Source organism: Rhea pennata, unplaced genomic scaffold (assembly GCF_028389875.1).
Source record: "Rhea pennata isolate bPtePen1 unplaced genomic scaffold, bPtePen1.pri scaffold_33, whole genome shotgun sequence".
Lineage (NCBI taxonomy): Eukaryota > Metazoa > Chordata > Aves > Rheiformes > Rheidae > Rhea > Rhea pennata.
Genome location: NW_026907680.1, coordinates 2,242,250 through 2,312,243, shown reverse-complemented (window position 1 = coordinate 2,312,243; position 69,994 = coordinate 2,242,250). Strand labels below are relative to the sequence as shown.

Sequence of the window (69,994 nt, the reverse complement as noted above, 5' to 3'; positions counted from 1 at the left end):
AACCTATTGATAGGCGGGGCGCCTCCCTGGTAGGCCAAAGAAGATCCCGTCTCACAGGTTACATCCGAGTCACTGCACCAAATTGTCATAAATTTCACTCAATCAGTGTAGCCAATATAAGAATTTTATTAATTACAGCAAGCAAGATATAGGCAAATATCAGCACTGGGCGACACGGGAGTCTTCGCTCTGCCAACTGCTGCACCGGGTGGGTCCCAGTTCTTCTTTTTATATCATTCCGTCTTCCTGTTGTAACAGCATTCTGCGCATGTGAGTCCTGTTGCTAGGGTTCTAGTTTCTTCTCATTCGTTGGAGGTCGATCGTTGACCTTTTATGGTATAGCCAAGTGATTGGCCAAAGTTCCTTTAATCTTTTAAACCGGTTAGGCAAAGCATCTTTTTCACAATACATATTACTAGGTTCTTTGTTGTTTTGCAAAAAGAAAACAGGATACATATCTGGTTCTACTACACAGTGACAGTGACCGAGCACTGGGAGAGGTTACCCAGAGAGGTGGAGGAGTCTCCTTCCCTGGAGAGATTCAAGGCCTGTCTGGATGCAGTCCTATCTACGATGGTCTAGGTGACCCTGCCTGAGCAGGGAGGTTGCACTAGATGATCTCCACAGGTCCCTTCCAACCTTCCTGATTCTGTGATTCTGCTGAGCCTGCTCGCCTCAAGGCCAGCTCTGGGCTCTGCTGCTCTCCTTCCTACCTGCCCTCGGTCTCTGCAACTCCACTAGTTCCCGGGTGCTACAGCCCAGGTGGCCATGGACTCTGCTGGCACCAAGCCTCTGGGGTGGCCGCTTCCCTTTCTGGCCCTGGGCACCTGCCTTCTTCCCCTCACACCCACAAAAGCCCAGCACTCAAGGGCACCCAAGACACACACAAGAGCTGGCAGTTCCCTGCCACCACGCAGCCAGCACTGGGCCCCAGCAAGGGGGCCCAGGCTCAAGCACTTCTTCTCCTCAGAGGTGTACAGCAGCATTTTCCTCCTCTCCCCACAGGCCCCTTGAACCCAGGACATGTGTTGGCCACGGCAGGGCCCTCTCCACGCCTCTCCCCAACACCAACAAGAAGCAGCACACCCCTAGGCCACAGCCACCGCAGCTGAAGAGCCACAGCACGACGACGGTGTAGAGCTGCCCTGGCAGCAGCCCCCAAGCCCTGACTCCTCAGCTCTCCTCTTCAGGCCTCTCCAAAGTTCCCATGCTGCAAACGGATGATCTCACTGCACACCCAGCCAAGAGGCACCCGACTTAATTCAGCTTCAGAGAACTTCCTGTGTGCTCGCGTGGCTCACAAGCAGTGCTGTTGCTGCTGCTGCTGCCGTTGCTGCCGTTGTGGCTGCTGCTGTGGCCACTGCCGCTGCCCCCGGGGCTCCCACTGCCACTTCCCCTCTGTCTGACATGTAGTCTTCAACTGCCCCTGCCACTGGGGCTGCCGCTGTGCCCGCCACTGGGGCTTCCACTGCTGCTGCCCCCGCCAGTGGATCAGCTGCTGTCCCCACCACTGGGGCTTCCACTTCTGCTGCCCCCGCCAGTGGATCAGCTGCTGTCCCCGCCACTGGAGCTTCCACTGCCGCTGCTGCTCTGTCTGACACTGGCACTGGAGCTGCTGCTGTGCCTGCAGCTGCAGTGCCAGTGAGGCTGCTGCTGACACTGGGGCTGTCGCTCTTTCTGACAGTGGGTTTCCCAGTGCCACTGGGGCTCCCGGTGGGGCTGCCGTTCTGTCTGCCACTGATGCTGCCACTGCGATTGCCAGTGGGGCTGCTGCTGGCACTGTGGCTGCCACTGATGCTGCCACTGCCCCTGCCACTGCTGCTCTGTCTTCTGTTGCCACCGGGTCTGCCGCTGACACTGCCACTTCTGCTGCTCTTTCTCCTGCTTGTCCCTGTCTCTTCCCATGGCTCTTCTTCCCCCTGGAGAAGGAGGCAGAAAGGAACAGGCTGTGCCCTCCTGCGGCAGAAAGGCCAAGGCCGTCCTGCTAGGGAGGACAGGGGTGCGCAGTGGGGGCCAGAGCCGGTCTCTTTTCCCGCAAGGGAAAGGCCTGTTCCCTAACTCTTCCCGTGAGCCTTCCTGTCAGCACCCTTCTGCCAGGAAGGGAAGCCCAGCAAGGCTGAACATCCCTTGCTTGTTCACACCAAAGATCTAACTCATCACACAGCTGAAGAGAAACTCTCCATCTTCTAGCGTGGAAACGCCCTGCAGTTCCACAGCCACCAAGCAGAGAGCCCCAGAGGCTTTGTTGGGTTGCTCACAGAGAGCGCTGGAGAGGCAGATACATTGCAGAAGTAGAGCACAGCTGGCATCTCTGAAAACAAAGCCCTGCGCAAAGCCTTCCAGGGCCCAGCAGGGCTCTTGTACAGCCAGCGCCCATAGCACAAGGCCTGGGCAGAAAGCAGGCTGGCACATGAAGGGCCTCAATGAGGAGCACTTACCACTCCAGACCTCTGACGGCCTTCACTCAGAGGACACGCAGCTAGTGCTCAGGCTTCTCTCCGTTTCTTCTTCCTGTCCACTGCTGCACTCTGTGCAGAGCACTCTGAGGTGACTGGCACTGGCCTGCAAATACACACCGTGAGGAGGTGATACGAGCACAGGGGGAGTAGGGTCCCCACCTGGCCCTCACCAGCTTCACACCTGCTCCTGCAGCAGAAGGCAGTTCTGCAGCAGAAGCACAGGGCTTCCACTGACTGTGGCCACATCAGTGCATCACCTCCCACCAAAGCACCTGGGGCTGCACGTCATGCCTGAAGGAGAGCTCCAGGAGCCCAAGGGAGACTCTCTCCAGGCAGTGAGGAGAGCAGCAGGGTCATCTGCCAGGACAGGCTCTGAAACACATCATTACCTGCTGTCCTGCCAACTACAAGACTGCTCCGTGGCCCCAAAGGCTCTGTGTTCAGGGGTGGGCAACGGATTGTTGCTGGGCACCCAGTGTCAAAGAAGGAGAAAGGCATCAAGCATTTACACACAAAGCCCTTAGCAGGTGGACGACATCACAGAGTTCTGCAGAACCCTATCCTCACCCACAGAGCCCAGATGAAGGCAGAGCATGCCTGCAGGCAGCTGGGACCCAGCCGCTGGGAAGACTTGTTCCCAAAGCACTTTCAGAGCAGCCTGCCCCAGCCCTGGCAATGCAGCCCTAACAAACCTGTGCGGAGAGGCTGCTGCCTTTGTCAGGCAGGGGGAAAGAAAGAAAGGAAAGTACTCACGTTGGAAAAATACTTGGAAGAGGTTCAAGGGGCACAATTGAAGCTGCTTTAGTGCCTGTCAGGATTGAATCCCTGCGTATTTTCATCTGCAAAGGTGAGAAAGAGAGGTGAGATGCTGCCAAGGAAAGGCTCTTGCTCCTGGCAAGGGCAGCCCATGTTTCCATGCTACAGAGAAGAAGCTGCCTCTCAGAACTGCAGAAATACCCGTTGCTCTTGTTCACAGCAGCCCCTCCATTCCACACAAGAGCAGCTGCAGGGGAATATGGGCAAAGAGCTAAATGATCTGGCAGGCTTTTGTCCAGGGAAGAGCCAAAAGGCTGATCCAGGACAGAATGGAGAGAAGAGAGAGGCAAGCGCAGGGGAAGGCAGCTCACTAAACTCTAGGGCAATGTGCAGGGCAGTCCTGCTAGGGAGGACAGGAGGTCTCTGTGGGGGCTATGGCAGCTCTGTTTTCCCAGAAGGGAAGGTTCTTCCCCAGCCTCTGTTCTGAGCCTTCCCGGGAGCCTTCCTGTCAGCACCCTTTTACCCTGAAGGGAAGCCCAGCAAAAGCCTCTGCTCCTTAGGAAACCAGCCCTGCTCTGGCAAAGGTAGAAACACGCTGACATCATGGAAGGTTTTCTTTTTAAAAGGCAGATTTGCTCTTAGGAAGGAGAAACTAGTACTTTAAGACAGCCTTGTTTGAAGATGATGGAGCCAGGCCTCCAGCAACAGCAGTGGCAGCCGAAGCCAAGCAGGAGCTCGGGCAAGCAAAGCCTGGAGTAATTTATCCTCCTTCTAGCTATGTGGCAGAGCTAGGCCCCAAAGCAGCAAAGGTCCCCCAGCTCGTGTGCGCCAGCGGGAACCTTGAATCATTCAAATAGTCAAGATGCACAAAAGCATTGCCTTACCTAGCAGCAAGCCCTCAAACCAGAGCTGCATGCTCTCCAGCGCTGCCTCTGAAAACAAGTCAGTTGTGGGGTGAAGCAGCAAGGCGCTTTACTCAGCCTTCAAACACTTGTCCCCATGCTGCAGCAGCCACCCCAGGGCTCTGGGAGGGGAGGGATGACCTGCCCCACACACAGGCTTAGAGGTTGCTGTGTGTTCATGCACACATGATTTTGGCTTTGCACTGTTAGCAGCACCCCACCACCACCACCCTGAAGATGGCTGCAGCTTATTTTGGGGGATGCTTTTGAAGACAGAAAGGTGCCTCCCATCACTAGGAAAGATTTGTATCACCTTTTATCAGCAAAGCAAGTCACTGACTGTTGCTCTGTAACGTTCGCAGCCCTGATGTGTAACACAGGCTATGACGCATGGCTAGAGCTCTGCCAGCAAAACACTTGAAGGCAGCAGGGTGGCTCTACTGAAGAGGTGAGCTATGAGCAGTTGATGGATGCACCAGCAGCTGCTGCTGGAGGAGAGGGCCACTCTCCAGGCTCACAGCACTTGCTGCCCGTTAAAGCTCCAGCGAGCAGAAGAGGTTTGGGTGCAGGTAGGTGGGTACCATGTCATGGTGAGCTAGTGGTAAATAGGTACCTTGCAAAGTCTTCCCCAAGACCTGGTCCCCTCCCACCTCTGCAACACTGAATATGGTACAGTTCAAGTGTTGAAGACAGAATTAAGAAACTATGACAGAGGGAGAAAGCAGCCAGACATGTGCCCTGGCACCAGAGTGAGAGCCTGACACCTTTCCTCTCTGCTTTGATCCTGCCTTAACACAACAGCTGTGTGGCTGTATTCCAGCTTAGGCTGTCCCTTGTAGGATGACCTCGTAAGGCCACCGGACTAAGGAAGACAGGCAGCAAACCATTGCCCATCCCGGAACAGAGTCCCTGGGGCCACAGAGCAGTGGCTAATGTAGCTGGCAGCACAGTGCGTAATGCTGTGCCTCGGAGCCTATCCTGCCAGATGACCCTGCTGCTCGCCTTCCTGCATGGAGAGAAATTTTTGCTCTGGTTCTGTCCAGAGCTCTACTTTGGGCATAACGTGCAGCCCTGGGTGTTTTGTTAGGGGGTGATGCCCATATCTGTGGATGTGACCCCAGTCAGTGGGACCCACGTGCTTCTGCTACAGAACTGCCTTCTGTGGCAGAAGCAGGTGCCCAACTTGTCAGGCTGAAATGGAGACCCTACTCCCCCTGTGCTCATGCCACCTCCCCGCGGTGTGTATTTGCAGTCCACCCCTAGGCACCCCAGAATGCTCTGCCCAGAAGGCAGTGCCAGGCGGGAGGAAGCCATCTTCAGAAGGTGGAGCACCTACTGAGTGGCCTGGGAATGAAGTGGACGAGAATGCAGAGCAGTAAGTGTCACTGCTGGGGGCCCTTCTTTTCCAGCGTGCTTCCTGCAAAAGCCTTGAGCTATGGGCGCTGGCTTGCAAGAGCCCTTCCCATGGGTTCACTGAGCCCTGCCCGACATCGCCCAGTCCTGCCTTCAAAGGCAGCAGTGGTGAATGTAGTTGTGGAATGCACACGCTGTTGCACCTTGCTCTCCGTGAACACACCAGCAGAGCCTCTGGGGCCCTCCTGCTGGTGGCACTGGAAGTGCTGGGCCTTTCTGTGATAGAAAGTGAAGAGCGAGTGAAGAGTTTCTGCTCAGCTCTGTGATAATTCAGATGCTTGTTTCAAGCAGGAAAGGGATGTTCAGCATGGACAGCAGGAGGATGACCAGTGCCCTCCACCGAGACCAGTGGACCACGGTGCTGTGGTGGTGGCCGGGCCCTGGGGGAAAGGAGCAGGGAGGAATCAGAAACCCCACGTGAGCCTCCCAGCGTGGGAAGGGGAGCAGGGGACTCGCCGAGCGGAGCCGGGGTGGCACTCACTGTGACAGTCGCTGATGTGGATGTCATAGATGTGCAAGTGAGTTTTCAGGGTGAAGAAGAGGCCGATGAGGTAGGCGGCAGGGAGCAGCAGGGACACTGTGTACACCAGGGGCCTGCGGGACACGGCGCTCAGCCCCACGCGAGAGCCCTTTGGAGGCCCCGGCGTTCCCCTGCACCCCACAGAGCTGAGAACACCGGTGGCTGTCCCAGGACAGAGGGAGATGGACGCAGCGTGGTCCAGCCCTGGGACCAGACAGGCACAGCGGTGCCATCCCCAGGAGGGAGGACGCCCTGCCCGTGACCAGGCAGCTCCCCGAGGACCTGTGAGCCAACCCACGAAGTGCCACCCCGACACAGGGACCGGGTCCACCCCAGGACACTCACTGGATGTGGCTGTAGTAGAGCATGCTGTTGTTCTGCACCTGCAACGGAGAGCCCATCAGCGGGGCGAGCGCCATGGCCGTGCCCTGGGCACCCTGCAGTGCCCTTTGCGGGCCGCCGGCGAGGAGCCGGGCGGGCTACGGGCGCCCATGGGTGCCGCGGTTTGGGGGCTTACCAGGTCGAAGTGGCAGCTCTTGCAGAGGTAGTGGCCCAGCGCGTTCTGGGTGACGTTGTGGCACTCGCCGCACACCAGCCTCCCATATACCTTGGAGAAGAGCATCGGGGCGAAGACGCCTGCTGGCAGGAGAGGTGGAAGTGGGCGCCAGGCCACGGCACGGGACATCCTCCCCCCACTGGCACCGCCGCTGGGGCACTCACCTCCCACGGAGAGGAAGAGCAGGGCCGAGCTGACACCCGCCGAGCGGCTGTTGAACCTCTGCTCCTGGTGCCGGATGCCTCCTATGACCGTGCACAAGCCCTCGGAGAGAACGTGGCTGTCAGTGTGACCTCGGCGAGGAGGTCCTCTCCTCCTCCCACGCTGGAGGACGGGGGCTTTCGTGACACAAGCGCCTCCTCCCCGCCGGGCTCACCGGGACCAGGAGGACGCAGCCCACCAGGGTGCCCGTCAGCTCCGCCTTGACGATCTCCTCATAGCACTTGCTGCCCTTATGGGCGCCCTTGATGAGCGCCGTGATGTAGAAGGTGAGCTCCGTGATGGAGCCGAACGTGGCGTTCACCACCGCCCCCACCGCGACGTTGCTCTGCGCCGAGATGCTGCGGGGATGGGAAGCGCAGAGGGTCAACGGGGCGGGAAGCAGCGCCGCGGGGTGGCCCCGGCACCAGGCAGCTGCTCACCTGGCGATGGCCATGCCGATGTAGTAGGAGAGGGGCATGATGGAGAGCAGCGCCAGGGCGAACTTCACGGGCGAGCTCGTCAGCCGGTTGCGCCCGTCCACGTAGCCCAGCACCAGCGTCACCACCACCAGCAGCAGCAGGTCTGCTGCAGCCGTCAAGAACGTGTCCGAAGTGGGGGGGGGAGGGCGGTGGTTTTTGAGAGGTGGTACCTCAAGGAGGTGCCCAGTTGACGTGTCCCCGCGTACACACAAAAAGGAAGTGGCAGGGAAAAGGACACTGACAGCGAAGATGTTGATGCTGTCCACGGCGTACTTGTAGTAGTAGGCGTTGACGGCGCGGTAGCAGCACTTGATCACCTCCGCCTCCAGCGGCACGTTCGTGTGCAGTGGCGGCAGCGGGGCGATGGAAACCAAGCGGGTGACACTGGTCTGGGTGTCCCCCCCTGCCAAAAGCCAGCCCATCGAGAGGGGACCCTCCACCCCCAGCACCAGGGGCCACCCACCATGCGCGGGCGCCAGATGCGCACCCGCTCTGGGGGCGGCAGCAGCACCCGGTGGGCCGTGCGGGTGCTCATCTTGGTGACGGAGATGAGGAAGAAGAGGAGCCAGGCGACGAAGCAGACGAGCCCGTGGGCCAGTGCCAGCGCCGGGTAGCCCAGGCAGAGCCACACGGCGGCGGCGGCGGCAGCGCGTTGCTGCAAGGACGGCCCGGTGGCGGCAGTTTTTTAGGGTGGAAAAACCCGAACGGGAGCAGCCGGGCTCCCAAAGAGCCGCCCCTCGGGCCCCGTCCAGCACCTCCCGCGCCAGGCACTCACCCGGTAGCCGGGGTCCGCGGGGCACCAGCGGCCGGGCGCTGGGCCGCCGAGCAGGGCCGAGGTCTCCCGGGTGCCGTCGGCCTCCGCGGCGGGACCCTGGCGGAGAGTGAGGAGGGGCTGGCGGGGACGGACGTACGGATGGCACGCGGCCGTTACCTCCACCCGCTGGATCACTTTGCTGAAGGGCCAGAGGAAGTAGCCGCCCAGGTCCCTGCAGAGCCGCCCTGCGGGGACAGCGGCATCGAGACGCGGGGCAGGACCCCGACGCGCACGTCCCGTCTCCCACCACGACAGCCCGGCCCGGTCGCACCGGGGACGGGCACCTGGGGAAGACTCACCGTAAGGAGCCCCCACGACGGTGAGGAACATCTCGGCGGCCACCAGGACGTAGAGGAGCGCCAGCCACCAGCCGAAGAGCAGCGCGTAGAGGACGCTGTCCAACGTCACCGTGGAGCCTGCAGACAGCGACCGGCCCCTCCGCTGCTCCGCCAGCCGCTTCGCCACGTGCACAGCGGAGGAGGGGGGGTGTTAACCGGGCTCCCTCCTCCCAACAGGGTTTTGCCGCGAACCCTAGAGCCTCAGCGGCCGCCCACCTCCAAAGCCACGGATGACGTTCAGGTTGGAGTAGAGCTCCTTCCTGATCTCCGAGCGGTCCTCCCAGGGCCGGGCAGTCGCGTCGCTCTTCCACTTCTTGAAGCCGAACTGCAGAGAGGAGAAGGTCGCGGCCAAAGAAAAGACCCCCTCCCCTCCCGCACAGCAGGATGGGCATGGGCCGCGGGGGTACGGACCCACCTTGACGTCGTTGGAGAGCTTGTTGGCCTCCACTGCGCTCTCGGCCGTCAGCGTGGTCTTTGCCCCGCAGCTCTCGCACGCTGGCACCTCGTTCAAGTGCTGCTGGTGGGTGACGACTGCGGGCGAGAGGCGAGCGGGCGCGGGCGCTGGCACAGGGACCCCCTGCGCGGACCCCCCTCGCCGCTGCCGCCCCCGGGCTCCCTACCAGGCAGGATGCGGAGGGCGAGGATGCGGGGGGCGAGGATGCCGTGGGGGTGGGAGGCCAAGGGCAGGTCGCCATGCGGGTCGTTAATGGCGGCGCAGCGGCGGTCGCAGGGCGAGCCCCACCGCGGGCCCTCGCCCCGCACCTCCGGCTCCCCGGCAGCGGCTGCAAGAGAGGCAGCGGCCAGGACGGGCCGGGCCAGGCTGAGCCGCGCCAAGCCGAGCCTGGGAGGCGCCGCGCGTTCGTCCTCTTGCGGCCCTGGCGCCGCACCGGAGCCCCTGCTTCCCCCCCCCCGAAAAAAACCCCACCCCCTTCCCAGGCTCATGCACTCCAGCACCCGCTGCAGCCCAACCCAGGAGGGACCCCCGCACACTGTGCAAATCGTCCCCCAGGTGCAACACCCCCGCCATGGAAAGCCACCCCCCCCCCAGTGCAATGTCCAGGATCCCTCCCCGTGGGTGCAACACCCAGAAGGGACCTTCCTCCCCTCCCCCCCCATGCAATGCCCCCCCGTGGAAAGCCCCCCAGTGCAAGGCTCAGGACCCCTCCCATTGGGTGCAGCACCCTGAAGGGACCCAGAGGCAGCGGCAGTGGAAGCCCCACTGCAAAAGAGAACGGCAGCCCCAGTGTCAGTAGCAGGCAGCGTAGCAGTGGCAGCGGGAGCCCCGGTGGCAGACAGAGCGGCAGCCCCAGTGTCAATGGCAGTGGCACTGGAAGCCCCAGTGGCAGAGACAGCGGCAGCCCCAGTGGCAGCGGCAGTGGCACTGGAAGCCCCACTGTAAGACACAGTGGCAGCCCCAGTGTCAATGGCAGTGGCACTGGAAGCCCCACTGTAAGACACTGCAGCAGCCCCAGTGTCAATGGCAGTGGCACTGGAAGCCCCACTGTAAGACACAGTGGCAGCCCCAGTGTCAATGGCAGGGGCACTGGAAACCCCACTGTCAAACACAGTGGCAGCCCCAGTGGCACTGGAAGCCCCAGTGTCAGACCAAGTGGCAGCGGCAGTGGCAGTGCCGGACACAGCGGCAGCGGAACTGGAAGCCCCAGTGGCAGACGCAGCAGCAGATCCACTGGCGGTGGCAGCGTCACTGGAAGCCCCAGTGGCGGGCACAGCGGCAGCCCAAGTGCCAGCGGCAAACACAGCGGCAGTGACAGTGGGAGCTGCAATGTTGGACACAGCGGGAAACCCGCTCGTAGCAGCAGTGGCAGCGGAAGATCCAATGCTGGACTCAACAGCAGCCCCACTGGCAGTGGCAGCGGCACATGAAGACCCAGTGTCAGAAAGACCAACAGCAGCAGTGGGAGCCCCAGGGGCAGCGGCAGTGGCCACAGCAGCAGCCACAACGGCGGCAGCAGCAGCAGCAGCAGCAGCACTGCTTGTGAGCCACGCGAGCACCCAGGAAGTTCTCTGCAGCTGAATTAAACCAACTGCCCCAAGTCGGGTGGCTCTTGGCTGGGTGTGTGGTGAGCTCGTCCGTTTGCAGCGTGGGAGCTTTGGAGAGGATATAAAGTTAGGGGAGTGGAGTTTACAAGGTAATTTTTATTGGTAATTAATGAAGGAATTAAATAGGACACTTCACACCCCAAACTGAGAGAAGAAATAAAAACTTCCATGCCAAGTCCCACATCATTACATTGGTCTGAAAAGAGGAAGTTGCAAAAACTACCTCTGCTACTTGAAAAGCAGCTCTTCTCCCTGCTGTGACTGTAGTTCAAACCTCTTAATTGACGGGGTATCTGACACCGCCGACACTTGACCCAGCTAACGGAAACGTTTTAAAGTCAGTATGGTTGACCACATACCTTTGACCCTTTCAACCAAATACTCTTGGTTCGCTGCAATATCCAAATACTGCATTATAGCGTACAGAGTTGGCATGACTGGAGCTTTAACAAGCGCTGCTTGTTTCAGATTGCTGACGCTGGCTTCTGCATGCGACAAGAGCCAGCACGACATCTGCATCCACGACAGAAATTTGAACATTCTCCCTTACAAGACGTTAACAAATGCAATGTTACAAGGAGGAACTGGCTTTTTTGTCTCACTATTTACTAAGGTAACTTACTAAGATAATTTACTAAGATTTATACAAAGTTAACAGCTTATCCAATACTCCAAATGTTTGTTTCCAATCCCAGTGAAGTACTAGCTGTCTCCCTTAAACCACACAACATAAACGCTATGCAGCACTGTGTGGCTGCAAAAGACGACAGACCCTTATCTGAAGGGCTTGCATTCCATAAGAAAACAGAAACATATGGTGTGAAAAAGGGAAGAAGTAACATCCATTTTAAAGAGCAGCAGCAGAGCAGCAAGGTGGAGATGAGGTCAGTAAGTGATCAGTTTTTCACAGGCACCACAACAGATGCAGATCTTGAGGACAGACTACAAACAGGCCAAAAAAAAAAAAAAAAAAAAAAAAAAGTAGGCTTTGTTTAAATGAAGCCTATCAAATCCTGCTCTTGATTGAGGGGGATATGCATGTGATAAGGCAATGGAAGGAGTTCCTTCAGAGTTGCACTATGAAATTTTAGCTAGAATTCTAGCTCATCAAAATGCTTAAAAAGGAGGGGGGGAACCCCAAAACAGCAAAAATCAACTGCCCCAACCAAAAGATCTTTTCTTCTAATGCCCATAGCTCTCCAAAATACACCTGAGATTATCCTCCCCAGCCCCACTTAGTGCTACACCTAGTACTTAAATAATCTTTAATGCATCTTAATCTTAAAATGATCTTAGATCTTAAATGCAAATGATTAATAACCTATCTGTGATAATAGAATTATTCTAAGTTAAAATAAATAAATAAATAAAATTTAATGTATCTTAACCTTAAAATGATCTTAGATCTTAAATGCAAACGATTAATCGCCTGTGATAACAGAATTAATTTAAGTTAAAATAAATAAATAAATACTTCCTAGGTCTATAGATTTATTATTATCACAGTCATAAGATGACTTCTCAGTTCTTAAACACTATTTGGATACAATGTATCACATCTAAGTTTTCATAAAACTTTTTGTGGCCTGTTTGCTTTCAGACAAGATAGCAGGTAACAATTTAAGGAAGGAACAGCAATAGGTTTTTCAGGAAGTAGCTGATTTTAAGGAAGTTTGGAAAGACACTTACTAACGTAGACAGAGAGGGCTGACAGGCAACCATCCTTGCAACGTGTGATAGTTTTCTGACAGTTTAAGATACAAGGATGTTAATCTGAGCCTTTAACTCTCCAGGAATGAATTCAGAGGAAACAAGAGGCTTAAGAATTTTATGCTATTGCAGCATCAGCATGCCTTTATCAGTATTTCCAGAAATCCTATGAAGAATCCTTCCAGTTTAGTAAAATGCATTACATGAAGCAAAGATCACACCAATACAAACAGGAAATGGAACTGTAATTCTTAGCAGACTTGTTTGCTATACTACCTATGCAGTGCCCTGCTATGGGGTGGCCTGCTACCAACCACCACAGCGAACCCCCCAGTTACTCTATCATCATACCTCCAACCTGCATTTCTGGGTACCCCATTCTTCTCAGCTGACTGCTCACAGACTCAGTCTCTTGTACAAGTGGCACTAAAATAGTCCCATTAATCCACTAGGAAAGAGAAATGCAAAAATTAAAAAGCTTAGAAGCAACAAGAATGTGACAAAAATGTTAGTTTACTCTCTAGTCAGCATCACTGTTACAATCACAAAGGAGTTTAACAACAGGAACTTTGAAGTCAACCAAGGAGGAGAAGTAATTAAGAGCATCAATTTAGATAGGGGTGATTGGCTCTAGAAAGACCCTCTAAAATGCCAAAAATTCACTATAGAGGACTTGGGAAAACAAATCTCCAGAAAGCAGTGATACTGATAAAGCTTTCCTGAACAATGAGAAAAGGGGTATTCTGAGGCACTGCACGTCACTCATAGTGGTAATTTAAACTTTCATGGGTCCACTCCCTCTCAAAACCCTTTCAGGAAATGAAGGGCCTGATAAACACAATATGTGACACTTGTATGTGACACAGTTTGGGAACTGAAGCCAAGCTGCCTGTAGGTTTATGAACAGATGCTTAGGAATCTGGTACAGAACAGTCATAATCCCACATCTCATAGAAATCTTTTACTTTTCACTCGTCCCACTACTTAGAAACATTTGAACAGATTCTTTGGGGATTTGTTCTCTGCCCCTAAAGCCTGTGGGACAGCAAAACAGAAAAGAAATGAGAGGGGAAGCAATGGGAGGGAGCTCCAATCTTGCATGGTCAATGGGGCGCTGCAGAAGGGAAGGACAGAGCAGACACCTTTCCAAAGGAGGCTCCTTCCCTTAGGAGACTAGGACTCCCAGGCCAGCTCCCAGCCTTGCTGGTGACCCTTTCTCATGGCTGCTCCCATCTCCACTGAGCCAGTGCCATCAAGTGACAGCACAGCTAATTACAGCCCTATCAGAGACCACCACAGCTGCGCAGTGTGAACTGGCCATGGGAAATGCTGGAGCTATGGATGATGTACGATGAGCACCTCTGACAGGGAGGAGACATCCCATCACCTGGTTCAACCTGTATGTCTTGCTGGGAACTCACTGCATTGGAGTTTTAAGCTAATTTCAGACAGTGTCATGGCAAATACGTTCAATCGAGCTCATCACCCTTGGCTTGTTCTGCAGCAACCATGCACACGTCAACATGGCTGCCCCACAAACACGCCGACACGCACATGCCAACGACACAGCTGGGCCTTTCACAGGCAAAGACACACACACGGCAGCCCCACGCACACCCATGTGCAGGGCAATGGGGACCACTGGGGCAACATCCCCCCTGCTCCCCCCCACCCCAGGGGTCCAGGCACTCCTCTGCCCCCCTGCACCCCAGGGGCCCAGGCATCTGGGCATTCTCCTGCCCGCCTCTACCCGAGGGGCCCAGGTGTCCGGGCACCTCTCTTCTGCCCACTACGCAAGCGGCCCAGGCGTACGGGCATCCCTCTGCCCCGCCCTGACTCCAGGGCCCAGGCATCCGGACACCCCATTGCCTCCCCCTACCCCAGGGGCCCAGGCGTCTGGGCCCCTCCTTCCACGTGCCCAGGAAATCCCCATCCCTTCCCACGCCAGGGGCCCAGGTATCCGAGCACCCCCCCTCCCCCCCGCCCCCCGTCACCCGAGCACCGGCTCGGACGCCTGGGCCCCTCCCCGCACCCCCTTCCCTCCCCCAGGCCCAGCGATGCCGCTGCCGCCCCGCGCCGGGAACTGCAATCCCAGCAGGCAGCGCGGCTGCCGAGCCCCGCCCCCTCCCTGGCGCCTCGCGGGAGCAGCCGCTGTGAGGAGGAGCCTTCCTGGCCCGAGCCCCGGCTGCTCCGCTCCGCTCCTCAGGCCTCCCCAGAGCTGCCGCGCTGCAGGCGGGCGAGCGCGCCGCACACCCCGCCAAGAGCCACCCGGCCTGGGGCAGCTGGTTTAATTCAGCACACAAGAACTTCCTGGGTGCTCGCGCGGCTCACAAGCAGAGCTGCTGCTGCAGCTGCCGCCGCTGCCGCCGTTGTGGCTGCTGCTGTGGCCACCGCCGCTGCCCCCGGGGCTCCCACTGCCGCTTCCCCTCTGTCTGACATGTGGTCTTCGACTGCGCCTGCCCCTGGGGCTGCCGCTGTCCCCGCCACCGGGGCTTCCACTGCCGCTGCCGCTCTGTCTGACACTGGCACTGGAGCTGCCGCTGTGCCTGCAGCTGGAGCTTCCACTGCCACTGCCAGTGAGGCTGCTGCTGACACTGGGGCTGTCGCTCTGTCTGACAGTGGGTTTCCCAGTGCCACTGGGGCTCCAGGTGGGGCTGCCGCTGTGTCTGCCACTGGGGCTCCCACTGCCACTGCCAGTGGGGCTGCTGCCGGCACTGTGGCTGCCACTGATGCTGCCACTGCCCCTGCCACTGCTGCTCTGTCTTCTGTTGCCACCGGGTCTGCCGCTGACACTGCCACTGCTGCTGCTCTTTCTCCTGCTTGTCCCTGTCTCCGCCCATGGCTCTTCTTCCCCCGGGAGAAGGAGGCAGAAAGGAACAGGCTGTGCCCTCCTGCGGCAGAAAGGCCAAGGCCATCCTGCTAGGGAGGACAGGGGTGCGCAGTGGGGGCCAGAGCCGGTCTCTTTTCCCGCAAGGGAAAGGCCTGTTCCCTAACTCTTCCTGTGAGCCTTCCTGTCAGCACCCTTCTGCCCTGAAGGGAAGCCCAGCAAGGCTGAACATCCCTTGCTTGTTCACACCAAAGATCTTACTCATCACACAGCTGAAGAGAAACACTCCATCTTCTAGCGTGGAAACGCCCTGCAGTTCCACAGCCACCAAGCAGAGAGCCCCAGAGGCTTTGTTGGGTTGCTCACAGAGAGCGCTGGAGAGGCAGATACATTGCAGAAGTAGAGCACAGCTGGCATCTCTGAAAACAAAGGCCTGCGCAAAGCCTTCCAGGGCCCAGCAGGGCTCTTGTACAGCCAGCACCCATAGCACAAGGCCTGGGCAGAGAGCAGGCTGGCACATGAAGGGCCTCAATGAGGAGCACTTACCACGCCAGACCTCTGACGGCCCTCGCTCAGAGGACATGCACTAGTGCTCGGGCTTCTCTCCGTTTCTTCTTCCTGCCCGCTGCTGCACTCTGTGCAGAGCACTCTGAGGTGACTGGCACCGGCCTGCAAATACACACCGCGGAGAGGTGATATGAGCACAGGGAGAGTAGGGTCCCCACCTGGCCCTCACCAGCTTCACACCTGCTCCTGCAGCAGAAGGCAATTCTGCAGCAGAAGCACAGGGCTTCCACTGACTGGGGCCACATCAGAGCATCACCTCCCACCAAAACACCTGGGGCTGCACGTCATGCCTGAAGGAGAGCTCCAGGAGCCCAAGGGAGACTCTCTCCAGGCAGTGAGGAGAGCAGCAGGGTCATCTGCCAGGACAGGCTCTGAAACACACCATTACCTGCTGTCCTGCCAACTACACAAGACTGCTCTGTGGCCCCAAAGACTCTGTGTTCAGGGGTGGGCAATAGGTTGTTGCTGGGCACCCAGTGTCAAAGAAGGAGAAAGGCATCAAGCATTTACACACAAAGCCCTTAGCAGGTGGACGACATCACAGAGTTCTGCAGAACCCTCTCCCCACCCTCAGAGCCCAGATGTAGGCAGAGCATGCATGCAGGTCACTGCGACTGTATCCCTGCTACCTGACACTTGATGGGAATGGTCCGTGTTGTAACTTTTTGTATCTGTACTACCTGATACTTGGTGGGAATAGTCTAGTGTTGTAACTTTTCAGTGCCTGAACAATACTGCTGTGTTAAGCGGGATACAAATAAGTAACTGACAAGGTCTTGGGAATCTGTGAGAAAGAACAGTGGTTGGTTACATGTAGATTCGGTGGCTTCCAGCTACAGAATCACCATGAGAAGCAGTCAACATGAAGGTCAGAAGCTGAAGAGTAGTGAAATAGCGACCCCCAAAGCCAAATGTGGCCCCCGAAATAAGTCTGCACGCATGCGCAGTATCATAGCCTGGTTATGCAACCGGGGTGGAGTTGGGCTAGACTCCCTGCACTTGCTGGCCCCAGGTGCCGGGACTCCCGCCTACCACAAGTAATCATAAATACCGGAGTTTTTCTGAAGGAGAGAGAGGCTGCTACACAACAGAGGACCACGTTGCCTCCTCGGGGACATCCGAAAAGATTGTACCTGCCGATTTTCGCTCTCTCATCATGCAGATGATTGGGACAAGCATTGAGGTGGTCCTCGAGATTACCATTGGGTCGGTCTGTTCGTAAGTATCTACTAATAAACTGCTTGCTCCTAAAGAGTGTTTGTGTGTGTGTGTGTGTGTGAGTGAGTTTGTGCCGGCTTGCCAACCTGGGCATATGGCCCCCGGGAATCTAACTATAAGAGGGACCCAGCCGCTGGGAAGACTTGTTCCCAAAGCACTTTCAGAGCAGCCTCCCCCAGCCCTGGCACTGCAGCCCTAACAAACCTGTGCGGAGAGGCTGCTGCCTTTCTGAGGCAGGGGGAAAGAAGGAAGGCAAAGTACTCACCTTGGAAAAATACTTGGAAGAGGTGCAGGGGACACAATCGAAGCTGCTTTAGTGGCTGTCGGGATTGAATCCCTGCGTATTTTCATCTGCAAAGGTGAGAAAGAGAGGTGAGATGCTGCCAAGTAAAGGCTCTTGCTGCTGGCAAGGGCAGCCCATGTTTCCATGCTCCGGAGAAGAAGCTGCCTCTCAGAACTGCAGAAACACCCATTGCTTTTGCTCACAGCAGCCCCTCCATTCCACACAAGAGCAGCTGCAGGGGAATATGGGCAAAGAGCTAAATGTTCTGGCAGGCTTTTGTCAAGGGAAGAGCCAAAAGGCTGATCCAGAAGAGCATGGAGTCAAGGGAGGCAAGCACAGGGGGAGGCAGCTCACTAAACTCTAGGGCAATGTGCAGGGCAGTCCTGCTAGGGAGGACAGGAGGGGGTAGGGGGGGGCTATGGCAGCTCCATTTTGCAGAAGGGAAGGTTCTTCCCCAGCCTCTGCTCTGAGCCTTCCCGGGAGCCTTCCTGTCAGCACCCTTTTACCCTGAAGGGAAGCCCAGAAAGGCTGAACATCCCATTCTCTTTGAACCAGGCATCTGAATTATGACAGAGCTGAGCAGAAACTCTTCACTTTCTATCACAGAAAGGCCCAGCACTTCCAGTGCCACCAGCAGGAGGGCCCCAGAGGCTCTGCTGGTGTATTCACGGAGAGCAAGGTGCAACAGCGTGTGCATTCCACAACTACATTCACCACCGGCGCCTTTGAAGGCAGGACTGGGCGATGTCGGGCAGGGCTCAGTGAACCCATGGGAAGGGCTCTTGTGAGCCAGCGCCCATAGCACAAGGCTTTTGCAGGATGCACACCGGCAGAAGAAGGGCCTCCAACAGTGACACTTACTGCTCTGGCATTCTCGTCCACTTCATTCCCAAGCAACTCAGTAGGTGCTCCAGCTTCTGAAGATGGCTTCCTCCCGCCTGGCACTGCCTTCTGGGCAGAGCACTCTGGGGTGCCTAGGAATGGACTGCAAATACACACCGCGGGGAGGTGGCATGAGCACAGGGGGAGTGGGGTCCCCATTTCAGCCTGACAAGTTGGGCACCTGCTTCTGCCACAGAAGGCAGTTCTGTAGCAGAAGCACATGGGTCCCACTGACTGGGGTCACATCCACAGGAACGGGGATCACCCCCTAACAAAACACCCAGGGCTGCAGATCATGCCCGAAGGAGAGCTCTGGAAACAACCACAGTGAAAATTTCTCTCCATGCAGGAAGGCGAGCAGCAGGGTCATCTGGCAGGATAGGCTCCGAGGCACAGCATTACGCACTGTGCTGCCAGCTACATTAGCCACTGCTCTGTGGCCCCAGGTACTCTGTTCCAGGATGGGCAATGGTTTGCTGCCTGTCTTCCTTGGTCCGGTGGCCTTACGAGGTCATCCTACAAGGGACAGCCTAAGCTGGAATACAGCCACACCGCTGTTGTGTTAAGGCAGGATCAAAGCAGAGAAGAAAGGTGTTAGGTTCTCACTCTGTTGCCAGGGCACATGTCTGGCTGCTTTCTCCCTCTGTCATAGTTTCTTAATTCTGTCTTCAACACTTGAACTGCACCATATTCAGTGTTGCAGAGGTGGGAGGGGACCAGGTCTTGGGGAAGACTTTGCAAGGTACCTATTTACCACTAGCTCACCATGACATGGTACCCACCTACCTGCACCCAAACCTCTTCTGCTCGCTGGACCTTTAATGGGCAGCAAGTGCTGTGAGCCTGGAGAGTGGCCCTCTCCAGCAGTGGCGCTGACTGGCAACGGCGCAACTGTCTGACAACGGCGGCAACGGCAGCAGCAGCACTGCTTGTGAGCCATGCGAGCACACAGGAAGTTCTCTGATGCTGAATTAAACCAACTGCCCCAAGTCGGGTGGCTCTTGGCTGGGTGTGCAGTGAGATCATCCGTTTGCAGCATGGGAACTTTGGAGAGGCCTGAAGAGCAGAGCTGAGGAGTCAGGGCTTGGGGGCTGCTGCCAGGGCAGCTCTCCGCCACGGTCGTGCTGTGGCTCTTTGGCTGCAGCTGCGGTGGCTGTGGCCTAGGGGTGTGCTGCGTCTTGTTGGTGCTGGGGAGAGGCGTGGAGAGGGCCCTGCCATGGCCAACGCATGTCCTGGGGCCAGGGGGCCTGTGGGGAGAGGAAGAAAAAGCTGCTGTACGCCTCTGAGGGGAGGAAGTGCTTGAGCCTGGGCCCCCCTTGCTGGGGCCCAGTGCTGGCTGCATGGTGGGAGGGAACTGCCAGCTCTTGTGTGTGTCTTGGGTGCCCTTGAGTGCTGGGCTTTTGCGGGCGTGAGGGGAAGAAGGCGGGTGCCCAGGGCCAGAAGGGGAAGCGGCCACCCCGGAGGCTTGGTGCCAGCAGCGTCCATGGCCACCTGGGCTGTAGCACCCGGGAACTAGTGGAGTTGCAGAGCCTGAGGGCAGGTAGGAAGGAGAGCAGCAGAGCCCAGAGCTGGCCTTGAGGTGAGCAGGCTCAGCAGAATCACAGAATCAGGAAGGTTGGAAGGGACCTGTGGAGATCATCTAGTGCAACCTCCCTGCTCAGGCAGGGTCACCTAGACCATCGTAGACAGGACTGCATCCAGAGAGGCCTTGAATCTCTCCAGGGAAGGAGACTCCTCCACCTCTCTGGGTAACCTCTCCCAGTGCTCGGTCACTGTCACTGTGAAGAAATTCCTCCTCATATTGAGGCGGAGCGTCCGCTGGTTCAGTTTGTGCCCGCTGCCTCTAGTCCTGTCGCACGGCACTACTGAAAAGAGTTTGGCCCCGTCCCCTTGACACCCTCCCTTCAGGTACTTAGACACACTGATAAGATCCCCCTCAGGCTTCTCCTCCGCAGGCTAAACAGCCCCAGCTCTCGCAGCCGTTCCTCGGAGGGCAGCTGCTCCAGCCCCCGACCACCTTCGCAGCCCCACGCCGCCCTCTCTCCAGCAGCTCCGTGTCTCTCTCGTCCCCTCTGTCAGGGCTCGAGGAGGCGCCAGGGAGGGGGCGGGGCTCGGCGGCCGCGCTGCCTGCTGGGATTGCAGTTCCCGGCGCGGGGCGGCAGCGGCATCGCTGGGCCTGGGGGAGGGAAGGGGGCGCGGCGAGGGGCCCAGGCGTCCGAGCCGGCGCTCGGGTAACGGGGGGCGGGGGGAAGGGGGGGTGCTCGGACGCCTGGGCCCCTGGCGTGGGAAGGGATGGGGATTTCCTGGGCACGTGGAAGGAGGGGCCCGGACGCCTGGACCCCTCGTGTGGGGGGGGCAGAGGGGTGTCGGGAGGCCTGGACACCTGGTGTGGGGGGAGGCAGTGGGGTGTCCGGATGCTGGGTCCCTGGGGTGGTGGGGCCCAGCGGGGTCTTGGATGCCCCCCAGGGTGGGGGGCTGAGGGGTGCCTGGACACCTGGGCCCCCGGGGTGTAAGGGGTGCAGGGGGGATGTTGTCCCACTGGTCCCAATTGCCCTGCACATGGGTGTGCGTGGGGCTGCCGTGTGCGTGGGGCTGCCGTGTCCATGTCTTTGCCTGTGAAAGGGGCAGCCGTGTCGTTGGCGTGTGTGTGTCATTGGCGTGTTATTGGGGCAGCCATGTTGGCATGTGCAGGGTTGCTGCAGAACAAACCAAGGGTGATGAGCTCGATTGACTGTTTTTGCCATGACACTGTCTGAAATTAGCTTAAAACTCCAATGCAGTGAGTTCCCAGCAAGACATACGGGTTGAACCAGGTGATGGGATGTCTCCTCCCTGTCAGAGGTGCTCATGGAACATCATCCATAGCTCCAGCATTTCCCATGGCCAGTTCACACCGCGCAGTGGTGGTCTCTGATAGGGCTGCGGTTAGCTGTGCTGTCACTTGATGGCACTGGCTCGCTGGGGATGGGAGCAGCTGTGAGAGAGGGTCACCAGCAAGGCTGGGAGGTGGCCTGGGAGTCCTGGTCTCCTAAGGGAAGGAGCCTCCTTTGGAAAGGTGTCTGCTCTGTCCCTCCCTTCTGCAGCGCCCCGTCGACTGTGCAAGATTGGAGCTCCCTCCCATTGCTTCCCCTCTCATTTCTTTTCTGTTTTGCTGTCCCACAGGCTTTAGGGGCAGAGAACAAATCCCCAAATCTGCTCAAATGTTGCAGTGACAGGTGAGACTTTTGGGGGCAAAATGCCTCAAAACCAGAGGCTGCGGCTCAAACACCCACTCTAAAACACAGCATTGGCCCCGCACAACCCCAGTTTGAATTAGACATTCACACTAGAATGCTTTCGGCTTTCGGCTAGACGGTGCCATCACCCACTAATAGCAGAGAGGACTGGGTGCTCCGTGGTGCCGTTCATTTCCTCCTTGGGTCGTGCTAGCTCAGGCAAACCCCGCTGTGAAGTGGCTGCTGCTCCATGACCTGTGAAGCAGCTGAAGGAGCACCAGTGTGTCCACAGATGACTAACCCTTTGCTTCTGTCTTCCCCAGGGGAACACTTTGTCGATAGGCACCGAGTGGAGCTGATTGAACGTGTTGTTGAAGTGAAAGGTGTCCTGGACCTCCTGCTCGGGGACATTCTGGACTTTGAGCAATACCAAAGAATTCTGGCGGAGAAAACATCCCACACCATGATGCGTGAGCTGTTCAGGCTGTTGCTGAGCTGGACTCCCTGGTGCAAGGATCGCCTGTACGAGGCCCTGAAGAAAAAGCCCCCACCTGTCGTTGAAGCCCTTGAGAAGTAATTTGCAGAGGCACTGACTGCTCTGTGATACAGAGGAGTTCTTCCATGGAGAAGCAAAGTTCCTCTAGGCAGCTCACAAGTGACTTCACAAATGGCAGCATCACCAAATCACTGAATCAACGCATTGCTGAAGTTGGAAAGCACCCCTGGAGAACATCTGCCTCCACCCTCTTTTCTTTTATACCTGGAGGTATACCTGGAGCATGCTGACTGAGACTGTGTCCAGTTGGGTTTTGAGCAGCAGCAAGGATGGAGACTCACAGTCCTGCTGAGCAACTTGGTCCAGTCTTCCATCGCTCTTGCAGTAGAAAGTCTTTTCTTATATTTCAATGGAATTTCTTGTATTTCTACATGTGCCTGTTGCCTCCCATCCTGCCACTGGCTGTCACAGAAGAATCTGTCTCTGTCTTCTTTATGCCATGTCCCCATCAGGTACTTCTGTACATTCAAATTGCCCTGAGCCTTCTCCCCTTACACACTGAACAGGCCCAGCTATCTCTGTCTCTCCTCATACAGGAGATGCTCCAGGCCCTTAGTCTTCTTTGTGGTTGGACTCACTCCAGTAGGTCCATGTTTCTCTTGTGCTGGTGGACCAAGCTCTCCAGGTGCGGCCTCACCAGTGCTGAGCAGAGGGGAAGGATCACCTGCCTCCACCTGCTGGCAATGCTCTTCCTGATGCAGCCCAGGATACCATGGCTGCTCTTTGCCACCAGAGCACATTGCTGGTTCATGGTCAGCTTGGTGCCCACCACAACCCCCAGGTCCTTCTCTGAAAAGCTCCTTTCCAGCACAGCCAGGTATCAGCACCCCTCCCTGGTTACACACCAAGTCCCTGCTTCATCAGGACATTGTTGAAGAAGCAATGGGAGACAGCGTGGAGCCCTCCTGGAGGCAGCTGCACAACACCTGCTGCTCTCCTCTCCTGCACTGAGCTTGCCAACACCCCTGCTGCCTCCCCAGGCTGGTTGCTCCTTCCCAGGCACTAACAGCAGCCTTGTGGCCACTGGTGGCCTCTCAGGTCTTGAGGCGCAAGTGAGCTCACTAGCAGAAGCAGCAGCAAGATTCCTCCTCCTGGCTTCCAGGTGGGTGGGGCTGGAATCACCTCCCTGTCAGCACTGACACCATTTTCCTGCTGCGAGGCTCCCGGGTGCACGGCACAAGTGCCCTCACACTCAGCATCAAAGCCTTGTGCCTGCCACTGGTCTCTCCGGGCCTGAGGGAGTAGTGGCCTCGCAGTCAGCACTGCCGTCCTGGGCCTGCCAGTGACCTGTCAGGTCCTGAGGCAGAAGTGACCTCCTGAAGTGGAGCAGCAGCAGTGGGCCTGCTCCTGGCCTACCAGAAGTGACCTCGGAAGCTCCCAAAGGGGCACTGGGCCTGGTGCTGGTGGTTCTTCGGGAGAAGTGGCATCAGAACCAGGAGGAAATCCACGTGCCTGCTGCTGGCCTAGGAGCTGATGAGGCGCAAGTCACCTCCCAAGCACCGCTGAAGCCAGGTGACGGCTCCTGCCTCTTAGGGACTGAGAAATCCTAGGTAGAAGAGAATTTCCGAGCTCTTTCTTCCCCGCAGTACAACCGCTCTTCCTCAGCAGCCCTTGGAAGGAACTTCCCCTGTCCCAGCAGCCTGGGATCACTGCCCTCCAAGGGGCATGCGTGCAGCTGTGGGATGACAAATGCAGGTGTTCGATGACGGCAGAGAACTCGCTGAGAAACTCGTGTTACTGAGACACCCTTTACTCTGCCCTTCAGCAGGGCTACAGCTCTGGCGTGACCAGCAAGTCACAGTAACCGAAAGCTTGGCTCATCTGTCAGGCCAGCTTCTAGAAAGGATTGAGGAATGAGGAGGCAGGGACAGACACACCTGTATCTTAACATCCCTGGACTTCTCAGAGGAAGTGTCCCCGGAGTGGCAGCGTGGTTAGTCTAGTGCCTGAAAGCCTCTAGAGCTGCAACATTAAGGTATCTCCAAACCAACGTGGCGTAGTGAAACTCGTATAACAAAACCACACTGTAGTTCTCTTGGCACTCCTCTCACTCGACCGTGCTTTTACAGCCACCTCCAGAGGCGCACGGAAGCAGCAGTAATCTGTAGTGCCCAGCGCTGCCAGCTGAGCCCTCGGAAAGCTTTCGGCTTCACTACAGGGTTTTCCACTGCAGGAGGACTTAAGTAGGGGACACAGATCCAAGAGCAATGTGCTCAGTGCTAAGAGAACGTTGAAAACGCTACATGTCTGTAGCAGGACGAGAATGGAAGGGAGCAGAGGGACTGCTGTGGCTAAAAGGCAGCACCTGACTTGAGCAAGACCACACATGTGCTTCCATACAAAATACTTAGGCAGCTCCATCAAGCTGCAGAAGAAAGGTTAGCCAGTTGGTTACTCGCACGAGAAGGGACATGGACTTTACGGTGCCAGACAAGCTCCATATCCCTGCAGGCTTGTTAGAGGGAAGTGCAGTGTGCCTGGCAACTTTTGAAACCCCTTGGAGTTTAGGTTCAGCCTGCAGTAAGGATTTCTCACAGCCAGACCACTTAGTGGGAAACCATTACCGTGCTGTGTAAAGCAAATATTTTTCACCAGCTTTGCATAGTCTTTTGTGCAAGCCACATCCTTTCTGCTCAGAATATCACGATTCCTCTGTATTGCCCTGGAAAGTGGAGTCCTGGGGTACATCTGCATTTGCTGCAGATCCTTCAGTAGATGCGTGGAGGCCAACACATGCACTTCCAACTTCACCTGCACCTGGGAGAGGGGAAAAAGATCCAATGTTAGTTTTTCAGCACACACAGCCCAAAACGTTTGTGGAAATAAATAGTACTTGGGAGTGGATGGTGCAAAAATGTAGAGAGATGTAAAGCCCTCAGAGGAACTCAAAATGAAAGGGGCCCACACAGAGGAAGACATTTGATTTTTTGTGTTTGATTATCACTCAATGGGCTCTTGAGTGAAGGAAATTCCACTGGATATGCACCACACATTTTGTTTAAACCCAGAGACAACATCTTCTTACGCCGTTGGTCAGCTTAGAACACACACACATAACTTGCCCTGTCGAAACAGCCTTGCTTCCAGGAAAGCTCATCTACAGGAGTATTTAAACCAACCACGAAGACCCTCACTGTCTTCCTCCATCCCACATGATCTGATAAATTCTCAGAGGCCAATAAATGACACTGCATGGGATGACATTCAAAAATGCCAGCGTTAGGCAATAGGTTTGTGGACATTCCAGCAACTGGCAAAAGCTGTAGAAGAACAGCTCAGTGCTGGGCAAGCAAAAGATCCTGGAGCAAAAAGCACTGCTCTGATGAGCTCGCTGCTTTGAAATAGTCCTGTCCCAAAGCAGGGACTGCAGAGGAGCAATTGTTGTGAAAGAGGTTGAATTAGTCTCTGGAGAAATGACCTTTGAATGATGAATTTCCATCTACAAGAGCCTGCAGTATCTGAAGATGTCCAAGGGGGCTGGCAGTGCTTAAAGACTGCTCGGCTTTTCTTCAAGAAAGCCCACCTTCTGGCCCGGTCAGTACTGCTTGTGCTTAGCAATGGATAAGAGCTGTGGCAAACATCAAGCACTATCATATTCACAGAACGTGCCTGTGCTATGCTTTCCTGCTGTCTATGCCCTACGGGTAGGCAGGGAGAGCTGAGGCCCCTGTGGCTGAGACCGCCGCTGCTGGCAGCTCCTGCCCCGGGCTGGGATGCAGCTGTGCCAGGCGCAGCGCTGGAGCCAGCTGCAGCTGGGCTTCCTGCTGCGGGAAGCAGCCTGACCTGCTCCAGCACCTCGGGAACAGACATCTCTGGCTGGAGCCCCAGGAGACTAAAGCCCCGCGAGCTCTGCAAACGCAGCCACGTCTTTCCCCAGCTGGAGCGTGCGGAGCCCCGGGGGCTGGGAGAGCGGCTGCTGCCGGCGCTGCTGCCAGGCCAGGAGCTGCCGTGTGACCGTGCTGAGGGGAAGGCGGCCGAGCTGCAGCCCCGGTGCCTGGGGCGAGATCCCTGCCCCGAGGCAGGGCAGGGACAGCTGGGTTGATGGTGAACATGAAGGTGTCAGGTGCACGCTGGCCTGGCACTGCCCGCTTGTGGGTGCTGTGCATGGGCCTCGCCGGGGAGGGCTGCGTGCCAGAGACAAGGGTCCACGCCTGGCCCCAGTGGCAGGACAGCACCTGAGCAGCCTGCAATGACCCAGGCTGCAGCCCTGCTCTACCTGGGCTAAGCCTGGGCTGAAGTCTCACCTCAACCTCATCTACAGGTGGACACAGCAACCTGACCAGGCCATCAAGCAGCCCAAACACCTGCACAGAGCCTCCACAAAGGCTCTCTCTGCTTTCCATCCCACGCAGCATGTGAGCAGAAGCTGCAGTGATGCCAGGGCCATGGCAAGACTCAGCCAGCCCTGGCATGACAGGAGCTCTCCCTGCACGGCCCTGTGCAGGACCTGGCCTCAGCTCTCAGAACCACAGAATCACAGAGCTCTTTGAGGTTGGAAGGGACCTGGAGAGCCTCTAGTGCACCTGCCCTGCTCACGCAGGGTCACCTAGGGCAGCTTGCCTAGGACCCTGTCCAGACGGCTTCTGACTGTCTCCGGGCATGGAGACTCCACAGCCTCTCTGGGCAACCTGTTCCAGTGCTCTGTCACTCCTCCCAGGGAAAAGGCTTATTCCTTTGTCTTCAGATGGACCTTCCTGGGTTTCACTCTGGCCTGTTGCCTCTCATCCTATCGCTGGGCTCCACTGAACAGAGTCTGGCCCCATCCTCTCGACACCCACCCTGCAGATACTTATACACATTGCTGAGATTCCCCCCCTCAGCCTTCTCTGCCCCAGGCTGAACAGGCCCAGCTCTCTCCACCGTTCCCTGTGGGAGAGATGCTCCACTCCCTTCCTGATCTTAGTAGCCCTTCTGGGGCAGGACTCCACCTGGTAGCTCCACGTCTCTCTTGTGTTGTGGAGCCCAGAATTGGACACAGCCTGGAGGAGGAACTCCGGGACTCCAAAGAAGCTTTCTTTGATTTCCCTCTTACTTCTGGGAGCCTCTGGCATGGGGTTCTCCTAGACAGCTGCCTGTAGAGGCCAAAGTCTGCTCTGCTGCAGTCTAGTGTTGGCATCCCACATTTTGTGCTCTTCCATCCTCTCAGGATCCTCAGCTCCACACTCTCACGGCCACTGCAGCCAAGGTTGCTGCCAGTCTTGATATCCGCATGCAGCCTTCCCTTCTTTTTAAGTAGGAGGTCCAGCAGAGCCCGTCTGCTTGCTGGCCCTGCTGTGTTGTCTCTCCAGGAGCTCTCAGGGTGCATAAAGTCTGCCTTTCCTTTGTCGGAGCCTGGGAAGCACACTGCATACACAAGTGGAAGGCCCACATCTCCAGTGGATCTGAGGAGCTTTCCTTCTCTGACAATACCTATGCAGACTCTTCCAGGGTGGTTGTGCAAATGGAGCCCGTAGGAGCCACAGTTATCTCAGTGTGGCAGGGGACAAGGCCGGGGAGTTCTTGTTTTCTTCTTGAAACTGTATGAGTAAAGAGAAAAGCAAGAATTCAACCCCTTTAGGAGCGCTCCTGCTGAAGGTGGCAGCCCAGCATGCCAAGAGGCCCACTTGCCTTCTGAGGCCATACTTGAAGACCGGGCTGAGAAAATTGTGGGCTTTCCCTGAGGGCTTTGGCTCCCCAGTATGGCTTAAGGCCTTTGTGATGAGGAGATCCCGTGCTCTTTTCCGATCCAAATCATGCTCCCATACGGGCAGCTGACTCTCTGCTGCGACAATCGTGGTCTGGAGGAAAACGCCAGCCCAAGATGTCTTTCTGCCTTGCTTGCTTCTGGTAGGGATCAACCTTTCCAAACAAACCAAAACCAGAACCACTCATTCCTCTCCATGTTTTCTGGAAGAAAACGTCTGCACTGGAGGGGAAGAGAGCTAAATTCCCTAACTCTCCCTCCCACCGCACTTCTGCTCTACCTTCCTCCCCTTCTCGCACCATGGCTCCACCGCCTGCAGCTTTTCCTGTCAGCACCAAATGCCCTCTCCTGCGTCCATTGCCTGCCTTAGCCAACAGACCCCAGCCCACTTCTGGGGCACTTGTCTGTGCCCCAGAGATCCCTCCCAGCAGCAGGGCACTGCTTCGGGGCACGCACCTCTTGGCAGGTGCCAAGGAGCAGCTCCACAAAGGCTCCTGGGGCCAGCAGAGCTGCTGCTGCTGCTGCTGTGCATGGGCAGAGCAGGGGCAAAAGCACTTTCTGAGCTTCCTCACAGACCTGCTGACCCCTCAGCAGCCTCCCCAGTCTCCAGCTCTTCTCCAGCCTTGGCACCTCCTTTTCCCTTCCCCCCAAAAAACAGCATGGAACAGAAAGCCAACACTGGGGAAACATCTTTCCCTGTGGAGTCGTCCCTGCCTTGACTTTCCTCTGGGCAAGCTCCTGGGGCTGAGCAGCAGCTTTGAGCAGCTTTGCCCCACGCAGCCCCCGCTCTGGGGCACTGTGATCCTGCCCTTTTGTGGGCTGCTCCTTCCCCCCACGGCTTCTCCCCGCAGCCCTGCAGGCAGTTGCCCAGGCAGGCTGAGTGCTGACCAAGGCAGGTGGCAGAGGCATGGCCCTGGGCACCCTGACCTCCCAGAACACTGCTCTCAGGCACAGCCCTGGGCACACCTGGCTGCACGCACACCCTGCTCACACAGCCCTGCCGCCCTCCCCGGCAGAAGGGAGCCGTGCCGCCTGAATGCCTTTTAAACTCTGCCATGAGGACTAGGCCTCTCTTGCTGGCTGGGCAGCCCGGAGCAAGTGCCTGTCAGAGCCTGCTCTTGGCTTCTTTCCGCTGCTGCTTCTGCTTTCAGCTTCCAGACCTTTGGGAAAGTCAATGTAAGTGGTCCTTTTGGAAGAGGAGGGCCTTTTCTCCTAGCGCGTAGGTGAAATAAATGTGGATGCTGCTCATTTGCGGAGAGCAGTGCTGGGTGTCTCAGGGCAATTTTGGAGGCTGAGGAAAAGTCTGCATGCTCTTGTCAAGCCTTGTGAAGAGGGAGGTGTTGGTGTGAGCTTTGCCACAGGGTGTGCGTTGTTTGCTCAGACCTGTGAGTATGCAGTTAGGCAGGAGGAAAGGCGGAGGATGTCTTTTGTGGCCAGGACAGGATCGAGCTTTGTATGTCAAAGTGAAATCGGAGCCCTGCTGGCAGCAAGGCCAAGGAGCAGAGGCTGTTTGCAGAGTTGTGGATGAATTTTGGGAGCTAGGAGCCCTTTTCTTCCTTTGAAGTCCCCTCTGGTGGCTGGCACCAACAGAGTGTGACTACACCCCACTGGCTGGCATCTCTGTGTGTCACTGAAGCATGACACACACTTGTGCAGAGTTGGTGGATGTGAATGCAAAGGGGAGTCTATGTGTGTGCACATACATGCAGGGCCTGGAAGAGGCAGAAGGGCCCTGTTTCAGGTGAGAGAGAGCCTCTGTGCCTGCTGCCACAGAATCCTTTGCCAACAATGTCTCCAGGCATGTAGAGCTGTGGTGAGCAGCCTAGTAGAGAGGAGTGAGGTGGAAGAGAGGGCTGCAAGGAATGCTGCTGGAGGGGAGGATGCCTTGGGTGAATATCTCCCCAAAGCTGTGGTGTTTCCCCTTGGGCAATGCCCTTCCTTTGACTGCCAGCAGCAAGGAGGAAGGAAGGTCATTTCCAGGCAGCAGTCAGGGGTGGCGAGCAGCAGGCTCGAGAGGATGTGCCCTTGGCTCAGGCAGCCCTTAGAGGCAAGGACAGGTTGTTTGGGCTCTTTGAAGAGGATGGGAAGGAGGGACATAAGTGCCTGAAGAGAGAAGGACTGCAAGGGACGGAGCAGTTATTCCCGGTTCCATTTCTGAAGCTTCCAAGAAAGCTTGTCCTTGGGGGCTACACAGCAGTGGCTACTGGAGTGCTCAGGACAGTGGGTAATGGTGTGTCCTGGAGCCTGTCCTTGGAGCTGACGCTGCTGCTCTCCTTGGTGCCTGGAGAAAAAGTCTCAACTGTGGGCTCCTCGAGTTTTCTTTTGGGCATGTTGTGCAGTCCTGAGTGTCCTGTGGCACACATCCCCGCGGTGTGTATTTGCAGCATGCTTCCAGGAATTCACTCACATTCTGCGAAGAAGGAATTACTGGGCAGGAGGACGCAAATGCCAGAAGCTCGAGCAGCAGCTGCGTGGCCTGTACATGGCCATCAGAAGTCAACAGAGGTAGGTGCTCCTGATGGAGGTCCTTCTTTTGCCAGCTTGCTTTCTGCCAAAGCATTGTGCTCTGGGCACTGGCTGTAGAAGGGCCCTTCCCATGGGTTCTGCTTAGCCTTGTCGGACTTTCCCTGGGGCTTTGCTTTCAGAAATGCCACTTCTGCACTAGTTTTACAATATATCTGTAACTCCTGCACTCTCCATGAACACACTGCTCTTTCTGGTGGCCATGGAAGCACTGAGCCTTTCTGTAATACGAGATGGAGAGTTTTTGCTCAGCTGTGTGATTATTCAGATGCTTGGTCTGAACAAGAAAGGGATGTTCAGCCTTGCTCAACTGCCTTTCAGAGCAAAAGGGTGCTGACAGGAAGGTTTAGGGAAAGGATGAGCGCAGGGACTGAGAAAAACGTTTCCTCCTGGTAAAACAGATGTATTGCAGCCCCCACTGCTCTCTCTCATCCTCCCTAGCAGGCTGACCGACACATTTCCCTAGAGTTTAGTGAGCTGCCTTCCCCTGGGCTTCCCTCCCTTGAATTCTCTATAGGCAGGAACTGCTCTCTTAACTCAGACTCTCGGCTCTTGCCCTCGACAAAAGCCTGCCAGAGCTTTTAGCCATTCTCCCCTATTCCCCCACAGCTGTTGTTGTGTAGAATGGAGGGGCTGCAGAGCAAGAGCAAGGGTTGTTTCTGCAATTCTGAGAGGCAGCTTCTTCTCTGAAGCATGGAAACATGGGCTGCCCTTGTGAGCAGCAAGATCCTTTCCTTGGCAGCATCTCACCTCTCTTTCTCACCTTTGCAGATGAAGGTGATGAGGGACTCAATGTTCACAGCCACTAGAGCGGCTCCTTTTTTGTCCTCTACTCCTCTTCCAAGTATTTTTCCAACGTGAGTACTTTGCCTTGCTTCTTTCCCCCTTGCCTGATGAAGGGAGCAGCCACCCAGCACAGGTTGGTTAGGGCTGCATTGCCAGGGCTGGGGCAGGCTGCTCTGAAAGTGCTTTGGGAGCAAGGCTTCCCAGCGGCTGAGTCCCAGTGACCTGCATGCATGCTCCGCCTTCATATGGGCTCTGTCTGTGGGGAAGGGTTCTTCAGAGCTCTGTGCTGGCTCCCAGCTGCCAAAGGCTTTGTGCTTGACTGCCTTGATGCCTTTCTCCTTCTTTGACACTGGGAGCCCAGCAACCATCCATTGCCCATCCCTGAACACAGAGTCTTTGGGGCCATGGAGCAGTGGCTAATGCATGTGGCAGGACAGGGGTAGTGGTATGAGTTGGAGCCTGTCCTGTAGCTGACCCTGCTTCTATCCTCACTGCATGGAGAGAAAGTCATGCTGTGGGCGAGCTTAGAGCTCTCTTTCGGGCATGATGTGCAGCCCTGAGTGTTTTATTTGGGGGTAGTCTTCACAGCTGTTGATGTACCTGCAGTCAGTGGAACCCCTGTGCTTCTGCTGCAGCACTGCCTTCTGCTGCAGAAGCAGGTGCCCAGCTTGTGAGGGGGGAGTGGAGATCCTACTCCCCCTGTGCTCATACCACCTCCCCGTGTGTATATTTGCAGTCCATTCCCAGTCTCCTCACAGTGCTCTGCACAGAATGCAGCAGCAGGTGGAAAGAAACCACGTCCAGAAGCTAGGGTACGTGCTACACAGCCTGTGAATGTAGGCCATCAGAACACAGGAGTGGTAAGTGTTCCTGACTGGGGTCCTTCTTGTGCTAGCCTGCATTCTGCAAATGCATTGTCCTGTGGTTGCTGGTTGTACAAGAGCCCTTCCAGTGCCCTTCTTTGAGCCCTGGCTGACTTTGTCCAGGGCTTTGAGTTCAAAGGCGGTGCTCTAGTTTTACAATGCATCTCTCAGTGCTGCACTCTCCATGAACACGCCTGTAGAGCCACTGGGGTCCTCTTTCTGGTGGCAGTGGAATTTCTGGTTCTTTCTGTGATAGAAGATGGGCAGTTTCTGCTTAGCTGCGTGATTATTGAGATGCTTGGTGCAAACAAGAAAGGGATATTCAGCCTTGTTCAGCTTTCCTTTGGGGCAAAAGGATGCTGACAGGAAGGTTCAAAACAAGGTTCAAAGGAGAGTGTAAGTAACCTTCCCTTCAAGAAAACCACCATGTTGAAGCCCGCACTTGCTGCTCCTGGAAGTGACAATGCCCTCCACAATTTATTTGGCAGCAGGAGACATCGGAGACTGATCCCATGGGAAAGGCAGGGAACCCTGCTCAGGCTGTGATGTAGCTGGGGAATGTTGTGGAGCCCCTTGCTCTTCTGCAGCTGGGGCTGCAGAGTCCCTGCCTGCAGCAGCCGTTGTCCGGCGGGGGGCCCAGGCCAAGCCAGAGCCAGGGGCCTGGTGATTGCCGAGGTCCTGCAGTCTCCAGATGCTGATGAGGAACATGTGGAGAGCAGCGGAGTGGACTTGGAAGTGGGGCACATTGCACAGTGTGGAGTTGTCTTGCAGGTGCAGGAGGGTGCTGAGAATCTGGCTGAAGAAAAGCCCAGTATTCAAAAGATCATCCAATACCAGCTGGGAGAAGACAAGCAAGTGACCCTGAAGGTCTACTTCTCCTGCCTAGAGGAAGAGGAGGAAGGACTGGACAGTCAAGAGGGGCCTTGCAAGACAGGGCAGGTATGTGGCAGCTCCAGGAGAAGCCTGGCAGAACTGAGGGGCAGTGAGGCAGCAAGGGGTGCCACTTGTAATCCCGGAGCCACTGTGCTGCCTAGAGCGTGCTGTGACTTTTCCTGACATGGGCTTGATGTGGCTTAAAGCCTGTCACTAAGTCCCTCTCCGCAGCCCCCAGCAAAAGCCCAGCACTGCTGTGGAGCTGAAGGGCTGTGGCTGCAAATGGGAGCAGGGTTGAGGGAGTAGGGGAGGAGAGAAGCAGGAGGGCTCTGAGGCCGAGCGAGAGAGACAAGGTGCAACCCCATTGCCCCATGAGCAAGCCACAGGGCTGGCCTGGGCTCAGCCTTGCCTTCCAGCCAAGGGGGCAGCTGTTGAGTGCTGAGAATGGCCTTCAACAGTGGCACCTGCAAAATCTGAGTAGCTGAGCGCAAAGGGATGCTTCCAGTGTTGGTGTGCCCCTTTGCAAAGCTCTCCTTGACTGCTGAATACTGGACACAGGTACCCCCCCAGTCTTGGTTCACAACAGATTAGCAGTGTCCAAACAAGGTCTCAAGTCCCATGACAGTCAATATAGCAAAACCATCAGCGAACACTAGCCTGCACTACTCTGCAGACTTTCTCAGCCTTTCTAGTGGGGCAGAACACAGCCTGTTCATTTCTACCTTCTTCCCAGGGGTTAGAAGAGCTGTGTGCAGAGACACAGCCAAGTAGCAGCAGGAGCAGCAGCAGCAGCACCAGCACTACTTGTGAGCCACGCGAGCACCCAGGAAGTTCTCTGAAGCTGAATTAAACCAACTGCCCCAAGTCGGGTGGCTCTTGGCTGGGTGTGCAGTGAGCTCGTGCGTTTGCAGCGTGGGAACTTTGGAGAGGCCTGAAGAGCTGAGCTGAGGAGTCAGGGCTCAGGGGCTGCTGCCAGGGCAGCTCTCTGCCGCGGTCATGCTGTAGCTCTTTGGCTGCAGCTGTGGTGGCTGTGGCCTAGGGGTGTGCTGCGTCTTGTTGGTGCTGGAGAGAGGCGTGGAGAGGGCCCTGCCATGGCCAACGCATGTCCTGGGGCCAGGGGGCCTGTGGGGAGAGGAGGAAAAAGCTGCTGTACGCCTCTGAGGGGAGGAAGTGCTTGAGCCTGGGCCCCCCTTGCTGGGGCCCAGTGCTGGCTGCGTGGTGGGAGGGAACTGCCAGCTCTTGTGTGTGTCTTGGGTGCCCTTGAGTGCTGGGCTTTTGCAGGTGTGAGGGGAAGAAGGCGGGTGCCCAGGGCCAGAAGGGGAAGCGGCCACCCCGGAGGCTTGGTGCCAGCAGCGTCCATGGCCACCTGGGCTGTAGCACCCGGGAACTAGTGGAGTTGCAGAGCCTGAGGGCAGGTAGGAAGGAGAGCAGCAGAGCCCAGAGGCTGGCCTTGAGGCGAGCAGGCTTCCCCTTCTGCAGAGACCTGCTAGGGGGACGCCAGGGGAGGCAGCTCAGAAGGGCAAAGGAGCTCAGGAAAGCTGGCAGGCCTTTAAGCTGCTGAAGGAGAGCCTCCTCCAAGTGCCACTCTGCTGCACCTTGACACTCCAGCAAGCCCAAGTCAGGGCAAAGCCTGCGGCCCCTCACTAGCAATGGCGATTCTGGAGGACCAGGCTTCATCGTTCCATCTGGTGCGTGCGCATCTGCAAATGCAGGAGCTTTGCTTGAGCGCCTGCTCAGGGAGACTTTCATCAGCACTACATGAGGATTGAGTCCCCTTCTCTCTGCAGACTGACAAGCCTCGGTAAGGATCCGCACCTCAGACCAGCTTCTAGCCTCTTTGTCCTCCACGCATTTTCCATTCCCCCCACAGCAGGAGCTGCGAGAGAAAGCGCCCATCACAGAATCATCGAAGGGTGGAGGTTGGAAGGGGCCTCTGGAGATCATCTCGTCCAACCCCCCTGCTCAAGCAGGGTCACCTACAGCACACTGCACAGAGTGGCCAAGCGTTAGACACTGTGTTTATCGATAACTGTGCGGTCTAGGCTTGTAGTTAATCTCCTTTTTTAGGCTTTCTTACTTTCAGGTTGGTGCTTGGGATCTGAGGCAAAGGCAGGAAGGGTTTTGGAGCAGCTGAGGTTGTCCGCTGGCCCGCGCTCACAGAGCGGTCTGCTGTAACTCGTTGTGCTCCCTTTCAGCGGCCAGCGGTGCTTTTATTCCTCCCTGCTCCTCGTGGTGAGGTTTGCAGGCAGGAGCAACACGTTTGGCCAGGCTCTGGCGTGGGGCAGCCGGGGGGTGTGCCCGCACGCGGCCGTAGTGGGAGCCGAGCAGGGGAAGAGTACGGCCGGGTGTGGGCACGGCCGGTGGCGGCCAAGGCGGGCGGCAGGGCGCGGGGGGCGTCGCGGCCGCCGCGCTGGGGCCGCCATGGCGCCTGGCGCCGCTTGCGGCCGGGTCGGGCAGGCGCCATCGGCCGGGGCGTCCGGGGAGGCTGCGCAAGCGTCACCCTGGCAACGGCGTCCCCCTGGCAACGGCGTCCCCCTGGCAACGGCATCCAGCTGGGATCCGCGTCCCCCTGGCAACGGCGTCCCCCCGGCAACGGCATCCAGCTGGGATCGGCGTTCCCCTGGCAACGGCGTCCCCCTGGCAACGGCATCCAGCTGGGATCGGCGTTCCCCTGGCAACGGCGTCTCCCTGGCAACGGCATCCGGCTGGGATCGGCGTTCCCCTGGCAACGGCGTCCCCCTGGCAACGGCGTCCCCCCGGCAACGGCGTCCCCGCCCCCCGCGGAACTGCCTCCGGTGACGTCACAGGTCCGCGCGACCAATTGTTGGAGGCGGCTGCGGTGAGGGCGGCTGCGGTGGGGGCGGCGGGCGGAGCCTGGGCCTGGGGCAGGGCCTGGGCGCCCTCGGGGGCGGAGCGGAGCGGAGCGGCGGTGTCGCCGCCCTCCCGGGGCGCCTGCTCGTTGCGGGGCCGAGTCTGCTTGTGGTCGGCGGGGTTTGGCTGCGGGGGAGCCGGGGCGTGCGCGCTCAGGGCCTGTCAGCGAGGCCTGGGAGCGCGGCGGGCCGCTGGCAGGTGACAAGTGTCCGTGCGTGTCGTGGTGTGTGCCAGAGTGGGGGGGGTGTGGGGAAGGGTCTAGGGTGGTGGAGGTGGGAGAGGGCTGTGCGTGTGAAATCCTGTCATTTCAGTTAAACCGCGTGTTCTCTGAGGTAACTCTTGTATGTTTGTGTTCAGCGACGAAGTAGCTGAGAGGTTTTGAAGCCTGTGGCCGGGGGAGGCGTGGCAGTTTCCTGCGCTGATGGGAGGAGCAGGGAAAGTGGCCAGTGTTACTGCTGTTGTGTGCGGCATTTTGTGGCATAAAGGCGGGGGGGTGTGCGGAGGGTCTGGAGACGGACACGGGCGGGGGTTTTCAGTAGGAAAGCTGCCGGGCTGTGCACGGGCGAACGTTGTTTTTCAAAAGCGGAGTCGTCTCCCCCGCCCCCCTCCCCCCCCCGCCGTTAACGGCATCTCCCCGGCAACGGCGTTCCCCCCCGCCCCGCCCCCCCCCCCGCAGAACTGCTCCGGTGACGTCACATCCGCACGACCAATCGTTGGAGGCGGCTGCGGTGGGGGCGGCGGGCGGGGCCTGGGCCTGGGCCTGGGCCGCGGCGCCCTCGGGGGCGGAGCGGAGCGGAGCGGCGGTGTCGCTGCCGACTCAGGGCCTGGCAGCGAGGCCTGGGAGTGCGGCGGGCTGCCGGCGGGTGACAAGCGCGCCCGCGCGTGTGTGTGTGTGTGTGGCATGGTGTGTGCTAGAGTGATGAGAGGAGTAGAATATGTAGGAAGCGTTATTTCTGTTACATAGGTCATTTTGTGGTGTAAAGGGGGGAGGGTGTGGGGAGGGTACAGAGCTGTCCTGAGCTGACAGAAGGAGATAGGTGGGTGTTTTCAGTAGGAAAACTGCCAGGTTGTGCAAGATGTTTTCTTGGTCTGTTTTCCTTGCTTGGAGAAGGCAGTGTTGCCTCAGCATTCCGAAAAATGCTATTTCTCAAAAACGCTGTTGGAATCTGGCTCTCTTTTCTGTCCTCTGTACCTCAGTGGAGAAAATGGAAACTGTTTCACTGTGAAGAGGTGACAGTGCTTATGCAGTTTATAAGAGGAATATTGTTTTGGGTTTTTTGTTTTTGTTTTTTGTTTTTTGTTTTTAAACCACTGAAGCTCATTCTTAACACTACACACGATTTGGTACCTCAATGTGAAGTCCTTTTATGTAATTTCTTTTTGCTTTTTTACTTTTTTAAAGGTCTTGTACAGAGTGAGAATCTAACTGTATATAAATTTTCAGTCTTTAACTTTCTTTGTGTGCTTCCTGTTGCAGACAATGGCGGCAGAACAGATTTCTGCAGCTTCGCTCCTTGACAGGACTGTGAAGATTAGGAGGGAGGCTGAAGAGCGGAAAGTGGTCTGGGCCTGGGGCCTCCTTAATATGTCTGTTGGGGGGATGATATATACTGACATGTATGTTGATTGTTATATCTGACTCAACTAAGTAAAGCATTCTACTTTGTATATGCTTAAATATTTCATAGGACCCAGTTACTGTTAAATTGATCGCTTCTTCCTTTTCTTTTTAGGACTGGAAAACTTATAAGTTCCTATTACAACATCGCATTTTGGCCGCTCTGGTATATTGGTGAGTTGTCACAGCATGTGAATTAGTTTTAGGGAGGAGGGAAGGTTTCAGCCTTCATTCTTCTTGCTGGGGAAAGCATTTTTAAGGTTTGGGGTTTTTCGTTGTTGTTGTTGTTTTTTAATAACCAAGCTTCATTTTGTTTTCCTTTATCCCTTTTGGTGCTGTTGGAATTTCATCATTTTAGTGACAAGTAAGAAAGAGTGTGAAGAACAGGTTTCCTACCTTAAATGTGTTTAATGTGTGCAATAAGGCTTTGGGGAATAGTTGAAATAGTAGCGTTGTGTTGTATTGTAGGGCTGCAGGACATTTCCAAATAATCAAATTTGGTTTCAAATGAGTAGGCTCAAAAGTAATTGTATCTAATACTATTAGCGGATGAAAAGGAAGAAGAGTGAGAGCAATGTCAGGTAACGAGTGACAGAAGGTTTGGCAGAAGACACTTGATAAATAGCATGAAACTTCATTGCAGTGCTTTGTATCCTGTCTGGAAAATACCTTTCGCTTTTACAAATACATATTGTAGCAACAGAAATGAATTTCAATATAGAAAGGAAATTTATCTCTAATGGTTCTTGCATGAAAAGGAGAAGTTGTCTTACGTCCGTGCTCAGACTGGCAGTTATTGGTAGCCCTAACAATAAACTATTCTTGATTTGTGTATAAACTTGTTTTCTCAGATCATTTACTGTTACTCCTGTTTATGGTGCCTAGCATGATAAAAACCTTTGTGTTTGTTCTAGAGCTTGCGCTTGTATCCCTGTTCAGTCTGAATGCCTTATTTGATTTTTGGATGTACTTCAAGTACACAATGGCACCAACTACCTTGGTCATGACTCGTAGACAGCAGATCCTTCTAGGGATGCAGAATGCAGGTAGGTGTTATAAATTATAAATACTTTTTTTAAAGATGATATCTTTCTCAAGCCCATGAATCTTTAGTGAAGTGAGTTCTCAGTTACCTCATCTGACAAGAGCAGTAAGATGAACTAACTGCAGCCTATAAAAATTCAAAATAAAAGTGATAAATTGATGAGCAATTAAGGGGAGAAGTGGAGAGGAAGCAACCAATACAAAAGGAGAGTGGGCTGTTAAAGGGCAGTGAGAGAGACTTAAACTTTATGAAGCTGGACAAGGAATTTGTAACCTATAAATGGGATTGAGAACAAGGCAGAGTGTATAGGTTTGTATTTAAATTTGGTATCCTACTATCATCATACTGACTGGAGAGCGCCAAATTAGAAAGAGAAAAGAGACCTTAGTGTGCAGTCTGAAAATGACAGGCTAGAGAGGAGTTGCTCTGAAAAGTTCTGAACGTCTGAGTGATGTTGTAAAATATAGAAAAACTTGGCAGAGTTTGAAAATACAGCAAAAGCAAGGTGCTAGTACAATGTGTTACATACTACTAGGCTGCCTCCAGAGAAAGAGCGGCAGATACGGGAGTAGGGTTATATCACCGCAGCTGAGGAGTGTAATATCTGGGTTTGCACAGGTAAATGAGACATTAGATGTGCTAAAGACACATGAAGCAGGCAGGTAGAGTAGCTGACCAAATAAGTTACATAATTGCCTCAGGCTATGCAAAGGTGCTTGGTAGAATTTAACTGAAATTTTAAATTGTAGAATTTGTATTGAATTATGATCACGTGTCCCAGTTTTCTGATTTTTATGTCTTTGGGGTTGACTGCTGAATCCTGTAGGGGTCAGACTAGAATAGTCTTTTTAGTGTCCTAGAATTTCCTTAAGGGAAGAGAGTTGTGTATGTGTGTTTTACTGTGTATTTAAAGTGAGGAGGAGAGTTCTGGGCTGCTGCATGTACAGTGCTGATTGTGGTTTTTTTTGCTTATTGCAGCGGTACAAATAATTCCAGCACATGAGCTGGCAGCGAAGAAAGTCCCTTCTTCTACGCCTTCTCCTAGAGTCCAGGGTCAAACTGTGCTGAGTTACAGCCCATCCCGGCCCTTCAGGGCCAGTCCAAAATTTACTTCTGGTTGTATCTCAGGGTACAGCCCTCAGCAGCAGGCTCTGTCAAGCAACAGCGCTTCTTATAGCAGTGCTTTAACCTATTCACCAAGCAGCAGCTACAGTAAGGTAATGACCAAGGTGGCTTCAAGGGGAACGGTTTGGCTTTGCTTATCGTGTCCTTGTGTTGTGCTGTAAGCCATTGGAGGTGTGCGGCCGGCAGTGGAGGGTCCTGTGTGTGTGTTCGCTTTGTTTGCAAAGCAGATGAAATTTGTCTTGTCAGTATTCATCCTCTTTCCCTGGTGTTAATTTATTTGTTTTAGAGTAGCTAGCTTGTTTCAGAGCACAGCAAAAATAAGAAACTAGAATGTAACTACAAAATAGCAAAAACCTTCCCCCAAACGAGAGCATATTTTATAGCAGCAATCAGCAGAGTAATCAATTCTTATGTTGAGTCGATCTATTCATTTAGTTTATAAAGTCAAAATGGAACTCTCACTTTCCTCATGTGACACAACTGTTTGCTTTTGTTTCCCAAAGCTTTCCAGCTTCAGCTCTTCTCCTACTGGTTCACCATATGCCTCAAGTGTTGGGCCAGTGGAAAGCACCGGGCTAAGGTCTCGTTGCCACTTTTCACCAATGCGGTATAATTCCCGTATGAGTCAAGATGATGAAATCACAGACCGCAAGTCACTGCAAAAATACCTTCGAAGCGAAGAAGAGAAACAGCGTAGACTTCAATTGGGTACATAAATAACTTCATGTAGCCTGAAAAGCTTGGCAAGGAGGGGATGTTGGTTTTATTTGAGAGTGGATGAGAAAAGTTGGAAAAGATTCCTGCAGAGAAAGAGAGCTGCTGAAGTACTAGTCTATATTATAGATATACTAATAATCTCTGTAGCATTTGTTGTGTATAGTGGACTATAATGAGTTGAAGGGCTTTATCACCTCGATGAGAGGGATATTTTGTGGAGAAGGCAGTTGAGCTAAAGGTGGTAAATTACCTGCAGGCAGTTTTTGTCTGGGATAGGGACAGTGCCTTATTAATATAAAGATGAAATCAGTGTTTATGCAGACAGATTTTGGTGTATGTATTTATGATAATTCATGAGCACGTCTCTCCTGTCAAAGCCTTAATATAGTGACCTATTGCCTGTAGTGTTGCTTCTGTGATTACTTGGTGATAATTTTATGACTGTTCAATGTCATTTCAGCAAGTTCATGTTCCAGCTCTCCTTCCAGCAGCCCAACCTTTTGGAACTACAGCCGTTCCTTAGTAGAGCAAGCACAGGTGCTGAGAAAGTACCAGTATCAGGTGGCTTGCATGCCCCAGGCTCCATCAGCACACAAGGACGAAGCTCGTCTGAGCTCTCCACTGACTGCAGAAGAAGTAAGCTCAGCACCAAAGGAGCCAAGAGAGAAAAACAGGGCTCTAAAATATGTGGCTCCATCCAAATGTGAACTCCGTCAATGGTGCTAGAAAGGGAGAAATCCTATAGCATTTAACCATTTTCATACAGCTTGTAAGACTTTTTGCCACAAGGGGTATACATTTCAAATTCCGGACTGTAAAATTTTACAATTGTAAAATTGTAAAATGATTTCTTCCTTGGTGAACAAGGTACCTGTGTTTAGGTGGAAAACTGACTCCTGAGAGAATTTCAGGTTTCATGCTTTGTGGTCTTTGTAATTAACTAATACTCACCGTGTGGGCCACGGTGGAAAGCTGGAAACTTCTGTTGGTTTGGCCAACTGTTCAGAATTATTTTATCTGAAGTTGTTTAATATTACTGTGTAATCTGAGAACAGATAGACTTTGAGTTCAACTCAAGAATGGTGGTTGCGGAACTTTTTTTTACCATTTTGTACTCTGGATAAAATAAACTTGTGACATAAAAATTGACTGGAAACTGACCTGTACCTAATGTAGTGAAATAGTTGAAGGTGTGTAAAATTGTTCTCCTTTACACTTGTGTCTGGAATAAGTCTGATTCAAAAGAATGTCATTAATGTAGCTTTTAATTAAATTTGATCTGTTTTCTTTATGTCGTACATTAACTTAGTCTACCCTGCAACTTGGACCAATTTTATCCTAACAGAGCAGGGAACGCAAAACTGTGCGTTTGGACTCACGGGAGATTTAGTGTACTGTGAAAAGAGAGTAGGAGAGTAGTATGGTAAGCTACTGTAGAATTCACATGATACAGACATTAGATGAGAGTTCTGGAAGAAATGCAATTTGCATTATGTGCTGTGGCTGCGGTCAGAAAACGTCGTAGGCCCTAAAAACTCTTTAGTATTCTGTTAGGTTGCTGTATGTAGGTAATAATGTTCTTTCCATAGGTTTGGGCAAGGGTGATTGTGAATCGACGACAGCTTGATTACCTGGATTCCTGGACCGCTAGGTTCAGAAGTGTAAGTCCGGTCCCTGTGAACTGCCTGTTCTTGCTGTTAGAATAGGTACAGCAGAATGAAAAAGTACCTCAGTGCTCCCTGTATACCTAAGGAAGTGAGAAGAATTACATATTTGAGTCTATTTGAGGATTAGGGTGGGCTTGGACATGGAGACTAAAACAGCATGCTTGTAACCAAGAAGTATTAAGACACATTTTCAACCTGAACTTTTGCACTTGCTGACCTAGGTGTTTTCTGTTCTGAAAACTTCACAGTTGTAAAGTTCACCCACCTTTGAATGAAGACACGTGCATCTTAACACACAGTGGATGTGAAAAGACTTGTTTTTTCTTTCTACAACCCAATTTTCTGAATTTTTTCTGTTTTTTTTTCTCCTGTATTTCAAACTCCTTCTGGACTCAAATAAAGCATGGGAAATGCCAGCCCGTTGACTTTTTCCAACAGCCTTGAGGAGTGTAATAAGAAAACAAAAAGAAAATTTTGGTCTTAGGCAATTGCTTTAGCAGAGGAAATACAATCACATACTATGACAAAATAATTTGTAAGCCTAACTTTGAATTACCCCTTCAGTCAGCAACTATCACATATGTAGTTCTTCTAAGTAGTGGGACGAGTGAAATGTAAAAGATTTCTATGATATGTGGGATTATGACTGTTCTGTACCAGATTCCTAAGCATCTGTTCATAAACCTACAGGCAGCTTGGCTTCAGTTCCCAAACTGTGTCACATAAAAGTGTCACATACTGTGTTTATCAGGCCCTTCATTTCCTGAAAGGGTTTTGAGAGGGAGTGGACCCATGAAAGTTTAAATTACCACTATGAGTGACATGCAGTGCCTCAGAATACCCCTTTTCTCATTGTACAGGAAAGCTTTATCAGTATCACTGCTTTCTGGAGATTTGTTTTCCCAAGTTCTCTATAGTGAATTTTTGGCATTTTAGAGGGTCTTTCTAGAGCCAATCACCCCTATCTAAATTGATGCTCTTAATTACTTTTGCTCCTTGGTTGACTTCAAAGTTCCTGTTGTTAAACTCCTTTGTGATTGTAACAGTGATGCTGACTAGAGAGTAAACTAACATTTTTGTCACATTCTTGTTGCTTCTAAGCTTTTTAATTTTTGCATTTCTCTTTCCTAGTGGATTAATGAGACTATTTTAGTGCCACTTGTACAAGAGATTGAGTCTGTGAGCAGTCAGCTGAGAAGAATGGGGTACCCAGAAATGCAGGTTGGAGGTATGATGATAGAGTAACTGGGGGGTTCCCTGTGGTGGTTGGTAGCAGGCCACCCCATAGCAGGGCACTGCATAGGTAGTATAGCAAACAAGTCTGCTAAGAATTACAGTTCCGTTTCCTGTTTGTATTGGTGTGATCTTTGCTTCATGTAATGCATTTTACTAAACTGGAAGGATTCTTCATAGGATTTCTGGAAATACTGATAAAGGCATGCTGATGCTGCAATAGCATAAAATTCTTAAGCCTCTTGTTTCCTCTGAATTCATTCCTGGAGAGTTAAAGGCTCAGATTAACATCCTTGTATTTTAAACTGTCAGAAAACTATCACACGTTGCAAGGATGGTTGCCTGTCAGCCCTCTCTGTCTACGTTAGTATGTGTCTTTCCAAACTTAAAATCAGCTACTTCCTGAAAAACCTATTGCTGTTACTTCCTTAAATTGTTACCTGCTATCTTGTCTGAAAGCAAACAGGCCACAAAAAGTTTTATGAAAACTTAGATGTGATACATTGTGTCCAAATAGTGTTTAAGAACTGAGAAGTCGTCTTATGACTGTGATAATAATAAATCTATAGACCTAGGAAGTATTTATTTATTTATTTATTTTAACTTAAATTAATTCTGTTATCACAGGCGATTAATCGTTTGCATTTAAGATCTAAGATCATTTTAAGGTTAAGATACATTAAAGTTTATTTATTTATTTATTTTAACTTAGAATAGTTCTGTTATCACAGATAGGCTATTAATCGTTTGCATTTAAGATCTAAGATCATTTTAAGGTTAAGATACATTAAAGATTATTTAAGTACTAGGTGTAGCACTAAGTGGGGTTGGGGAGGATAATCTCAGGTGTATTTTGGAGAGCTATGGGCATTAGAAGAAAAGATCTTTTGGTTGGGGCAGTTGATTTTTGCTGTTTTGGGGTTTCCCCCCCTCCTTTTTAAGCATTTTGATGAGCTAGAATTCTAGCTAAAATTTCATAGTGCAACTCTGAAGGAACTCCTTCTGTTGCCCTATCACATGCATATTCCCCCTCAATCAAGTGCAGGATTTGATAGGCTTCATTTAAACAAAGCCTACTTTTTTTTGGCCTGTTTGTAGTTTGTCCTCAAGATCTGCATCTGTTGTGGTGCCTGTGAAAAACTGATCACTTACTGACCTCATCTCCACCTTGCTGCCCTCCTGCTGCTCTTTAAAATGGATGTTACTTCTTCCCTTTTTCACACCATATGTTTCTGTTTTCTTATGGAATGCAAGCCCTTCAGATAAGGGTCTGTCGTCTTTTGCGACCGCACAGTGCTGCATAGCGTTTATGTTGTGTGGTTTAAGGGAGACAGCTAGTACTTCACTGGGATTGGAAACAAACATTTGGAGTATTGGATAAGCTGTTAACTGTGTATAAATCTTAGTAAATTATCTTAGTAAGTTACCTTAGTAAATAGTGAGACAAAAAAGCCAGTTCCTCCTTGTAACAGTGCATTTGTTAACGCCTTGTAAGGGAGAATGTTCAAATTTCTGTCGTGGATGCAGATGTCGTGCTGGCTCTTGTCGCATGCAGAAGCCAGCGTCAGCAATCTGAAACAAGCAGCGCTTGTTAAAGCTCCAGTCATGCCAACACTGTACGCTATAATGCAGTATTTGGATATTGCAGCGAACCAAGAGTATTTGTTTGAAAGGATCAAAGGTATGTGGTCTACCATACTGACTTTAAAACGTTTCAGTTAGCTGGGTCAAGCGTCGGTGGTGTCAGATACCCCGTCAATTAAGAGGTTTGAACTACAGTCACAGCAGGGAGAAGAGCTGCTTTTCAAGTAGCAGAGGTAGTTTTTGCAACTTCCTCTTTTCAGACCGATGTAATGATGTGGGACTTGGCATGGAAGTTTTTATTTCTTCTCTCAGTTTGGGGTGTGAAGTGTCCTATTTAATCCCTTCATTAATTACCAATAAAAAATACCTTGTAAACTCCACTCCCCTAACTTTATAAGCACTTCCTTAGTTTAATTTTTCCTATTTTGTGCACTGAAAATACATGCAGTGTTCTTGAAGCTAGTGTCAAATATGTCCTCCTTGCACCTTCAACCTCCAGTAGCTGAATAAATTTTGTTTTTTCAGAGCTTTCTCAGGGAGGATACATGAGCTCATTCCGATGGAACAGAGGAGGAGATTTCAAGGGCCGTAAGTGGGATGCTGACTTGCCCACTGACTGTGCTGTAAGTTTTCAAAGAAGGCTTAATATAACTTCCTAAAGTGTGTCTTTCAGGGTAGATTTTTGTGTGTGGTAGCAATTAAGTCTTTTGAGGAACATGGTCAAAATCCTGTTTGCCTCACGATCCTGATATTCTCATTGTAGTCAGTGAAATTATGCAAGGAATAATGCCAATGGGATTGGACATTGTGCAGATCACAAAAACGCGATTTCATGTCTTAGTCTTAAGCCAGTCTCTTATTTAGACTCACCTGAGATGTCAGTCAGGTAACTGTTTTGGGAGCAACCTGACAGAAGGTTGCGGATTTGTTAGAGCAATATTCTTACCTTATTAAAAAAAAAAAAAAAAAAAAAAAAAAAAAAAAAAGTCTGCTTTAACCAAGTTTCTCATGCAAGATGAACCTTAAAATTTTCCTTTGCTGTAATGGTTAGAAGAACAAACGGATTATTAAGTGGCGTGTCTTGATGTTTATTTAATTCAGTAATATTTCTTGAGAGATCCACAGGGATTACATTATCTTACTTGAGAACAGACTTGTAGTCATGCTTAGCCAATTAATGCAAAAGGTCAGGAGAAAGCACTTCAGTGAATACAGTGACTTGAAAATTCAACTGAAATAGTTAAAAGAAAGGCCACAAGATAACCCAGGGAGTGGAGAACAAGCTTCACGTGTGACTCTTCAGTTGAACTCTGTATTTGAAAGGAGAGTTCAGGTGATTTGATTCCCTCTATAGATGTTCAGTTACTGGGGAGAAGCAGAAAGAAGATTCATATGCAAGTTTTACAACCTTGCTGACAAAGATGCAACAAGATTGAATTGCTGGAAGCTAAAGCTGAGCAAAATCTGTCTTGAAATAAGATTTGATTTTCTAGTTGTGAAGATGACTAAATATTTGGGACTGACAAGCTGGGAAGCAGCTCTAGCTATCTTGGTAGACAGCAAGCTGAGCAGTTTGAAAGTATTAAAGACCGTAACACAGACCATCACACCCTGAATTCATTGTCTTTTAATGAAACCAGCTAAGAGAGGTAGTGTTGGACAATGTACTAAACTTGTAAAGATTCTGGAAAAGAAGTTCTGATATAACAGATGAAATTAATATTAAACATTGTCTCGAAGCTTTGGCATTAACTTAAGACAATAAGTGCCAAATGAAGAGTTTTTAACGGTAATGTTAGTCTCATTGCATGCAACTTAAAGCAATAATTTCCGCTAGACCTTTTGAGGCTTTGGGCATTTAGCCCATAGAAATTCTTCTGTCTGCCAAACAAATCCTATGTTGAACACAGGAGGTATCATACTACAGAGTAATTTGGTCACGCTGCACCCAAAGAATGTTGAGAACTCTACTGTAAGAGTTAAAACACAACATGCAGTACTGCGATTTTCTCGCTGTTAGCTAAGAAGATACTTGTTCTAGGACTTTCTTCCAAAATGTTGAGAGCTGGTAAGATTCATGAGCAGTCCAAGTTTGTCCATTGATTTTGTTTTGCCATTTTTGACAAGAGAGGAGCAACTTGCTGGGTAAGTGTAGTGTTTGGAAAAGTTGTCATTAGATCGGATCGGCCTCTCTAAGCCAAATCTTTGCAGCTAGCGTAGAAACCATCATGAAATCAGGTATCTTGTAGTTTGTCCTATACATGCTATTCAGATCTGTGACTTTGCAAATTCTGTGAGATGTGAAGATAGTTACTTGTATGTCAGGAGTTCAGTTCACATGCAGCACCTTTTTAACGTGTTGTGACTGAAAGGGTTTCATTTACAGGAAGAATAAACTTGTCTTGATGTCTGTGGCGTGCCCTGGACCATTGAATTCAGTGCTCTAAGTGTTAAGCTGCCTTGGGCTTCTAAACATGGTGGGATTAATTAAGTCCATGATGCAGCAACAGACTCTCAAATACCCTAACTAATGTCTGAGATTATGGAAAGAAAGCTGCTGTCCTGTCAGTCTTCTTAATGATACTAAAATGAGATTTGTTTTTGTTTGCACAGATCCTTATGCACATATTCTGCACTTACCTCGATGCCAGACTGCCCCCTAGCCCCAAATACCCCGATGGCAGAACCTTCACTGCCCAACACTTTGTTCAAACACCAGATAAACCAGGTATTGGCATTCTTGGACTGCTTGTTTAGCTGCTGTTTCCTGCTTGGATCCCATCAGCGCTCTTAAAATCCCTATCTTATTTTAAAACTTTAATTCACAGACATTACAAATGAAAATGTATTTTGCATCTACCAAAGCAACATCAATCCACCCCACTATGAGCTGATCTACCACCGCCAGGTCTACAATCTGCCCGAGGTATGATCGTGTTAGTTTTTTCTGCTGTCAGGAAACCTTGAGCAGACCTGATCTGTTTCTTTTTCATTCTTCCTTTTCCTTTGGAACTAGCCACATCCATTGAATATGTAGGCTGGCTCAGTGCAGAAAGCAAATGTTACCACGATCTTTGACCATCATGTGGTATTTAGTCTGCTGCTGAACGATAGCTTCAGTGCCTAGCTTAGGTACATCAGTGCCCAGGCAGCAGCTTCCTCTTGTTGTTTATTTTCTGATGATTTATTCTAAAATCCTAATTTATGTAAGCTCTGAGGTGTGTTGCTATTCCTCAGTGCCAACGAGACTGATGCTTGTCTGTACGAGCTTTTGGAGGGAAACATCTAATCTCAATATCAAAATACTAGACTTTTCCTGTACATCTTGATTTTATGATTGAGCCCCGATTGTGACTTGATTTTCTGATTTCAGAAAAGCTCTTTTAAAAAGCATTTAAAAATATTTGAGGGTGATAATCCATCTAGAAAACAAGCTTGGTCTTTTTCTGGTGTTTGCCTAATTGAAAGATAAGAATTGAGGCAAAACCCCAGCAGTCTAAGCTGTAATACCATTTCGCGAGGTCTCTGTTATAGTTTTTTCTCATCTCTGATGATATAACAGGCCGACAGGGCGCACACTGCAGTATATGTATCTTGCAAAAAGTTTTGAAGGAAAAATTGTGCTGCTCCACCTAAGATCAGGACAGGGGATGACAGTTGTTTTAAATAAGACATTCTAAGATATTAGTGTGGTTGTTTGCATGTGATTTCATTTCCAAGTTTTTTTCTCTTCCCGTGGTATTCAGGGCAGAAACAACATGTTCCATACATTGCTTATGTTTCTGTACATCATAAAGACAAAAGAATCTGGGATGCTTGGGTAAGTGTCAAACGTTCCGTATCATTGCGCTGCGCACGAGATCTGAGCAGGAGCTTTCTGTTTTGAAATACCGTAACTGAAGTTGCTATCATAGGACGATACTGATGGAATTAAAATGGTCTTCTCATTTTAAGTAATGGCAGCCTTTTTACAAAATCATGTCAGTTTTGTGTGCATGAGCGTGCAGGAAATGTTTTGTGCTTTTCTTTGGTCTTGTGCTGGCTGAAAAATCCTGTGGAGTCCATGCTGCGGAATAGTGGCCTTGGCCAGACAACCAGGTTGCTACCTTCTTGCTAGAAGTACTGTGCTATTTATAAACAGGAGACAGACACTGCCATAGTGCTGTAATCTCTTGGTTTTGGCATAACAAGAGGAGTTTCGAGTGCACAGTGAAAGCCGGAAATGTCCGGACTTTTTTGTTCTGAAAGAGCTGTCTTTAATTCGAGGTGAAACACGATACCTACATAAATGTTAAAATGCTGATGTGTGGGATTGGCAGTTTTTCTTGTAATGAAGATTTGTTTTAAATAGGAGCTTTAACTTACTTGTGTCTTATCGTTATAATGCTGTTTTTGCAGGCACGTGAATTTTGGTGCATCAGGAGTCAATGTTCTAGGGGTGTTTGGAGAGTAACATCTCCAGCAGGACTGCAGCTCAGAAGAACGATCCTGCTTCTCCTACAAGACGAACTGAGCAGCATTGTTTCACTTGTTGCCTTGAATATGGACTATGAAATGGGATAATTTAAACTCTGCTTTATGGACAGAGGGGAAATGTTTGTAATTTCTGTACAGTTTTGGGGAGGATACTCTGTAAAACGTTGTATTGTTTTTTACTGATGAAATGTATCTAAACAGGAACTCCAGGCAGGTCTTTTCTATTTGGCTCCTCACCTTAACAAATCGTATTTAAACCCCCCTTGCTATTTCTGTTGCATTTACTCTTCAAGCACTCTAAAGAGCTTAACTGCCCGCAGGGCTCAGCAATGAACCCGCGCTTGCCGCGTTTGAGGGTGGAATGCAGCAGCGCAGCTGGGACGTGTCTCCCGCAGTTGTACCCAGCCGCTCGCTGGCGAGCAGTCCCTTGAAAAGACAGTTACTGCAACGCGGCCAACTGCCGGATTCACAAGATCCAAGAGATTCCAGACGGGCATAACAGGCGCCAAGTTAGCGCTTACACCGATTTTTGGTTAATTTAATTACATGCGATCTGAAAGGACGTTGTCTTTTATCCCTGCTCATTGGAATAATTGGATTTTGTGACCTCTCTGGATGCTTCAGGTGTTTCCACTGCAGATATAAGGGAAAGAGAAAACTTTTTGACTTGCTGGTTTCAGTAGGTGTTTATAAGATAGATTTAAACCAAAACAAAATAAGCATACCATTCAAATGTGACCATCTTACGAGACAGAAGATGTTGTGGGTGATCGAGTACGACTAGAACATTACCCTGCCTTTGCTTTTTAATTTTTTAAAAATTCTTTTATTTCTCATGTTAGCTTTTCTGCTAGCAGCTCCTTACTTTTAGGGCCTTGCAGACTGGCATGTGGCTTCAGCATCCCCACATGAAACCAGAGTGGATACACCTGCGTGGGCTCATCCCAGGAACTTCGGGGAACACCCCGAAGTTCCTGCTGCCTCGCCAGGAACTTCTTGGGGGCGAGTGGCCGCCGCCTGGCCAGAGCCTCCGGCTTCTCGGGAACGAGTCAAGCTCTGGGGCCACCGGCCAAGCTGCGGTTCCCGTTGCAGTGACGGTCTCAAAGCTCGGGCAGCAGTGGAACGTCCCCGCTGCGGAACGACGCCTGCGCGAGCGTCTCACCACGCCTGCACGTGCCGCCGTTCCCCTTCTGCGGAATTGGCTTTTGGGGGAAAACACTTGCCTTTGTTTCAAAGAGCGGGCCCCACTTTTTAAGGGGGGGATCCATTGCAAATTCAGGCAAATCAAAAAGGGGGTTAGAAGTTGATGTGGTTTATTTTTTTAAACAGAGGGGTAAAACTGCGATACTGTTGTCCCAAAATCTGGGTTCTGTTACCCGGTGTGCAAGCAACCAATAGACACACAGGGTCGAGATATTTGTTCATTTCATTTCTGTGTAGAGATGGGGGCTAGGTGGTAGATCCACAAAGCTAACACACCTCCTCCCCCTCTCATTCTTGATTTACACACGCTTTCCAGGGAGTATTTTATACAAATCTTTCTATTGGTTACAGTTTCATTACCTCAGGTAATCGCTCTGCGCTTGCGCTTTCACATTCTTGTTAATTAGCACAGGAAGCGAAGAAGAGGCGGTAACATCATTATCATGTCATTTCCATCTCATTATTCATTTAGGAGTGTGAAGTTTAATATGTTAATAAGCCTTAATGAACCTAAGGTCACTTCTGGGTTATTCTGCTGTTTTTGTCTTACCTTCCCCTCACAATCTTCACAGCGCTGTGGTTTCATCAAGGTTATTTAGCCGGAGCTGGTTATCCTTTGCAGTACTGTTTTTCTCTCTCCCTTGTCCTTGAGTCGTGTTAACTATTTGCAAGTTTTTTTTCTCACAGTATTTCTCTAACAATTCCCCCCTTCGAGACTTGTTAATATCACTTATCTAGCAAGTCTCATTTAAACAACTTCAATTATTCTTACATGGATGTTAAATTAATTCTAAGTATTTCCCATGGCATGGGTAATCCGGGAGATTTGGGGAACAGGGAAGCAAGCGGTAATCTGAGTCACTTTTTCTGAAGGTCCGTATAAGCTACAAAATCAGGTTAGTTGTACCAATGAGCGTGCATAACAAAGTTAACAATGTCCTCATTTTCCATCTTAACTCTATAGCAAACAAATTAAATTAAACAAATCAATATTCTTGTAAATCAGCTCTATCTATAATTAACAATACTATCAGAATGCAAAATAACACCTAATAACACTTAAGAGCACTCTATTTCCATGTAAAAGAGTTCAATTTTCCAAGTGCAATTCATCACTTTTGTAACTTCTGTATTATCTTGAGACCTATCTTGTGGGTGTGGCAGTCCACGAGTCATTCAAAGGTGCCTTCTTTATTCGGGAATAGTGGGTCCAGGAACTTATTCCCTCCACCTTTACTGCAGTACCAGTTGTCAGAAGCACCAGGTAAGGTCCTTTCCACTTTTCTCTTAGTGGTTCTTCTTTCCATGTCCGAATATAAACTAGATGCCCAGGCTTGAAGTCATGCACAGGGGAATCCAATGGAAGGGGGGGTACGTTGATTAAAGTACCTATGTAAAGATGTTAGTACCCGAGACAAAGACAATAAATACTCCCTCAACATTTCTTCCCCTCTTACATGCCTTTGATCACTTCATCCCCCTATTTCATTAATTGGGTAAGGTTTCCCGTAAAGTGTTTCAAAAGGGCTTACTCCCTTTTTTATTCTTGGGGTTATTCTTATTCTCATCAAGGCCATTGGTAATACATCTACCCATTTAAGATGGGTTTCCTGACACAGTTTTGAAATACGTCTTTTAAGTGTTTGGTTCATTCTTTCTACCTTACCGCTAGACTGGGGTCTGCATGGAGTGTGTAATTCCCATTTCATCTGTAAAAATCTGGATGTTCCTTGAACCACCTCTGAAATAAAATGAAGTCCATTATTTCAGGATATGCCTTCAGGAATCCCAAATCGAGGAATTCTCTTTTAGTAAAATTTTAATTACCTCTTTTGCACTATTGGTGGAGCATGGGAAGGCTTCTGGCCAACCAGAAAATGTATCTACCAAAACAAATAAATATTTAAACCAACCGCATTTAGGCAATTCAGAGAAATCGATCTGCCAGTGTTCCCCTGGGGTTAACCCTCTTCTTAGTTCTCCCATAGGTGGTTTCTTCTGAATTTTGGGGTTAGTTGCACAACAGGTGGGGCATCTCCTTACAATAAGGTCAGCATTTGATAGCATCTTTGATCCCACGGCATATCTTTTTTACGCTGCTTATCATAGCATCTGCTCCCATGTGAGTTTCTTCATGCAGTCTCTTGAGGAGCACTTCCATCATTTTGGCTGTAGTTAAAGCTTGTCCATTTGGAGTGACCCACCACCCTTCAGCATTTTTTGTACATTTTAGCCTTTCTGCCAATTGATTGTCTGAATATTCAGGAGGTCTCATTTGCATTTTTCTACTGGGTAATAAAGCCCCAATCACCTGTCCTGCTAGTGCTGCCTTTTTGGCTGCCATATCTGCTCTCCTGTTTCCTTGTGCCACTTCACTATTTCCCTTCTGGTGGGCTTTGCAATGCATTATAGCTACTTCTTTGGGTTCCACTGTTGCTTTGAACAATCTTAATATCTCTTGTCCATACTTGATATTACTTCCTTGAGAATTTAAGAGCCCTCGTTCTTTCCAAATCGCTCCATGAGTGTGAACTACCCCAAAAGCATACTTTGAGTCAGTATCTATATTTACTCTTTGGCTCTTTCCGATTTCAAGGGCTCGTATAAGGGCAATGATTTCAGCCTCTTGTGCTGAGGTGTTTTGTGGCAATGGTTTAGCTTCTACTTCTTTCCATTGAGTCACTACTGCATATCCAGCCTTTCTCTCTCCATTCTGTACAAAGCTGCTACCCAGAGTCAATGTGCGGGCCTCTTGTATTAATAAAGACGGTGGCTGCTATAGCCCGGAGGCAGGCCGGCCATCCTTTACTTACTTTGTCTAATTGTTTAGAAAGATATGCCACCGGTCTTTTCCGGCTCCCAAGCATTTGGGTCATTACTCCCGAGGCCACCTGCTGCCGCTCATGCACATACAATTGAAAGGGTTTAGCCATATCTGGGAGTCCCAGTGCTGGAGCTTCCGTCAATTTCTTTTTTATTTCATCGAAACTAGCACGGCATTCTGGGGTCCGCTCTAACCATTCTCCCGGACCCTTTAGGGCTGCATATAAAGGTTTAGTTATCAGCACAAAATTAGAGATCCATATACAGCAAAATCCTGCCATTCCCAAGAATCCTCTCAGCTGTCTTTTTGTGCGGGGTCCTGCAATTCGGCATATAGCCTCTTTTTTTTCCGCTCCTAGTGCACGTTCTCCTTTTGATATTTTAAATCCAAGATATTGGACTTCCTTCTTCGCAATCTGAGCCTTTTTCTTTGAAACACGATACCCGGCAAGTCCCAAACAATTGAACAGACTCACTGTCGCCTCTAAACATATTTGCTCTGAATCCACTCCACTCAAAATATCATCCACATACTGTAAAAGAGTGACATTTTTGTTACCTTCCTGCCATTGGGCTAGTTCTTTGGCCAAGATCTCACCAAACAGGATAGGGCTGTCCTTGAATCCTTGAGGAAGAACCGTCCAGCATAACTGCTCCTTCTTCCTTGTAGTGGGACTTTCCCATTCAAAGGCGAAAATTGTCTGGCTTTGTTCCTCTATAGGAATACAGAAAAAAGCATCTTTAAATCTAGCACTGTAAAACAATTGTTAGTCTCAGGCACTGAGGCTAAAAGAGTATATAGGTTTGGCACACTTGGATGGATATCTTTTGTTATTTGGTTCACTGCCCTCAGGTCCTGGACCAGTTGATATTCTTGGGAGTGCGGTTTCCTTACCGGCAGGATTGGTGTATTGAATTCAGACTGACACTCTCTAAGCAAGCCATATTGCAAGAAGGCATTAATTAGGGGTTCCAATCCTCTACGTGCTTCTAGCTTAACAGGGTACTGATGCACCCTAACTGGCTTCGCTCCTGGTTGCAGCTCTATTTTGACCAGAGTCGCGTTTTTTGCTTTGCCTGGCTTTGTTGAGGCCCAAACCAAGGGAATCACCGCATCCAATACACTTGAAGGGATACTTGCACTGTTATCGTCTGGAGCCGATCCCATCAAAAGGCAGATCTGTGCTCTCCATGCCGATTCTGGAGGGCTGTGGAGCTGCACGGAACTCTCAGAAAAGGTCACCTGCGCATTCAGTTTGCATAGTAAATCCCATCCTAATAAAGGGAGGGGACACTCTGGCATAGAGAGAAATTCATGAGTCAATTTAGTACCTCCAATCGTGCACTCCATTGGTTGCAAAAAATGGCCTCAAAGCTTTCCTTCCCGTAGCCCCAACAATGGTGGACCCTTACTTAAGGGTCCTTTACAACTAGTTATCACTGAATGAGTGGCTCCACTATCTAATAAAAAAATCTATAGTTTCATTCCCCAGCTTTACTGGAACCAGGGGATCAGCTGAGGAAATTCTGATTTTCTCCCCTGGTCCCCTTCATTCCATATCTGACTCCTCTAACATAATTAGGTCGGTGTTTGCTGGGCTCTGTAGCTTTGTTATCCTTCTTTGCTTTGGACATTCATCTTTCCAGTGCCCTTCCTGCTTACAAATTGCACATTGATTTGGACCCAAAGCGGGTCTAGGGAGGCCTCCTCCTGGCCTCCCTCCCCTTCCACCTCTTCCTCCTCTGTTACCTCTCCTGCTTCCCCTGCCCCTGCCTTGGGATTCATTCCTCTGGACAGCTGCCAGGAGAGAAGCCTGCAGTTTCATTCGATTTTGTGTTTCTCTTGTTCTCTTTTCATCTCGATTATTATATACCTTATACGCTATTTCTATCAGCTGTGGAATAGACATTCCCCCAGCTCCATCTACCTTCTGCAGCTTCTTTCTAATATCCTGAGCTGACTGGCCAATAAAGAGCATATTAAACAGCCTTTGATTTGCTTCCTCATTTGGATCCAGGTCTGTCCATTTTCTGGCTCTTTCGCATAATCTTTCATAAAAGGCAGAGGGATTTTCTTCAGGCCCTTGCTTTACTTCATACAGTTTTGATGCGTTCTTTGGTTTCGGAACTCTGTACCGAAACCCGTATAAGATTAGCTGTTGATACTGCCTCAATAGCTCCCTACCCTTGCTCCTATTTGGATCCCACTCTGGATCCTTTCTGGTGCGTAAATAGACCTCAGGTTCCCCCTTTCTGTCCCTTCTCTCACCCTCTTCTTTTGCCTTAGCAATTACCAGCCTCCTTTCTTCTCCCGTCAGGAAAGCATTCAACAGCGCCTGCACATCTCCCCAGTTCGGATTATGAGTTATCATAATAGTCTCCAAAAGCTGATGCAGCTTCTCAGGATTTTCCCTATATGATCCAATAGACTGCTTCCAGTTTAGTAAATCCAAGGTAAAAGGAACATGTACAAATACTGGCAGCCCTTCTGGTCCCACCGCTTGTCTCAAAGGAGCCTGTAGAACAGGTTGTTTCCGTCTCCTAGTTCGGCCAGAAATAGGGCTGGACTCTTGGCTTTCTAGCGGGGGGGCCGATGCTTCAACTGCGGTGGAATCGTTTCCACAAGAGGGGGGCACTGTCAGTAGTTGTACATCCTCCTGCTCCTCTCCATTCAGAATTTGTCTGTTAGCACAATACCCGCTCTCTTCCTTCTTTCCTACTGCAACCATTACAGATTCCTCCTTACTTATAAGTTCACAATCCCTCTGCATTTCTGCTTCCCTATATAGTGACACAAAAGCCTCCACATAGGGTATTTCATCCCACTTCCCCTTCCAGCAACAAAACAGCAGTAACTGTAATATAGTGTTATAGTTCATTTTTTGGCCATTTCTCATCACATTCCAGCTTATATATTGGCCACCATTGATTACAACATCTTTTCATTCTTTTTTTTTTTTTTTTTTGTCATCCTATCTCCTCCAAAAATATTCCAGTGTTTCAAAATACAACCCAAAGGGCTACAGGGAGGAATCATGGATTGGCTTGATCCCATGTTAATTACCTAGAAATACCAACCTTATTACCTAGAAATACCTTTTTTCCCGTACCTTTGTGCGCACTCAGCTCTGACCCCTCTGGCCAATTTAAGGCAACCTTTGCCGAGTGTCTATGTGTGACATAATCCAACATAATCTTCCGTGGAAGTAGGTAAAGTTTATACTCACCAATCCAAAGATTCACCCCCCTTTCACCCTGGCACAAATACCTCTGGTCAGCGTTGCACCTTTGCGGCTCTTGTCGCCCCGACTACGGAGGGAGGTCGGAGGACTCTCCCATCAACAGGTCAGTGCATCCTGGAGCTTGATCCGATCCAGTCCGCTGTCGGGAATTGCAAGATGATCCGGGCAAGGCCTTCTGGCAAGTCCCACCTGGGTCGCCAAACTGTTGTCCCAAAATCTGGGTGCTGTTACCCGGTGTGCAAGCAACCAATAGACACACAGGGTCGAGGTGTTTGTTGATTTCATTTCTGCGCAGAGATGGGGGCTAGCTGGTAAATCCACAAAGCTAGCACACTTTCTCCCCTTCTCGTTCTTTGTTTATACACGCTTTTCAAAGAGTACTTCATGCAAGTTTTCCTGTTGGTTACAGTTTCATTACCTCAGGTAATCGCTCTGCGCTTGGGCTTTCACATTCTTGTTAATTAGCATAGGAAGCGAAGAAGAGGCGGTAACATCATTATCATGTCATTTCCATCTCATTATTCATTTAGGGGTGTGAAGTTCAATATGTTAATAAGCCTTAATGAACCTAAGGTCACTTCTGGGTTATTCTGATCTTTTTGTCTTACCTACTCCTCGCAATCTTTACAGCGCTGTGGTTTCATGAAGGTCATTTAGCCGGAGCTGGTTATCCTTTGCAGTACTGTTTTTCTCTCCCCCGTGTCCTTGAGTCTTGTTAACTATTTGCAAGGTTTTTCCCACAGTATTTCTCTAACACCAACACCCCTGCTGCTTCCTCGGGCTGGTTGTGCCCTCCTAGGCACTAACAGCAGCCTTGTGGCCACTGGTGGCCTCTCAGGTCTTGAGGCCCAAGTGAGCTCACTAGCAGAAGCAGCAGCAAGGTTCCTCCTCCTGGCTTCCAGGTGGGTGGGGCTGGAATCACCTCCCTGTCAGCACTGACACCATTTTCCTGCTGCGAGGCTCCCGGGTGCAAGGCACAAGTGCCCTCACACTCAGCATCAAAGCCTTGTGCCTGCCAGTGGCCATGCTGGGCTGCACTACAGGGTTTTCCACTGCAGGAGGACTGAAGTAGGGGACACATAACAGATCCAAGAGCAATGTGCTCAGTGCTAAGAGAACGCTGAAAACGCTACATGTCTGTAGCAGGAAGAGAATGGAAGGGAGCAGAGGGACTGCTGTGGCTAAAAGGCAGCGCCTGACTGGAGCAAGACCACACATGTGCTTCCATACAAAATACTTAGGCAGCTCCACCAAGCTGCAGAAGAAAGGTTAGCCAGTTGGTTACTCGCACAAGAAGGGACATGGACTTTACGGTGCCAGACAAGCTCCATATCCCTGCAGGCTTGTTAGAGGGAAGTGCAGTGTGCCTGGCAGTTTTTGAAACCCCTTGGAGTTTAGGTTCAGCCTGCGGCAAGGATTTCTCACAGCCAGACCATTTAGTGGGAAACCATTACCGTGCTGGGTAAAGCAAATATTTTTCACCAGCTTTGCATAGTCTTTTGTGCAAGCCACATCCTTTCTGCTCAGAATATCACGATTCCTCTGTATTGCCCTGGAAAGTGGAGTCCTGGGGTACATCTGCATTTGCTGCAGATCCTTCAGTAGATGTGTGGAGGCCAACACATGTACTTCCAGCTTCACCTGCACCTGGGAGAGGGGGAAAAAAAATCCAGTGTTAGTATTCCAGAACACATAGCCCAAAGTGTTTGTGGAAATAAATAGTACATGGGATTGGACAGTGCAAAAATGTAGAGAGATGTAAAGCCCTCAGAGGAAATCAAAATGAAAGGGGCCCACACAGAGGAAGACATTTGATTTTTTGTGTTTGATTATCACTCAACGGGCTCTTGAAAGAGAGTGAAGGAAATTCCACTGGATATCCCCATCAAAGGGATGGGGCCGAACTCTTTTCACTAGTGCCACGCAACAGGACAAGAGGCAACGGGCACAAACTGAACCAGCAGAAGCTCCGCCTCAATATGAGGAGGAATTTCTTTCCTGTGAGAGTGACCGAGCACTGGGAGAGGTTTCCCAGAGACATTGTGGAGTCTCCTTCTCTGGGGAGATTCAAACCCTGCCCGGATGCAACCCTGTCTAACATGGTCTAGGTGACCCTGCCTGAGCAGGGAGGTTGGACTAGATGATCCCCTGAGGTCCCTTCCAACCTTACCCACTCTGTAATTCTGTGATATGCACCAAACGTTTTCAGAAAACCCACCGACCATATCTACTTACACCACTGGCCAACTTGGACCCCTGCAGGTCTCTCTGTCTCCAAGCATCCCATCTTCCTTCACAGCTCAGAAAGGCAGTTTTATGGAGGACAAATCTTTTAGCCGCTTTCTGCTGAGCCTTCTCGATGGAGATGTATATGCATACACAAACACAGACACAGGTACCACTTGCCCTGTCAAAACATCCTTTTTTCCAGGGAAGCTCCTCTACAGGACTATGTAAACCAACCAAGAAGACCCTCAGTGTCTTCCTGCATCGATCACAATCAGATAAAGTCTCAGGAGCCAATAAATGACATTGCTGCCAGTCAGCATGGGATGACATTCAAAAATGCTAGTGTTAGGCAATAGGTTTGTGGACACGCCAGCAAGTGTTAAAAGCTGTAGAGAAACAAATCACAGTGCTGGGTGAGGAAAAGATCCTGGAGCAAAAAGGACCTCTCTGTTGAGCTCCGTGCTTTGAAATAGGTCCTGTCACAAAGCAGGGACTCCAGAGGAACCAGTTTCCCCTCCTCCTCCCCCCATACCTTTCCTTTGTCGGAGCCTGGGAAGCACACTGCATACACAAGTGGAAGGCCCACATCTCCAATGGATCTGAGGAGCTTTCCTTCTCTGACAGCAGGCAAGCTGACTCTTCCCATGTGCTTGTGCAAATGGTGCCCTTAGGAGTCACAGTTGTCTCAGTGTGGCCGGGGACACTGCCGGGGAGTTCTTGTTTTCTTCTTGAAATTGTATGAGTAAAGAGAAAAGCAAGAACTCAGCCCCTCCAGGAGAGCTCCTGCTGAAGGTGGCAGCCCAGCATGCCAAGAGGCCCACTTGCCTTCTGAGGCCATACTTGAAGACCAGGCTGAGAAAATTGTGGGCTTTCTCTGAGGACTTTGGCTCCCCAGTATGGCTTAAGGCCTTTGTGATGAGGAGTTCCCGCACCCTTTTCCAATCCAAATCATGCTCACATACGGGCAGCTGACTCTCTGCTGTGACAAACAAGGTCTGGAGAAAAAAGCCAGCCCAAGATGTCTTTCTGCCTTGCTTGCTTCTGGTAGGGATCAATCTTTTCAAACAAACCGAAACCAGAACCACTCATTCCTCTCCATGTTATAGGCTCCCCAAATAAGAGCTACAGAAGGATCAATGCACAGGGAATGGCTGGGCAATAAAGTGCCAGAGGGTATTTGCTGCAGGAGGAGTAAGGCCTCTTGGGGAGTAAATGACCACATCTGAACTTTGCATGCACCGGGGCAGGCTGTGAGCTAACAGCTCTTGGTCAGGAAGGAGAGGCAAGAGAGAGGTCGCTGAAAGCCGAATCTCCTTGCCCTGCAGAGGTGAGAAGAAGGCCAGCAAAAGTGCTTTGAAGAGGAAGAGAGAAGCCAAGCAAGGAGCCGCATGTGGCCCTGCCACAGGTTGACGGTGTGCTTTCAGCCCAAGGTGGGGGTGCGCTTCTGGAAGGACCAAGCAGGCAAAGGCTTTGTGGCTCCTGCCTCTGGCTGACGAAGCTCCCAGGCCCCAGGCTGCTGGAAGAAGACCCTGTTGGGGCAATCATTGCATTCTTTGCTGTTCTGTGCCTACTTGCTGCTGAGGCAGCCTGTGCTGAAACACCATGTGATTGGAGCCAGTGCTCTCTGCTCCTGCTCTGCTAAGCTGTTGGCCTAAGCCTCTTCACTCCCTCGGCATCCATGGCAAAGCCATCAAAGGACGCCAGCTTCGGATGAGATCTGTCTAATGCCTCGTGTTTCCCAGCACAGGAGCTCTGGCTCCCTCCACTTGCTGCTTAGTTTGCAAGAGCAACCTCTTTTTGTCTCTCAGAGTTCTACCTTTGAAGGGCAGGCTTGTTCCATTTGTCTTCCCCTCAAGGATGAGAGGTGCAAGAGCAGAAAAATCTGGCAGAAAATAGGACGCAAGCACAGAGCTGAGGAATGAGCCCAAAGACAGCAAAGGCCTCTTCTCCCACTGCGGGCTGCAGCTCTCGGAACCCTGGCCTCAAGTACTTCGTGAGCCGCAGTCTGCAAGCAGAACCTCCGTGTTTCCTTCTCTGGAGACATTCAGAGGCTGCCTGGTGTGATCCTGTGCAGTGTGCTGTAGGTGACCCTGCTTGAGCAGGGGGGTGGACGAGATGATCTCCAGAGGCCCCTTCCAACCTCCACCCTTCGATGATTCTGTGATGGGCGCTTTCTCTCGCAGCTCCTGCTGTGGGGGTAATGGAAAATGCGTGGAGGACAAAGAAGCTAGAAGCTGGTCTGAGGTGCAGATCCTTACCGAGGCTTGTCAGTCTGCAGAGAGAAGGGGAGTCGATGCTCATGAAGTGCTGATGGAAGTCTCCCTGAGCAGGCGCTCAAGCAAAGCTCCTGCATTTGCAGATGAGCACGTACCAGATGGAACGATGAAGCCTGGTCCTCCAGAATCGCCATTGCTAGTGAGGGGCCGTAGGCTTTGCCCTGACTTGGGCTTGCTGGAGTGTCAAGGTGGAGCAGAGTGGCACTTGGAGGAGGCTCTCCTTCAGCAGCTTAAAGGCCTGCCAGCTTTCCTGAGCTCCTTTGCCCTTCTGAGCTGCCTACCCTGGCGTCCCCCTAGCAGGTCTCTGCAGAAGGGGAAGCCTGCTTGCCTCAAGGCCAGCCTCTGGGCTCTGCTGCCCTCCTTCCTACCTGCCCTCAGGCTCTGCAACTCCACTAGTTCCGGGGTGCTACAGCCCAGGTGGCCATGGACTCTGCTGGCACGAAGCCTCCGGGGTGGCCGCTTCCCCTTCTGGCCCTGGGCACCCGCTTTCTTCCCATCACACCCGCAAAAGCCCAGCACTCAAGGGCACCCAAGACACACACAAGAGCTGGCAGTTCCCTCCCACCACGCAGCCAGCACTGGTCCCCAGCAAGGGGGGCCCAGGCTCAAGCACTTCCTCCCCTCAGAGGCGTACAGCAGCTTTTTCCTCCTCTCCCCACAGGCCCCCTGGCCCCAGGACATGCGTTGGCCATGGCAGGGCCCTCTCCATGCCTCTCCCCGGCACCAATAAGACGCAGCACACCCCTAGGCCACAGCCACCGCAGCTGCAGCTGCAGCCAAAGAGCCACAGCACGACCGCGGCGGAGAGCTGCCCTGGCAGCAGCCCCTGAGCCCTGACTCCTCAGCTCTCCTCTTCAGGCCTCCCCAAAGCTCCCACACTGCAAATGGACGAGCTCACCGCACACCCAGCCAAGAGGCACCCGACTTGGGGCAGTTGGTTTAATTCAGCTGCAGAGAACTTCCTGGGTGCTCGCGTGGCTCACAAGCAGTGCTGCTGCTGCTGCTGCCACCGCTGCCGCCGTTGTGGCTGCTGCTGTGGCCACTGCCGCTGCCCCTGGGGCTCCCACTGCCGTTGATGCTCTGTCTGACACTGGGTCTTCGTGTGCCACTGCCACTGCCAGTGGGGCTGCCATTGTGTCCAGCATTGGAGCTTCCACTGCCACTGCTGCTACGAGCGGGTTTCTCGCTGTGTCCAACATTGCAGCTCCCACTGTCACTGCCGCTGTGTTTGCCGCTGGCACTTGGGCTGCCGCTGTGCCCGCCACTGGGGCTCCCAGTGACGCTGCCACCGCCAGTGGATCTGCTGCTGCGTCTGCCACTGGGGCTTCCAGTTCCGCTGCCGCTGTGTCCGGCACTGCCACTGCCGCTGCCACTTGGTCTGACAGTGGGGCTTCCAGTGCCACTGCCATTGACACTGGGGCTGCCGCTGTCTCTGACAGTGGGGCTTCCAGTGCCACTGCCACTCTGTCCGGCACTGGCACTGGGGCTGCCGCTTGGTCTGACACTGGGGCTTCCACTGCCCCTGCCGCTGACACTGGGGCTGCCGCTCTGTCTGCCACCGGGGCTCCCACTGCCACTGCCACGCTGCCTGCTACTGACACTGGGGCTGCCGTTCTCTTTTGCAGTGGGGCTTCCACTGCCGCTGCCTCTGGGTCTCCCGCTGACACTGCCGCTGATACTGCCCCTGCCACTGCTGCTGCGTCTTCTGCTAAAACTGGCTCTGCTGGGCTCTTTGCCACTGCTGCTGCTCTTTTTTCTGCCTGCCTGTGTCTCCGCACACGGCTCTTCTTCCCCCTGCACAAGGAGGCAGAAAGAACAGGCTGTGTTCTGCCCTGCCAGAAAGCCCAGTAAGACTGCAGACTCGTGAGGGCCGGGGATGTTTGCGGGAGCTTCTGAGGGTGTTGCCAGCCTCACCGTCATGAGACATGGGAGCTTGTTTGGACACAGCTCATCAGCCTGTGGCTGAGGCTGCTGGTGCCAGGACTGGCGGGTACCTGTGTCGTCTTGGCTTCAGCAGTCAGGGAGAGCTTTGCAAAGGGGCACACCAACGCTGGAAGCATCCCTTTGCGCTCAGCTGCTCAGATCTTGCAGGTGCCACTGTTGGAGGCCATTCTCAGCACTCAACAGCTGCCCCTTGGCTGGAAGGCAAGGCTGAGCCCAGGCCAGCCCTGTGGCTTGCTCATGGGGCAATGGGGCTGCAGCCGCACTGACACCTTGTCTCTCTCACTCGGCCTCAGAGCCCTTCTGCTTATCTCCTCCTCTACTCCCTCAACCCCGCTCCCATTTGCAGCCACAGCCCTTCAGCTCCACAGCAGTGCTGGGCATTTGCTGGGGGCTGCAGGGAGGGACTTAGTGACAAGCTTTAAGCCACGTAAATCTCATGTCAGGAAAAGTCACAGCACGCTCTAGGCAGCACAGTGGCTCCGGGATTACAAGTGGCACCCCTTGCTACCTCACTGCCCCTCAGTTCTGCCAGGCTTCTCCTGGAGCTGCCACATACCTGCCCTGTCTTGCAAGGCCCCTCTTGACTGTCCAGCCCTTCCTCCTCTTCCTCTAGGCAGGAGAAGTAGACCTTCAGGGTCACTTGCTTGTCTTCTCCCAGCTGGTATCGGACAATCTTCTGAATACTGGGCTTTTCTTCAACCAGATTCTCAGCACCCTCCTGCACCTGCAAGACAACTCCACACTGTGCAATGTGCCCCACTTCCAAGTCCACTCCGCTGCTCTCCACATGCTTCTCACCAGCATCCGGGGACTGCAGGACCTTGGCAATCATCAGGCCCCTGGCTCTGACCTGGCCTGGGGCACCCCACCAGACAATGGCTGCTGCAGGCAGGGGCTCCGCAGCCCCAGCGGCAGAAGAGCAAGGGGCACTGCAACATGTCCCAGGCTTTGTGACCTTTCTCCTGAGCCTTCCTGCCAGCACCCTATTGCCCTGAAGGGAAGACCAGCCACGCTGAACATCCCCTTCTCATCCACACCAAGCATCTCAATAATCACACAGCTGAGCAGAAACTCTCCATGGTCTCTCACTGAAAACCCCAGCACTACCATGGCCAGAAAAAAAGAGAGGGCCCCAGGGGCTCTGCTGGAGTGTTCAAGGAGGGAGCAGCAGCAAGAGCTATATTGCAAAACTAGAGCCCAAGCAGTGCCTTTGAAGGCAAGCCCTGGGCCAAGTCAGCCAGGGCTCAGCAGAGCCCATGGGAAGGGCTCTTGTCCCAGAGAAGAATGCTTCTGCAGACAAAGGAGCTCAGGGAGGAGCACCTACCTGTCTTGCCTTCGGAGCGCTTTCATTCACAGCCCACACAGCTCGCACTCTAGCACGTGGCGGTTGTTCCCAGGCGCCTGGTGCCGGCCGTTTGGCAAAACACTCTGGGGTGGTGGAAAACATCCTGCGAATAGGCACCAGGGAGGTGGCATGAGCCCGGGGAAGCTGGGGAGTTTGGACTCCACGCAGCGCTCCCAAGGGGGGGCACCTGCCTCTGCAGCAGAAGGCAGTTCTGCAGCAGCAGCACGGGGGTTCCACTGATGGGGATCACATCCACAGACACGGAAATCACCTCCCGCCAAAACACCCACAGCTGCACAACGTGCCCGCTGGAGAGCTCCGGGTGCCCACAGCAAGACTTTCTCTCCAGGCAGCAAGGAGAGCAGCAGGGTCCCCTACAAGGACAGCCTCCAACTCACACCATTACCTGTGTCCTGTCAACTGCATTAGCCACTGCTCCGTGGCCCCAAGGACTCGGTGTTCAGGGATGGGCAATAGATTGCTGCTGGGCACCCAGCAACAGAGAAGGAGAAAGGCATGAAGGCAGCCCAGAATAAAGCCCTTGTGTGGTGGGAACCAGCACAGAGTTGGCCAAAGCCCCCCACAAAGCCCACATGAAGGCAGAGCATGCCCGTAGGTCACAGGGACGCTGTCGCTGGGAAGTCTTGCTCCCAAAGCACTTTCAGAGTGCCTCCACCAGCCCTGGCACTGCAGCCCTAACAAACCCGTGCTGAGAAGATGCTCCCTTGCTAAACTGGAGGCTAGGGAGCCAACAAATATACTCACGTTGGAAACATATGGCGGCGGGGAGTACGGGCCTGGACATCGAGGGCTTTGGTGGCTGCAAGGATCGAGTCTCTCATCTCCAGCATCTGCACAGGGGAGAAACACAGGTGAGATGCTGCCAAGAAGAGGATCTTGCTGCTCACAAGGGCAGCCAATGTTTGCACTGTTCAGAGAAGAAGCTGCTTCTCAGAACAGCAGAAACAACCTTCTCTCTTGCTCACTGCAACCCCTCCATTCTACACAATAGCTGCTCCCTGGACATACAGGCAAATGGGGAAAAGCTCTGGCAGGCTTTTGTCAAGGGCAAGAGCCAAGAGGCTGATCCAGGAAAGCAGTTCTTGCCTAAGGGAGAGACTGAGGGAGGGCAGCGCAGGGGAGGGCCGCTGACTAAGATTAAGGGCAATGTGCAGGGCAGTCCTGCTAGGGAGGACAGGAGGGGGCAGTGGGGGTTACAGCAGGTCTCTTTTCGCAGAAGGGAAAATTATTTCTCAGGCTCTGCTCTGACCCTTCCCATGCGCCTTCCTGCAAACACCCTACTGCCCTGAAGGAAAGACCAGTCACACTGAACATCCCGTTCTCATTTGCACCCAGCATCTCAATAATCACTCAACTGAGCAGAAACTGAATTTTCTATCGCAGAAAGGCTCTGCAGTTCAGAGGCAATCAAAAACGGGACCCCGGTGCCTCTGCTGGTGTGTTCAAGGAGGGCGCAGCAGCAAGAGCTATATTGCAAACCTGGAGCACAAGCGGTGCCTGTGAAGGCAAGCCCCGGGCCAAGTCTTGCAAGGTTCAGCAGAGCCCATGGGAAGGGCTCTTGTACAGACAGCGCCCATAGCACAAGGCCTGGGCAAAAAGCAGGCTGGCACATGAAGGGCCTGACTCAATGAGGAGCACTTACCACGCCAGACCTCTGACGGCCCTCGCTCAGAGGACATGCAGCTAGTGCTTGGGCTTCTCTCCGTTCCTTCTTCCTGCCCGCTGCTGCTGCACTCTGTGCAAAGCACTCTAAGGTGACTGGCACTGGCCTGCAAATACACACCGCGGAGAGGTGATATGAGCACAGGGAGAGTAGGGTCCCCACCTGGCCCTCACCAGCTTCACACCTGCTCCTGCAGCAGAAGGCAATTCTGCAGCAGAAGCACAGGGCTCCCACTGACTGCGGCCACATCAGAGCACCACCTCCCACCAAAACACCTGGGGCTGCACGTCATGCCTGAAGGAGAGCTCCAGGAGCCCAAGGGAGACTCTCTCCAGGCAGTGAGGAGAGCAGCAGGGTCATCTGCCAGGACAGGCTCCAAGGCACAGCATTACCTGCTGTCCTGTCAGCTACATAAGACCTGAACACTCTGTGTTCAGGGATGGGCAATAGGTTGTTGCTGGGCACCCAGTGTTGAAGAAGGACAAAGGCATCAAGACAGTCAAGCATTAAGCTCCTGCATAGTGGGAGGCAGCACAGAGCTCTGCAGAACCCTCTCCCCACCCACAGAGCCCAGATGTAAGCAGAGCATGCATGCAGGTCACTGGGACCCAGCCGCTTGGAATTTTTGCTCCCAAAGCACTTTCAGAGCAGCCTGCCCCAGCCCTGGCAATGCAGCCCTAACAAACCTGTGCGGAGAGGCTGCTGCCTTTGTCAGGGAGAGGGGAAAGAAGGAAGGGAAAGTACTCACCTTAGGAACATGTTTGGAAGAGGTGCAGGGGACACAATCGGAGCTGCTTTAGTGGCTGTCAGGATTGAATCCCTGTGTATTTTCATCTGCAAAGGTGAGAAAGAGAGGTGAGATGCTTCCAAGGAAAGGCTCTTGCTGCTGGCAAGGGCAGCCCATGTTTCCATGCTTCAGAGAAGAAGCTGCCTCTCAGAATTGCAGAAACAGCCGTTGACCCTTTGCTCTTGCTCACAGCAGCCCCTCCATTCCACAAAAGAGCAGCTGCAGGGGAATATGGGCAAAGAGCTAAATGATCTGGCAGGCTTTTGTCCAGGGAAGAGCCAAAAGGCTGATCCAGGACAGAACGGAGACATCAAGGGAGGCAAGCGCAGGGGAAGCCAGCTCAGAAGCTTCTCCAGAAGGGAAGGTTCTCCCCCAGCCTCTGCTCTGAGCCTTCCCGGAAGCCTTCCTGTCAGCACCCTTTTTCCCTGAAGGGAAGCCCAGAAAGGTTGAACATCCCTTTCCTGCTTGAAAGAAGCATCTGAATTATCACAGAGCTGAGCAGAAGCTCTTCACTTTCTATCACAGAAAGGCCCAGCACTTCCAGTGCCACCAGCAGGAGGGCCCCAGAGGCTCTGCTAGTGTGTTCACAGAGAGCAAGGTGCAACAGCGTGTGCATTCCACAACTACATTCACCACCGGCGCCTTTGAAGGCAGGACTGGGCGATGTTGGGCAGGGCTCAGTGAACCCATGGGAAGGGCTCTTGCAAGCCAGCGCCCATAGCACAAGGAGTTTGCAGGAAGCAAGCTGGAAAAGAAGGGCCCCCAGCAGTGACACTTACTGCTCTGGCATTCTCGTCCACTTCATTCCCAGGCCACTCAGTAGGTGCTCCACCTTCTGATGATGGCTTCCTCCCGCCTGGCAATGCCTTCTGGGCAGAGCACTCTGGGGTGCCTAGGGGTGGACTGCAAATACACACCGCGGGGAGGTGGCATGAGCACAGGGGGAGTAGGGTCTCCATTTCAGCCGGACAAGTTGGGCACCTGCTTCTACCGCAGAAGGCAGTTCTGTAGCAGAAGCACGTGGGTCCCACTGACTGGGGTCACATCCACAGGAACGGGGATCACCCCCTAACAAAACACCCAGGGCTGCACGTCATGCCTGAAGGAGAGCTCTGGACACAACCACAGTGAAATTTTCTCTCCATGCAGGGAGGCGAGCAGCAGGGTCATCTGCCAGGACAGGCTCCCAGGCACAGCATTACGCGCTGTGCTGCCGACTACATTAGTCACTGCCCCGTGGCCCCAAGGACTCTGTGTTCCGGGATGGGCAATGGATTGCTGCTGGGCACCCAGTGACAAAGACAGAGAAAGGCATCAAGGCAGTCCAGAATAAAGCTCTTGCGTGGTGGGAGACAGCATAAATCTTGGCTTAGGGCCTCCAACAGACCCTGTATGAAGGCAGAGCATGCGTGCAGGCCACTGGGATGCAGCCGCTGGGACGTCTTGCTCCCAAAGCACTTTCAGAACAGCCTCCCCCAGCCCTGGCACTGCAGCCCTATCAAACCTGTGCTGAGAGGCTGCTGCCTTCGTCAGTCAGGGGAAAAGAAGCAAGGCAAAGTACTCACGTTGGAAAAATACTTGGAAGAGCACAAGGGGCCTCAGTCTCACTCCTCTGGCTGGCTTCGAGGACTGAGTCCCTCATCTCCAGCATCTGCAAAGGTGAGAAACACTGGTGAGATGCTGCCAAGGAAAGAATCTTGCTGCTGACAAAGGCAGCCAAAGTTTCCACTACTCAGAAAAGAAGAAGCTGCCTCTCAGAAACTCTGAAATACCCATCATTGTGGCTCACAGCAGCCCCTCCATTCTACACAAGAGCAGCTGTAGGAGAATATAGGCAAAAGTCTAAAAGCTCTGGCAGGATTATGTCCAGGGCAAGCACAAAGAGGCTAATCCAGCAGAGCATTGGGAAGTCAAGGCAGGCAAGTGCAGGGGAAGGCAGCTCACTAAACTCTAGGGCAATGTGCAGGGCAGTCCTGCTAGGGAGGATGAGAGAGGGCAGTGGGGGTTACGGCAGCTCTGTTTTCCCAGAAGGGAAGGTTCTTTCTCAGCCTCTGCTCTGAGCCTTCCCTGTCAGTGCTCTTTTACCCTGAAGGGAAGCCCAGCAAGGCTGAACATCCCTTTCCTGTTTGAACCAAGCATCTGAATAATCACACCGCTGAACAGAATCTCTCCATCTGCTATAGCAGAAAGGCCCAGCAGTTCCACGGCCACTAGAGCGAGGGCCCCAGAGGCTCTGCTGGGAGACGTTAATGGAGAGTCAAGGAATCATGAGAGATGCATTGCAGAAGTAGAGCACAAGCAGCGCCTTTGACAGCAAACCCCGGGGACAGTCAGGCAGGGCCCAGCGGAACCCATGGGAAGGGCTCTTGTCCAGCCAGCACCCACACCACGATGCTTTGGCAGAAAGCAAGCTGCCAATTGAAGGACCTCCATCAGGAGCACCTACCTCTCTTGAATTCTGATAGCCAATCTCAGGCCCGCCAGCTCCCGCTCTGGCCTCTGGCAGCTGCTTCCTCCAGCCCACTAAATCCTCCTTTGCAGAGCTAGGCTGAATTGCTGGCAGCATGCTGCAAATACACACCGTGGGGAAGTGTGACACAGAGACTCTCCACCACCCAAACACCCAGGGCTGCACAGCGTGCCCGAGGGAAAGCTCTGGGTGCCCACAGTAGGACTTTTTCTCCAGGCACCAAGGAGAGCAGCAGCGTCAGCTCCAAGGACAGGCTCCAGCACACACCATTACCCACTGTCCTGAGCACTCCAGTAGCCACTGCGGTGTGGCCCCCAAGGACAAGCTTTCTTGGAAGCTTCAGAAAGGGAACCGGGAATAACTGCTCTGTCCCTTGCAGTCCTTCCGTCTTCAGGCACTCATGTCCCTCCTTCCCATCCTCTTCAAAGTGCCCGAACAACTCGTCCTTGCCTCTAAGGGCTGCCTGAGCCATGGCCACACCCTCTCAAGCCTGCTGCTCGCCACCCCTGACTGCTGCCTGGAAATGACCCTCCTTCCTCCTTGCTGCTGGCAGTCAAAGGAAGGGCATTGCCCAAGGGGAAACACCACAGCTTTGGGGAGATATTCACCCAAGGCATCCTCCCCTCCAGCAGCATTCCCTGCACACCCCTCTTGCACCTCACACCAGTTGAGCTTTTCCACTTAGCTCCTCACAAGGCCTGACAAGGGCATGCAGACTCTTCCTCAGCCTCCAAAATTGCCCTGAGACACCCAGCCCTGCTCTCCACAGATGAGCAGCATTCTCCTTACTTTCATCTACGGGCTAGGGGAAAAGGCCCTCCTCTTCCCGAAGGACCAATTACATTGAGTTGCCCAAAGGTCTGGAAGCTGGAAGCAGAGGCAGCGGGGGCAGAAAGCCAAGAGCAGGCTCTGCCAGGCACTTGCTCTTGTTTGCCCAACCAGCAACGGAGGCCTAGTCCTCGTGGCAGAGCTTAAAAGGCATTCAGAGCTCCTCAGGACCTTGTGTCCAAGGGAAACATCACCCTCCAAGACACACAGGGCTACAGGGTCACCCTCCGCCATTCCCGGAAATTCCCAAGTGTCTCACCTGCCTTGAGGCTCTTCCTCCACCGTGCCTTCCTCCACATTGGTAGCCACCACTTTGGATTCAGGCTGCCTCTCTCGCTGGAG

The 69,994-nt window shown here is 52.4% G+C and overlaps 1 protein-coding gene and 1 pseudogene across 1 annotated transcript; one reads left to right on the top strand and one right to left on the bottom strand.

The window, feature by feature from the left end:
- The first annotated feature begins 34,906 nt into the window (after positions 1 to 34,906).
- On the top strand, positions 34,907 to 48,798 carry LOC134154702 (transmembrane protein 209-like). Its single transcript, XM_062601383.1, has 15 exons — positions 34,907 to 35,210; positions 36,847 to 36,973; positions 37,090 to 37,148; positions 37,889 to 38,020; positions 38,998 to 39,236; positions 39,648 to 39,852; positions 40,322 to 40,497; positions 41,451 to 41,522; positions 42,660 to 42,756; positions 44,317 to 44,442; positions 44,871 to 44,968; positions 46,959 to 47,073; positions 47,174 to 47,271; positions 48,092 to 48,165; positions 48,744 to 48,798. The coding sequence occupies exons 1-15, from the start codon at positions 34,907 to 34,909 to the stop codon at positions 48,796 to 48,798; spliced, it is 1,977 nt and encodes a 658-aa protein (XP_062457367.1).
- A 2,722-nt stretch (positions 48,799 to 51,520) lies between these two features.
- Positions 51,521 to 54,168, bottom strand: LOC134154701 (uncharacterized; annotated as a pseudogene).
- Positions 54,169 to 69,994: the final 15,826 nt, after the last annotated feature.

Bases quoted from the DNA above. Each gene is read 5' to 3' on its own strand.
- LOC134154702 (XM_062601383.1), top strand. From the start codon at position 34,907: ATGGCGCCTGGCGCCGCTTGCGGCCGGGTCGGGCAGGCGCCATCGGCC. The intron at 36,974-37,089 runs GTATGTTGATTG...TTTTCTTTTTAG, and splicing joins GGGATGATATATACTGACAT to GACTGGAAAACTTATAAGTT. The intron at 39,237-39,647 runs GTAATGACCAAG...TGTTTCCCAAAG, and splicing joins CAAGCAGCAGCTACAGTAAG to CTTTCCAGCTTCAGCTCTTC.